This window comes from Archocentrus centrarchus, chromosome 19 (assembly GCF_007364275.1).
Source record: "Archocentrus centrarchus isolate MPI-CPG fArcCen1 chromosome 19, fArcCen1, whole genome shotgun sequence".
Taxonomy (NCBI): domain Eukaryota; kingdom Metazoa; phylum Chordata; class Actinopteri; order Cichliformes; family Cichlidae; genus Archocentrus; species Archocentrus centrarchus.
Window position 1 is genome coordinate 28,372,142 of NC_044364.1, and position 72,089 is coordinate 28,444,230.

Consider the following 72,089-nt stretch of genomic DNA (forward strand, 5'->3'; position numbering starts at 1 on the left):
AAAAAAAAAAATCTGCTCCTGATTCTTAGATAATTAATACTCATGTCAGGGCTGAAATAATTGCACTGTTGTCCCAGTTTTTATTTGAACAAAATGTACATAAAGAGAAATTTGGCCAGTTTCTGTGCAGCTGTAGCACAACTCCTAACATTATAACACATTGCTGTAAAAACACAAGACATTTTTTTACAGTAATTTAACATTTTTTATGAGTACAGTTCAATTCTGTAAATGTCAATACTTTTAATGAACAAAATGTGAAGAACAGTATTTTCTTCTTAGATAAGCAGAAAGACTCCCCGTCATTCAAATCATTAATGTAGAAGTGTTTTGATTATTTTAGTTGTGTATTTGTTGTGGACGTGCAGTGCGCTTTGTGTGGTTTCAGGGTTTAGCTAACAATCGGGCCATCAGCACAAAGACGCAGCACTCAGTTCATCACATGCAGACAGTGTTCATCTTAAAGTTGGCTGTAAAAATGTTCTGTAAAGCATTATTCACATACAGCAACTGTTTGGTGTGAACTGCACGAAAGCTGTTGTCTTCCCACGGTTCAAACATTTCTGACCATTCTTCCAGAAGCACATCTGTGAGGTCAGACACTGATGTTGGAGAGAAGGGGCCATCCCCAAACTGTTCCCACAGAGTTGGGAGCATCAAATTGTCCCAAATGTCTTGGTATGCTGAAGCATTAAGAGAAGTGTGATTCATCCCTCCAGAGAACACGTCTCCACTGCTCTAGAGTCCAGTGGCGGCGTGCTTTACACCACTGCATCAACACTTTGCATTGAGCTTGGTGATGTAAGGCTTGGATGCAGCTGCCATGGAAACCCATTCACGAAGCTCTCTGCACACTGTTGTTGAGCTGATCTGAAGGCCACATGAAGGTTGGAGGTCTGTAGTGATTGATGGCAGATAGTTGGTGCCCTCAGCCCACTATGACCCCGAGCATCCTCTGACCTGATTTCACAGCTGACTGTGGAATATTTAGTACTAAGGAAATTTCATGAGAGAACTTGTTGCACAGGTATCATCCTATCACGGCACCACGCTGGAACTCACTGAGCTCCTGAGAGCGACACATTCTTAGGAGTTTGAGGAAGTATTCCACATGCTGAGGTGCTTGATTTATACACCTGTGGTCATGGAGGCGATTGGAACACCTAAATTCAATTATTCTGATGGGTGAGTAAATAACTTTGGCAATATAGTGTATTTACAAGTTGTCCAACAACCACAATGTTCATTTTTCATCGGCAAAAACAATAATTTACCACACATACATGCCCCTCCAAAAGTATTGGAACAGTGGGACCAATCCTTTTATTTTTGCTGTTGACTGAAATCATTTGGGTTTGACATTAAAAGATAAATATGAGACAAAAGATCAACATCTCAACATCAGGACAAAAGTACAGCGGTGTCACCAGAAGATGAAAACCACTAATTAGCAAGAAGAACAGGAAGGCAAGGCTGGAGCCTCAGAAATCCTGAGATAAGGTTTAATGGACTGATGAGACAAAGATGAACTGTTACCATGGTTGACAGAAAGGCGAAAGTTTGGAGAAAGAAAGGATCTGCTCATGATCCCAAACATACTAGCTCATCTGTGAAACACAGTGGTGGTGATGTCATGGCTTGGGCTGCCATGGCTTCTTCTGGGATGGGCTCATTAATCTTCATTGATGATGTCATCATGATGGCAACAGTACAATGAACTCAGAAGTCTACAGAAAAATTTTATCTGTCAATTTAAAGAAAAATACAACCAAACTGAGTGGGAGGTCCTTCATCATGCAGCAAGATAATGACCAAAAACACACAGGAGGAGGAGGAGGAGGTCATCAGTCGCAGGAAGTGGAAGGTTTTAGTCAATCTGCAGACTTAAACCCTGCAGAGCATTTTACCTGCTAAAGAGGAGACTGAAGGGAGTAACACCCCCCCCCCCCCCCCCCAAAAAAAAACAAACAAACAAACAAACAAACAACAACTGAAGGAGGCTGCGGTGAAAGCCTGAAGAGGCACCACAAAAGAAGAATGCAAAAGTTCAGTGACGTCAGTGGGTCACAGGTTTGATGCAAGCAAAGGATTTGCATCTAAATATTAAGTCTTATTCACTTTAATCTATTTGAAGTTTATCTGTTCCAGTACTTTTGCTCACAAAAATGAGTGGGTTCAGAGAGAAGATGCTATCTTCTAAACTGTGTCTCAGATCCAGATGTAAATAAAAGATGAGATGTTGATCTTTTGTCTCATACTGAGTTTTTGATGTTAAACCCAAATGTTTTCAGTCTAGAGCAAAAATAAAGGAACCGGCCTCACTCTTCCAACACATTTATGGGGGAGCGTGTGCACCAAATAATGGAAATTCAATTAAAAAAAAAAGTAGAGCTGCTAAGTAGCATTTGCACACGATCACAGGTCACAATGAATCCACCATAAGGGCACTTTAACCTCAACTTTTTATCTGTTTTGCATATTTGCCAGCAGGAACACAGTTATGCACTAGTTATAGTAAATGAGTCCTGTCATGTGTTTGTAACTGAGTGCATGGTTTCTGTTTAAAATAACTTCTGAAATTCATAACATGTAGCAGTTTATTCTATAAAAACGTTTTAGATTGAATCTATTTTCAGTAAAGAAATAATGTTTTTTTATATTTTGGCATCTAAATCCCAAAAACGTCAGGCAGACTGAACAGATAAAAATAATAATATATATTTAAAATGCAATTTAAATGTTAATAAATTAAAAATAAAATATGCTGCTATTATTTATGTAATTGTTAAAATAAAATGTACAAATACCAAAAGCAGTTTTGATAATTTTGTCTAGTTTTGTAAGTATGATTAAATGTTTATGGCACAATCATAAATACTGAAGAAAATTGACATTAGCATATTTAACACATAAAAACACTGCAGCAGTATTTCCAGTTTTTACTTGCAGTTTGTTCTTGGCTGTTTAAATGCATCATTATGTTTAACAGCTGTTTGTCGCAGTCATGGACTAAAACAAGGTTCTTTATAACATGTGGAAGTTAGAACCAGCCCACCAAAGGTCCAGTTTGGCCCACTGCACAGAATATAAACCAAACCAGTTTATATTCTGTGCAAAGTTTAAAAGTTGCACTGAAATCATTAACTACTGTTACTGCAATAATATATGAATAATGTATTCCTGATGTAATCCCAGAATCACTACATAGATGTGAAAATGTTTGGGAGATTAAAAATACCTTTAGAGTTACACAAGGTGCTTCACTCATAAGAATATAAAACATTATTGTTGCTACGTGTGAAGGTTTTATAACATCACTGTGAATTATGATACATTTTACTGAATGTGGAAAAACTGAGACATAATATTGAAATTGTAACTTGTTTTTCTAAAGATATTTTAGGCTGTTTATCATCAGACCTTGGACCTTGTTCTTGTTTTATATGACTATGTGAACATTTGGCATTTTACTTACTATTTATTGTATTATTTTGTTGTTGTAAATTTATTATGTTGGAAACAGGTCTCTCAGTGGGACTACCTGTATAAATAAAGGTTAAATAAAAAAATAAATAAATTTTAAAAATCATCGTCTTCCTTCATCTGTTTTGATTTCAAAATGTACTTTACACCTTAAAAGGAAAAAAATCAAACTGGTGTTTCTTTGTTTACTCATTTTTTAATAAAAAGGTTTTTACATCCAACCCATGTGAGATTGTGTCCCATGAACAAAAATGAATTTGATACCCCTGGATGGATGGATGGATGGATGGATGGACGGATGGATGGGCTGAAGCCTATCCCAGCTGTGATGTAGGGTAAACCCTGAACAGGTCATCAGTCTGTTGCACAGCTAACACAGAGAGACAGACAACCATTCACGTTCCAGCCAACTAATATGTTGTTTTTGGACTGTGGGAGGATGTTGGAGCACCCAGAGAGAACCGACACACTTCATACTGAACGACCAGCCTGTGACAGTGCTGAGCACCGCCGTGCGGCCAGGATGCGATGATTTATAAAGGAGTCTTCTAATGGCTACAGCAGGTGTAGTACAAGCTAAGGAAAGGCTAGTTCTGAGCTCCTGCGAGTCTTTACTGCATTTTAAATTCAAAGTGATTTTTTTCTTCAGTAGTAGAGATGGGCAGCAAGAACAGTGAAATCCAATGAGCAAGAACAATGTGTGAGATACAAACAGTGCAAAGAATTTTAACCCATGTGATTTTTTTTTTTTTGGTATGTTGAAAGGACCCACTGGTAATATGAAATACTTGCAGGTAAGAAGTCTGTATTTTACTGATGCTGCTTTTGTAACATTTATGAATTCTGACACTGAGCATGAGTCTCATTTTATAATGCAAGAGGCTCTAAAGTAAGTCAAGCAGACAGCTCTGTCCTCCTATTGTGTGCAACCCTCCGGCTCTGAGGTTGTGCCAGATTTTTTTTTTTTTAGGGAGGGATTGATGGTCCCACTGTCTACAGTAAGCCAGCTCTGATTACAGACTTCTCGCCGACATCGTGACGGATGTCAGTCACGGTCTCAATTTAGACCTCTCTGGGTTTCTTTATAGAGCCCTTGGGCCCCAGCACAGCATTTTTTTTTATCATGATAACAGTACAATGAGGCCCAAATAACAATCAGATGCTCACCAGATTGCGAGAAAGCCTCCAGCAACTGGGAGCGTGGTGGAGCATAATTTTTATGGAAATGGAGAAAAACAGTGTTTTTGGTTCATAAACAAACAGTTGCAGCTCCTCGTGCCCCGTGTTTGGTAATGTGATTCACCGTGCAAGTTTCTTAACTGCTTTATCACTAAGTTTAGAAGGAAATTTGTCCTTTCACCAACACAGTTACAGCCCAGTGACAGTAAAGAAGGACATGTTATTACTGCGTCGCCTGTATGAAACTATCACTGTTTGACAGAGGGTATTATTTATGATGTGACCACAACAAAGTAGGTCAAAATGTGGCTTTCTGGCTTTCACATCAACTACTAAGATATTACAGTCAGATCTTTGTGGGCATGTAGAGGTATCGTTTTTGCTGATACAAAGACTGAAGTGGTTTTTTTTTATTTTATTTATTTGTACCAAATGAAACACCTCTGCAGTTTCAATTATCTTTTTCTTGTACAGCCTTCATATACACTGGTCCATGTGCTGAACTCCTTGTTAACACAAGTATCTAATCAGTCAGTCAAATGGCAGCAACTCAATGCTTTTAGGCATGTAGGCATGATCCAGATGACCTGCTGGAGTTCAAACTGAGAATGGGAAACTGAGGTGATTTTGTTTGTTGTTGCTGCCAGAGGAGAACGGCTAGCCTGCTTCGATACAGCCCAGGTATGCAGAGGAACATCTCTGAAGGCCCAACATCTCAAACCTTGAAGCAGATGGCCTACAGCAGCAGAAGACCACACCAGGTGCCACTCCTGTTGGCTAAGAACAAGAAAGTGAAGCTACAGTTCAAACAGGTTCACCAAAACCGAACAATAGAAGACTGGAAAAATGTTTTTGGTCTAGTTTAGTCTTGATTTCTGTTGGTAGGGTCAGAATTGGGCATAAACAACATGAAAACATGGATCCATCCTGCCTTGGCACACTTTGGGCCCTTTAGTGTTAACAGAGGTGATGGTGCGATGGACTATCAAAGGATGGACTGTGTCCATCCCCTTATGACCACAGTGCATCCACCTTCTGATGGCTGCTTACAGCAGGATAGCATGCTACGTCACAAAGCTCAGATCATCTCAAACTGGTTTCTTGAACGTGACAGTGAGGTCACTGCACCCAAATGGCCTCCACAGTCAACAGATTTTAATCCATTGGGCACCTTTGGGGTGTGGTGGATTGGGAGAGTCACATCATGGATGTGCAGCATCTGTGTGATGCTATTATGTCAACATGGACCAAAATCTTTGAGGAATGTTTTCAGCACCTGGTTGAATCTTGAAGAATTGAGGTGTTACTCTGTTACTGTTCATCATTTACACAAGAAGTACATAAACACATAAACAGTTGCCAGAATTTATTTGCCAGTCAATCAGTGCAGAAGATGTCATTGAAGGAGCTCTGGTCAAATCTGAAATAATGGGAAACAATGGAAAAATATGGTGGAGTTATAATAAGAAAGGCTGCACTCTCATCCTCACTCAGATATGTTTTCATCTGACGCTTCACTGCATTTTCTTACATTTTGCTTTTAACAAAACACCAACTTTTCAGCCAAACTCAAAATCATTTCTAAAGTTTTTTATGTACAAAATAAAACCATGAAAAACAATAAATGGATAAAAAAAAAAAAGCTTACCACATCAAATTTAATATAATTGTCTTCATAAACTACAAAACTCTCATGACAAGATTGACAATCTGCTGACAATGGAACATGCTCGCAAACGCAGATATTTATGCTCTCTGCCGAGAACGAAGAATTTGGGGAAAATTTGGGGAATGTGCTGGTTTGTTCTCTTCAGATGTGGATCAGCGATAAATATGCTGACGTTTCTGCACCGTTTAAAACATTCCTGAGTGTTATCCCACTTGAAACACTGTCTGACTCTGTATATCTAAGAACAAATTGGACCGATTCCTGCTTACAAAATCTCGAGTGCATGAATGTATCATTTGTGACAGAACAAATCTGAGCATAGATAAAGTTACACAGCAGATCCCTCTGGAACATCTGTGATCATACATATGCAGATATTTATCAGTGTGTCCAAGTGCTTTTGCATTTCAGATATTGATCATATTTACATTTCAAGAAGCTGCACATCTGGATATATTTAGCTCTGTTTTTAAATAGACTGTGTGAAACATTACTGAGCTACATTTAATGTCTCTGCACACAGTTTATTTCCATGAGTGCAGCTTTCACAAATAATAATGATGCAAATTTTATGAATGATATAGAGCTACGAGAAAGGTTTGTTAAGCCTTTGGAGTTAGTAGGATTTCTGCACTGATTACTCATAAAATGTGGTCCGATCCTTATCTAAATCATAATTACACACACACGCTGACTAAATTAATAACATACAAAGTTGTGCTTTTCATGTCTTTATTGAACACAGCCAGTGATTCCTCACAGTGCAGACAGGAAAACGGGAAGTCACAAGGAGTGAAGTTTCCTTTAGCTGCTTGAGAGGAATTTCAGGTTAGTCACTGCTACAAAACTGTTTCAGCTCATCAATATTTCTGGGATGTCTTGATTGAACAGCCTCCTCCAGGTCCAGCCACAGCATCCCATCTGATCTGAGGCCAGGAGTTTCTAACTTGGCCGTTTTAAAACATGATTTTTCCTCATTTTCAATCAGTCTCTTGTTCATTTATCTATGTTCTGCTGTGCTGTGGGTCTTCTTGTTGCATAAACCAACCTCTGAAGTTTCAGATCAGGACTGCTGCCCTAATATTTTCCTGTATTTTTTTGTGCCATTGTTCTCTTATTGGCTGCAAGGTGCCCAGACACTGGGGTACGAAAGCAACCCCAAACTAAGTTGATCCCTGCATCATGATTCATTGGGCTTCTCCTTAATTTGCCCCTCTTTATCTCCTCTGTTCTCCTGCCTGTGATCCAGAAATAAACCATTGAAGGACAGAGGACAGAGGAAAGAGGAGGCACGCTGGAGGAGATATAACTGAGGATGCATAACAGGTGTATTTAGAAGGGCTTTAGCCTCAGTGTATAGAAGAGGTCAGGGTTTCTGGATGACTTCATCAATCTCTAACATAGCTGGAAAGGATCTTTGACCCGCTCGTTTTTATTACATTGCTTCAGTTCATTGAGGTTTGCCGGCATTCTTTTGTGCATAACTCTCTTAAGGTCCAAGCATTTCAATTGGGTTGAGGTCTGGACTTTGGGTCGTTGCAACACTTTCTTTTCTTTTTCAGCCTTTCTTTTGTAGATTTGTTGGCGTATTTGGGATGCTGCATGCCCACATTTCAGCCAAGCTTTTGCTGCCTTGTCTCACATTTGACTACAGAATACTTTGGTATAAAGAGGAGTACAGAACATGGTCAACACAGTGACTGCAAGGTGTCGAGATCCTGTGACTGCAAAACAAGCCAAAATCATCGCTCCTTCATCACTGTGCTTGACAGTTTGGTTTTCTGTGCTGCTGTGAATTAACTCCTCTGCTGTTCACTGTTCCAGAAATCTCATGGTTTGTTCAGATGTAACTTTGCAAACTGGAATTGTGCTGCCATGTTCTCTATAGAGAGAAGAGTCTTTCTCTTCACAACCCTTCCAAACAAGCTGTACTTTTCCAGTTATTTTCTAGTTGTACCATCATGAACTTTAACATTCACCATGCAAACTGAGGCCCTTAGAGTCTGAGCTGCAGTTTCTCTGAGCATTGCACGGTCTGACCTTAGGGTGTATTTACGGGGATGTCCACTTCTGGGGGAGACTGGCCGCTGCCTTGTATATTTTCTACTTGTGAATAATCGTTCTCACTGTAGAAATATGGACTTCAGATTGTTTAGAAATTGCCTTATAACCCTTCCCAGATTGGTGGGCAGCAAAATTGCTTCTCTAAGATCATGACTGATGTGTTTTCTCCTTGGCACTGAGTTAACAAACCCCTGGATGCTCCAGACAAGCCAAAAGCTCTGCTTTGATAGACATGCTCACACTTGCTGATAAGTGAATCAAGTGCATTTGATTAGCAGCATCTGCCTGCTACTTACCCTGGAAGCAGTCAGGGTGTCCTTACTTATTCACAGGACTGCATCTGCACTTTGGCTTTGTTTTTGTTTATGACACTGTGTTATATGTTATATCCTGTTGTTCATCTGAGGTTCTATTTGAGGTTTTATTTTAACACCTGTTAAGGACCGGATCATGTTTTTATTGTTTCCTGATATGAAAAACCTTAGAACTGAAAGAATGTGTGTTTCCTTTTTCACGTGACATCACTTTAAAGTGTCAGCTACAGTCACTGTTACCAGTTTCTTACTGGTAACAGTGGACAGCTGGGATGAGGTTTTGAACTTAGTGTGCAGTCCTTTTTCCCCCCCTCTTCTAAATACAGCAGTTTGGGGTTGTTTTTTACAAAACAGCTGAACCTCGGTCTCATCTCACCGCAGAACTTTTGTCCCAGATGTGTTTTTGGAGAGCAGTGGTGTCTTTCCTTTAACACCACTTCTACTCAGTGCTTGTGTTATAGTGGACAAATTAAGAAAGATTTTGAAAGTTGAACAGATTTACCCTTGGCTTCCTTTCCCACCTCTTTCAGAAGTGCACTTTGCCCTCTTGGTGTAATAAAGTTAAGACTGTCTTACATTTGTAAAGAGTTTGAGGAGCAGTGAACACCTGGGCTTACAGTCATGTTTCTTGTAGGGGCCTTTAAATGTTTGTGTGATAGAGTCGTTGTTCACACCAGCCAGTCTTTCATGAGGAAAGCAGGTTTGATCATAAGTAGACTTGTAAGGGACACCTCCAGACTCCCTTTCTCATCTCCTAATTCAGTTTGGAGAATTTGTTCACTTCCCTTTCCAACCTGAGCTGTGAGCGATTACTGCATGTTCAGTGAAGACAGGAGAAGTGCAGCTGTTTGTGTTTTATTAGCTTAGTCAGATTGTATTAGTCAATAATTATGACTATTAAAGGTCAGACCACATTTTATGAGTAATCAATGCAGAAATATCAGTGACTCCAAACTTTGAACCACTCTATCAGAAATTAATCTGAGGATGCTAAAGTTCAAAATGATCAGAAACAAATGTGTTTGTACACTTTTCATTGCTCTCATCAGTCATACATGTGTAAAATATTTAAAAATCATTAATGACTACAAAGACGTCTTCACTGCTGTAAATGATCAGTTGCTGTGAACCGACCTCGGACATCTTTGAACGTGTTCTGTTATGGACGGTGGCTCTGCTCAGCATCACTGTGTATACACCGCTGCAGATCAGAGCCACTTCTCTCAGCACTCTCAGACAGCCCGGGCAATTGATCTATCAACTCTTCCTTTACACACAGTTCTTTCCAGGCCATATCTCTACACTGCGCTGTAATGAAAATAATTTATCACAAAAAGATAATAAAGCAGAAATCGGCTTTGTGTTTCATAAGACGAGAGAAAAAAGGATTAGGAATGACACCAAAGCTCGGGATGCTGTCAGTAATGTGTATTTTCCTAATTGTAGGTACAATGTGTTTGTCCGCTGGCAGCCGCGATGGGTTTCTTCAGCAGAGCAGGAGGTCACCGGGAGGTCACCGACTGCTCCAGGCGAGCTCTAAGATAAGCCCTTAAGTCCAATGTGGAATTCTTCTTCCTCGCTGATCTTTTATGTGGTTTCCACACAGGAACAGAGGACCTTTAACCCTGGCTGTTATAAATCAGACTCCAGCCATTTCCATTGTTTGTCTTTTCGGAGAATCATCAAAATAGAAAGTACAGCCTTGCAGCCAAGAAGAAGGAACTGTGGGAACTAGTCTGGCTGGACCTCAGAGACCACACAAAACTGTTTGCTAACCACCCCGAGCCTCTCAGCGCACCACTCGCCACCGGCACGCTGCCTGCAGGCCGGCCACGGGTGCTATTCTTAGCAGCAAGAGAAATTACCCAACAAATTATTCAGTACACATGGTAGACCACTATCTCCCTGTGTGAGTCTCTTTTTCTGTCACACACAAACCCAGTTTGCTGTCAGTGTCACGTGCTTTAGCTGTCATGCAGCTGAGTTTATTTCTGTGCCGGTTTTTGACCAGGAGGCAAATTTATTACTGCAGATTTAAAAGAGCTCTGCATAACCTCAGAAAGCCATTATTATTAATGACAGCTGTGGCCTTTAAATGGACCGCAGTCATCACTGTGCTGCTCCCGTCTTCATGTTACATGTATGTTGTAAAACAGCTGAGAGAGCAGGAAAATATTGGTCTTCCAGCTTTGTTTTGAGACATTACATCATTTACTGACGGCTAAAATCAACACATTTGAGGTAGTATAGTACCACAGTAAAGTAGCATCAAGGATCACAATACCTGGTGAAGTTATTTGGCAAGAGAGCCAACTAGGACTTCCATACTGGCCACACACAATCAGTTTACAAGCAAGACAGCTCATAATGTAGCTTTGGTTTGTGAGGTTGGCTGATGATGTAATCTGAAAATGGCCAGCAGAGTTATCATACACTCCCAGGAGTTCAGCAAACTTTGCTACATCTTGCAGTTTCTTCCATGTTAACAGGCATGTTAGCGACAGCTAACGCTGACCAGAAGAATCCAGGTTAGAGTTGGACTGTGATCCTGAAAACCATGAACTGATGTTGAGCTTTCCCCTGACACTGGGCAAATTCCCATTTATCTCCATTAGATAAAACTTGTTCTGCACAGAGTTGCTTTACCTTCTACAGTGGATACATTTCTTGATACTCAGCATGCCAAGTTAACCCTGATTTGATTACATGCTTGCTAACATTTTAAGCCATTTTAAACTGTCTAAAGCTACAGCCGCTTTTTTTTTTTTATTTCTCTTATGAACGGATATGAATAATTAAACTCCCCCTGCATCACTCATTGGACATTCTTATTATGGTTTATTCTCTTTTTTTTCAATTTTTTTCAGATTTTCTTTGTAACTGAACTTCATCATTACTGTAATTTTTTTTACTTTTTCTATGCTGTTTTTTTGTGATATATTTATTTTATTGAGCTAAATTGTTTTGGGGGTTTTTTGTTACATTATGGCTGTTGTAACAATCATTTCTCAAACATTTAAACTAGGAGGAATATTCCCTCTGAGTTTTTTTATTTTTGTTGGAATCCAAGTCAATCTAGCTGAACTGATGAACTACACCACAATTCTGCCAAACACTGAAGTCTCAGAACAAGAGACACAAACCTACACCTTTCCTTATAAACGGAGGAAACTACCTATGGTATTCTCACACACACACACACACACACACACACACACACACACACACACACACACACACACACACACACACAGAGTACCACTCAAAGTTTGTTCACACACACCAGAGGTCTGGGAGATTGAGGGTCCTGCTCAGTATCTTAGCTGTTCCCAGTATTGCGCTCTTCTGGACAGAGATCTCAGCTGTTGTTCCTGGAATCTGCTGGAGCGGTTCTCCCAGTTTGGGAGTCACTGCCCCGAGTGTTCCGATCACTGTTACCTTCACCTTCCACATCCTCTCTAGCTCTTCTTCAGCGCTTAGTGGTATTTCTCAAGCTTCTCGTGTTCCTTCTTCTTGATGTTGCTTTAACTTGATACTGAAACATCTGTTTCTCCCTCTGCTTGTCCACCACTACTATGTCTGGTTGGTTAGCCATCATCACTTTGTCCCACAGGATTTTCGCTCGGTTATGTGGCCGTGGAGAGGCCTGTCCTCCCATGATAGTTCCTGTTCTCGCTCCTCTTCTTTCTCAGGTTTCTGCTGCCTGAAGCACTCACTAAGCTGTTAGTTTTGCAGGATCTGGTTTTATCCACAGAAAATACAGATGCTTGTTTACAAGGTTGTTGCTCATCCATGATTGACAACATCAGCAGTGTTAAATTAAATGTGCATGTTTACCAGTCTGCTTCAAGGCCTCGTGAGTCAGAAGCATTCTGCTGACTCATGTCTGCTTCACATTCTGCACCTTCCCTTCAATCTAAACTGTATAGTATCAAAGAGCAATGCCATAAAACATCTAACTACAAGTCAGAGAAGCAACGACTGTAATTAACACAGCAGCTATTGTCATGGAGATAAAGGACTGGTGTCTCTGCAGGGATTACAGTGCAGCATCATAACATGAAGATGCTACCATAAGCTCCTAACCAGAAACGCTTTGGTTATTTGTATACTACATCCTGTCATTGTGTTAGCTTTGATGAGGAGAGCCTCACTGTAGGCTTGTGTGCAATACTTACAAGTTTCATGATAGTGTTATAAAGTTTATGAGAACAAAAAGTGGAACACTTATATTGCTGTCCTTTCTATGCTTACAATATGGCAGGAGCATAGACACTCTGGCTTGTGGACTCTGATTTTGAAGCCTGAAGTTAGAATTATGCCCAGCTCCATCTTCTTGGAGTAGAAAGTGATCATATCTGCACAAACAATATAAGGCTTAATTGTACTTTAGCACAGAAAACTCCATGAATTCTATTGCATAGTGCAGATGCATATCCTCTTTATTACAGATGAACTTGACCTGCTCGACATCACCCCATCAGTTTCTTGACCCAACATTTCAAGCCACAAAGTCAGCATTTTTGTCCACGTTTAATAGAGTGTGGAGTGATAATTTATCTGGCTAGCAAGCAGCATCCATCTATAAAGTGCATGGTTGCATTGCACAGACACAGATGCTTGCTAATTAGTGCTAACAGGCTAATAAAACACTAGAATTCTGCTCACTAAAACACAGACTTCTTAGACTGCCTGTTAGTATAATTAAGCAGCAGGCAATATAATGCTCTATAACACTCCAGCATCACACAGTGGGGAGTTCGAGTTCCTATACTTGAATTAGTGGAGGTAAAACTTGGCAGACAGCTAGCAGCCTAATTGGCACCCACTTTTCACCCAGTGGTGGTCAGGCCCCATATGATGCACACTGTTAAGACTTAATACAAATAAAACAAACTGATATTTAAAAGATCAACCTCTCAGTTTAACATTTACATGAAGGGATAAATTACTTTTAGAGACCAAAATTATTTTTGTACCAGGCTGTAAAACCTCCTTTCTGCTATAAGATTACATATACATACATTCAACATGGCACCGTATGGAGCCGGACCCGCTGCTGGAGCCAGCCTCAAGTGGCCAAACTGCAGTTTTTGGTACTTTGGCATTGGCTTTATTTCTTCTTTTTTTAGCCCTTGGAGGATGCAGCTTGAGCTGGAGGCAAGAGTTATTTTAACTTACCATAGAGTTGTAGCCAAAGGTTTTGGCAGTTGTGCAAATTTTGTGTTGCATACACTTTATTTAGATTATTGAATGATTGAAGTTAATCACAGTTTGCAGGCTTCTGCACCTAAAAACAGCCAAATGTTGAATGATTCAAAAACTGGTAACAAAGTGGCTTGGAGATCATCGATTTAATATTTTGGATTCATGGCCAAGAAACTCCCCAGATCTTAATCAGATCAAAAATCTATTGTTAATCCTTAAAAAGCAGATGGAAACAAACCCAAGTTATTAGCTACGTCTTACATGAGCTCATTCATGCTCATCTGTGGACCTCTCCGTGTTGATGTATTTTGGAGCCTTTTTCGGTGAATAAAATTACATGTTAACACTAACTAGCAGATATCCGTATCTGTGAAATCCACCATTAAAGTCTATGGATGCAGCTTGCTAAACAAGCTAGCTAGAATTAGCTGACAGCTTAGCACTTGGTCATATTAATACAAATATGGCAATTGTGTGGCTCCAAAAAATAAAGATGATTACAATGTTAGTCCACAGACTAATGGGTGATGTCACAGTGGCTACATCCATCTTTTATATACAGGCCATTATTTCCATCTGCTCCCAGTATTTATGCACTGACAGGGTAAAAGCATCATTGCTTCATACATGAAAGTGGGATTCCTGATATTCTTACGTCACTTTAAGCACCAAAGCTAATAACTGGATATGCCAAAAATAGCTCTATAAATTGTGCATGCTAGAAATCCAGCCAGACTGAACCTTTAGACTTCAGTATATACAGCGCTCAAGTCATTATTCATATGCTGTAATGTGTGCTTGTGATAATATATGCGTTAGCTTTTTCAGTATCAGGTGCCAAGTAATGACTGACAAATGTTTTTTCAAGCAGGAAAAAAGATCTCACTAGGTTCCTGTAAATATCCATAAAAGCTTGCTGTGATATACGTCGATGCTGAATGAGAAATCTGGTGCACATTCTTCCCGACTGTCAAAATCTCCCAGAGTCCTTTGCGAGGTGCGCTAATTAAGCATGAAAGTACAAACAGGCTCAGCTGCCAGGCCGGTGAGAACTCCGCCAGCACAGAGACGAATATAGTGTTCAGAGAATCGCTCATAACTTTAGTTTTTTTTTCTACAAGATTAATAAAACAAGATAACAAGCATGTGAATTTAATCCACGGCACTTGTTTTTAATCCAATAAATGCTAATTATAAGCAGAGGTTTTAAATGAGGCTGGGCCTCAGCTCGTCATATAAAGGTGCTGCAGCTTGCTGTCAGCTCCAAGCCCACCCACTGTGCAGCTTCCTGACAAACTCCAGTCTTTGTTTTTTGGGCACAAATGTTGCTTTCCTGCACCTCTTCACAAAGTATGACCGCACACGGCTTTGTGACCGAAAGCTGCGTGCATCGGAGAGATGACCACAGCCATGGTACAGCTGAAAGAGTATTTATTGGCCGTGCTTCTGAGGCAGATTTCTGCATAAACAGGGCGGATGCTTTCCACACAGTGTAAGGTGCATTTGTTAGCAAATATTTTTTCAGCTCTTTAAAGATGTTTTCATGATTTCTCGTTAACACAATATCACTTCCTCTGAAACGTAAAAAGCTGCATATACAAACATGCACACACACGCTTTCAGTTTAAACAGAAAAATATTCATAAGGACTTGAATAAGGTTATTAAAATCCAAAACCATACCTTGAAGAGGAATAACTCAGTGTGTGCTTCTACAGTACAGAGCAAAGAGACTGCATGAAGAATATGAGCCTGCTAACGCTGAGCAGGTGATACTAATTGAGTGGTGCAGCCCATCTGGAGCCGATTAAGGAAAATGTATCACTCAGATACAATTCCTGTAACCGGACAGGCACAATCACAAGGATACAGACACGGTGCATAAGCCGGTGTATTGTATTTGTGTGCTCATAACAAACAGATATTTTAAGGTTCAGGGGAATACCTCATTTTTCCATTGTGCAGTGAAATGTTTCACTCCTGGTTACACAACTGGTTGATAATGTGCAGCTCTCTTTTGCAGTTAGTGTGGCTGCGAAATGTGTTTTCAAGCTGAGAAAGGAGGCCTGTGTTTCAACAATGTCACCCGGTGACTTTCCACAACTATTAAATGTCAATCTACAACAAACAGCTCTTCATGAAGGGATTTTTGTGTATGGATAAGGATACTGGTCCTCCCAAAGCAAGTGTTTTCCATCATTATTAACAAATACATCTTCTTATTCGTCTCTATAAATCAGCATTCTGTTCATACACACAGCAGTTTGCAGCAGAGATGTCATAAGAAAGACACACGGCAGCCAAAGAATCCTACGTCTAAATCTGCAGGATACTGCCACAACAGCAAAGATGTTGGTTAGAAGTATAAGTTAAATGGGAGAAAATGTTTTTTAAAACCTTATTTTAGGGTAATTTTTTAAAGCAGTTCTCATCACACTTAACTGCCGATTCTATACGAGCAGATTTTATGTCCCAGTGACCATTGAAATGAAAGTTAGTTCACATAATAAAATAAAAGTAAAAGAAGAAAAAAAAAAAGAAAAAGAGGGGTGGCTGTAGCTCAGTAGGTAGAGCAGGTCACCTACTGATCGGAAGGTCAGCGGTTCGAATCCTGGCTACTCCGGGCTACATGCCAATGTATCCTTGGGCAAGATACTTAACCCCAAGTTGCTCTCCGACCGTTCTGTCGGAGTATGAATGTGAGTGAATGTTACTTAATTAAAAAAGCACTTAGCTTCATAAAAATGGAAGTGCTTGTATGAATGGGAGTGCATGGGTGAATGTAAACAGGTTGTATAAGTGCTTTGAGTGCTCATACTGAGTAGAAAAGCGCTATATAAGAACTAGTCCATTTACCATTTACCATAATGCTTCAAAATAAACACCTAGAGGTGCTTCAAGATACCTGCCAAGTGCAGAGACTTGGGTTTATTGTTGATTCTAAAGGGGCATCCATACAGGAAGTGATTCACTCCATGTGCATCACTTTGTCACTGATGGTCAGAGGCAACCTCTTAATGCATTTACCACCCCGTCATATGTCAATCATCGCCATCCTTTGCCATCATTGATAGGCACATTAGCATTAACTGGTTGTTTGAAATGACTGGCAGGTTTTCTACCACTATCCCAGGTCACAAACTTGGATCTTCTTCTCTCCATCCACTGCCTCCAGTTCTTTCTGCTGTATGCCAAACATTCCCAAACTGCCCGAGACGTAGTTTTCTTAAAGCACACCCTGTTTTATTTGCTTTTTTGACTCTAATAGGGCCATAATTTATTAAAAGAATATGATGCTGTATAAAATTAAGACTTGAATCTAGTGACTGAGACCATGGGGGAAAGGTTTTACTGGAGGATAAAGATCAAGGTAGCCAAGGTTGTGTTGTTTTCTAGTAGACTTCTGTGCAATTGGACTTCTAGTTGTAACCAGAAGCATTAAAATAAATGCAGGTTTATGTATAGACATAAATGATGTCAGCTTCCTTTCTCTGGACCTCAGTAAACACTCTGATGGATTAATGGGTTCAGATGCTAGTTTCAGGATTTAGTACTAAATCCAACAGGATGCTTATCTTCTAAGGCACTGTAGTTGTTAGAATCAGGAAGGAGGGTTATCCAAGGTTTGTTCCACCCCTCACTCATTACATCTACTTTCAAAACACCGGGGTGGTGACAGTAAAAACACTTATCATAACAGGACTTCACTAACCAATTGATGGTGCCTTGGGTATCTCCATCTTTCATATACAGTCTATGGGTTTAAAACACTGAAACCGGCTTCAATCTGGAAGTTACACCCATCTGCTATAAACACTCCATATTTCTGTTATTGTTTTAAAAACTGTCTCCAAAGTCCTTCTGGAGTGTCTTCTGTTTGCACTTTATCTTCTTTGGCAGCTTTATCGTCACATCAGTGTGAGGGACCCGCCGGATCGACGTACAGCACAGCGAGAGTGGAGAGACGAAGATGAAACAAGCAACACCAACACGGGCACAGGCACTTGGAAGAGGATCTGAGGACTGCTCAGCTCCAAAATCCATTCTCTCCCTTTCTCCCTCACTATTTTCTTATAATTAGCGCTGCGCCACAGATGTGCATTTCTTGCTTTTTCGACCGCTCCACACTCTGAATGCAGGTTATTAGGATTTAAAGCGAGTATCATATGCTTTCTATTTGATAGAGTCATTAAAACCGGGGACAAAGATTAAAGCCGAAGGGTCCATGTGAGGAAAAGTGTATTTCAGGGCCGTAAGTAGTTGGATGAATCCTGACATAAAAGGAAAGAAAAATGTAAGTGAGTTTGGAAGTTTGAAACTCGACTCAGTGGAGTTCATGAAGCCTGGGGCGAAGGATAAATGAGTCAACAAGCAGTAAAAATTTCAAAGGCAACTGATAACTTTATTTAGTGAAATTATGAGGAAAAAATTCTGGTTCATTAAGGCCAGAACTATCTGGAGCTGATTGGATATCCTGTTTCTCACCAATGAATCATTTCCCCCATAAACAAATATCAAACATCAGCTCCCCACCCAGATTGTTCAAACATGATGAGCGTCTCTGAGATCATATGAGATCAGGTATGAAGACAGTGATTAAGCGCGCACTTTCATCTTCGGGTTCCCACCTAAAGCACGCCGTTTTAACGCGACGTTATTTGAAAAGCAGAAATCAAATCCATCTCAAATCTAAACACATTCTTCCTGCAGAGTCACTACAGTGTCACCGAGCACACAGGAACGCTGTGTCTGCTTTGATTCCGGCTGCAGCTATAAACATTTCCATTCTGCGCAGACCGCCGCCGCACATAGCTGGAATAAATGGCACTTCATCACACGGAGCCCAGCGCCGTTATTGATGAGATTTCGGAAACAAGCATACTGGATTCCTTCAAGTAAGCAGCAGAGAGGGACCTATAACCTGCTGCAACACATAATCCCTCCTTTTCTGCTCGAGCTACTTCCTGACCCTCAGCTCTCTCCCCAGTGAGTGCTCTACCTGGCATATTTCTAAATCCGACACCCTGGATGTGGAGTTATGGATGTAGGCTAATAGGTCTGGGATCCGTTTAGTACAATTACAAAAAATTAACCTTTTCTGTGCTTCAGCAGTAATGAGATGGTGGTTTCTATTTGAAAACCTCAACTTGTGGGGATAGTTTGAATTCAGCCGGAGTAGGGAGGAGGTTCCCGGTTTACTGGAGGCCCCAAAGGGATCACACAGCTGGCCCGCTGTAATTGCGGTGCAAGGGACCGTGGAAAGAGACGAGCAGTGCAGAAGGTAGAGAATTGGTTTCTCAGTAACCCTGATGGATGTCGTGCTGTGTTACTGGTCCATCCCAGGTGTGTCTGTGCAGTCTTGTGAAACATAAAATAGCATTTGCATCAACACTTGGAGACTCGGACCTGGAAGGCTTGCGCATTCTCTCCCTGTCATCTTATTCCCACTATTGATGTAATTTCCCCACGGACTTTCTTTCCTTCCCTCGCTCTGTATCTGTTACTCTATTTTTGTCATTAGTCCTCATCGCCTGGGTCAAATCAGAAAGTCTGAACAGCGGTTTGCCTCCACCCAGCGGTGACACACAGTCACAGCACAGGCTGCCACACTGCTCAGACGCTTGGCTGGATGAGCAGGCAGAGTGGACAGAGGCGCAACAGCCGAACATAGTTCTTCCTGCATGTTTTCTTTTTTTTTTTTTATTTGCGTTTGAAATGTGTTCCTCGCACCAACACTTCATTTTATTATCAGTAAAGCTGAAATATCATTTATGAAGCCCAAACTGATGAATTCATACAGATAACAGACACTTGTGGCAGGGAGTGATGTGTGTCATTTAAGTGGCCCAAAATACCACAACACACTGAACATTGGGTGGCAGAGCTTGTCAGAGCATCAGTTCATCTCCTCTTCATGTATCACAGCTCCAGTGCTTCCTACTGTAGGCCTAGTGTGTGGTTTCAGTCTGATGTTTCACTGATTTTGGAGTTGTTTCTTTTTCTATTTTATGTTTTACCTTTCTGAACTCATCTTCAGCCTAACTAAACAGCTCATTTTTGGTTCACCTTAGGCTGCCTCCACGTGTCTGCATTTGGGTCCTCATTCTTTGCACCATTACATGACATAAAGTTTATTATAAATAATAAATAGTTTCCAAATCTCCTATGTTGATTAGGACAGCATACATCCTATTCCATGTTGCTACAGCAAGTTTGGCCAGCCGGATTGCTGCCAAATCCATAAATCCCTGGACCCCAAGGCTTCTCCTGCAGTTGGCGGTGGGCCCACAGCGAGGTGGACGTGCCTGGGTAAAGCCCCTCGGTGCCAACAAGACCCCTCCCCGGCCCCGGTGTTTCTGCAGGCCTTAGTGTAGCCATTATGGGTGTCACACTTAGCCTGGCCCATTCACCCAGGACCAACATGCAATGAGAAACCCTCCCAGGGCCAAACTGACCACTAGGACCACAGCTGCTGGGATCACCCAGTCACACAAACCCCTCCACCGCAGTGTGGTGGTGATTCATGGAGGATGTTTCCATCAAACTCACAAACTAACCTGAAAGAAGTTTAAATGATAGCGTGGGTTTACTGTAAAACACACTTTGGTTTCTGGTAGAATATATTTTAAGTTTAATCCATTACCTTTGAATCTTTAATATTTATGTTTAAAGTTATTAAGCATTAATCAGAAATTGTTCCTTTTTTTTGTAGCTATTCCACAGCGGTCATTGTGATGAAATAATAGGTGAACAAATGTCTAACTAAGGATCTTACTGAAGCTTCTGTTCTATTTAGGTGCAAAGCCTTAATTTATGTGATTGGTAACATCTGTGTTCACTATTTCATGTCAAAGTGGCTGCTGAGAAAAACGTCTGTTGGCTGTTGTTCCTTTAGTTTCTTTTATGATTTTACGTCTTAACTAAAACACTGTGAATCGCCTTGTTGAAAGATGCAAATTTGCCGGTAAATGAGCCGCACTTCATTTTTTTAAAGTTTCCACTTCAGTAGGAATGAGCTGGATCGCGGTGCACAGCTACAGACTGGCTTTCATGAACTCTACTGACAGTGGGCCTTTTATTTTATGAAAAACAAACCCAATTCCCAAAACATTGGGATGCTGTGTGAAATGTAAATTCAAAATAAGATGCAGTGATTTGCAAATCTCACGTGATCTTCAGGCCCTTCGGTGGCACTGCATTAAACCAAAGGCATGATTCTACCATGAAATCACTGCATGGACTTGGGAATACTTCGAGGAATCCCAGTCTGTAAACACAGTTCACCGTGCCATCCACAAATGCAGCTTAAATATGTGATCACCATCAATGTTGAAACCATCAGCTATTACAACAGCATGGCTTTATAGTAGAAAGGTGTCCAGACTTTTCACCAACACTGATACACTGAAAGTCCAACAACTGGTCTCCTCAGTTGTGAGTGGATGCTACAGCATCCCTGTCCCGACTTTACTGAGATGTGTTGCTGCCATCAAGGGAGCCGCTGATGAGATACCAACTGAAGGTGAACTAGGGCTGAGAAGCATCACCTTGTAACACGAGATGGTGCAGCGTGTCAATGTAACCTTTTATTTACCCAGGCAATTCATTAAGAAAATATTCTTTACAATAAAAGCCTGGCTAAAGTCAAAGCCACATGTACACATCTAAAGACATCAACACAACCACGGGTAAAATGCTGCCCCCTGGTGGTTCAGTTAAAATTTGCGGAGGATAGTCTCTGGAGCTTGAAAAAACTCCAAAACTTTGAAAACTTTGCGGAGGATAATTACAACAAGTTCCTTTTAAAGTGTTTGCAGCTCCTTATCAGGCAATTTTTAAAATAACATTTTTGCAGTTTGCTGCTCTAAAGCATTCAGGCGTGTGTTAACTCAAAGACAATTTTACTAGAAGTGGACATCCCAGCAAATTCACCTCGAGGTTAGGTTAGACCTCAAGGTTGAAAAATGCAACAAAACAAGAGCTCTGTCTCAGACTCCAGAGGTGAGCATGTTAAATATTAAAACTCATGACAGTGATATTAGAAAAAGACTGAACATGGATGGCTTGCATGGAAGGGTTGCCGGGAAAAAGGCCAGCTTGGGTCTGCAAAGCTGCATCTGAACAAACCGTGGCCTTTGCAGATGTTTGGCCATAATGCACAGCTCCGTGTTTGGGAAACACCGAATATCACCTGTGAAAAAGAATGCAGGTTTAGGCTTTCACTTTTCAGAGCCATAAGCTACATCCATATTCTTTACTATTACAATGATTTCACATGTTTTGATTGAAACCGTTGGTACTGTCTGATTGGAGGCAGCAGCTTCCTGATCTCAGGTGAGTTTCTCAACAAAGTGAACTTAAAATAATCATGTTAGGGTAATAAACCACTCGAAGACGTTAATACCTCAGCCATTTATTTCTCAAACATAAGAAAGAAGGAACTTCTCCAAGGTAAGAAAAATAACATTGCAATTTAAAATCAAGTGCACTTCAATGATGTCTCGCTCTGTAAGGGAGCCGTCCCTTCCTACAGTGTGACGCATGATACACAAAAAACTCAAAACATATCGTAAAGAATCGATTGTTACTGTAAGGCTTTGGGTGCCGAGTGCCGTGTCGGTACGGTTGTGATGCTTCTGCTGAGATGTCAGTGGCGGTGACAAATATATATGTTCAAGAAGGTGACAGATTAAAGGAAAAAGAAGGAATAAACTGGCTTTGTGAGGTGTTGCAGCGTAAGAACAGCTTCACTGCTCCTCAGCGTTGGTGTTTGGGTGACGGTCCGAAGTTTCCCACAGGTGACTCACATCATGTCCAAACCACTCACTGACTTTTTGTCTCCCATTTAGGTGGGTGGGAGTGGGGATCATCCTCAAAGAAATGATGCCTGCTACAGCACAACAAAACACCAAATCCCCTCAGCTTTCCTTTAATTTGTCACCCATCTGTATATATGTGGATATACCCATTAACAGCCAAACCAACATCATCACATCATCCTCTGCAACATCTGTACATGAACACAAACTAAGTGACAAGACTGTGTAATGGACTCCATGAGGAGTCAGGCAGTGGGCTCATTTGTGCTAAAACTCCTGCTTTAAGCCGTTGATCAGGATGGGAGTGAGAAGAAGAAAATGATGACAGCTCGGGATGTCAGCGCCTTACCTGTGCCACATGGTATTTGTAAGTCGTTTTCGGTGTTTGTTTCAACGCCCTGAAGGGTAAGAGAGGGGAAGGAGTTTATTATCTCATGAAGCCAGATGAGTTTCCATGATGTAAGATATCAGCTGTCAGTCACAGAGAGTTAAAGCATGGCAGCTCCTTGCCTACAGATGGCCGAGTCACGCCACACGGGACAGCGAGTTTGAGTGAAAATCACAGGAAATTATTTGTAAGTCAATTTAAGGTACTTTTCTGCGATAATAAACACAACTACCTGGCTCCGGTTGAGTGATTTAACAACCCTCCATCCTCCTCTCCACTCTGGTTTTTAAACAGGCGCTACGAATGAGCTGCAATTACAGTCTGGCCTGGGCCTGACTGCCATTATACACGAGTGACTCATCCAAAAACAACACGGATAATGAACTCACTTTTACATTGGAGAAGTAGGTCACACATTTCCTACCGTACCCAAAAAAACAAAACAAAAACAGCCTTCTTTAAAAAACCGACGAACGAACTTCGTTAGAACAGGATCACCTAGATTAAAAAACTAAATGTTACTTTGAGGAGAAAATAAGTCCAACTTTTTGTTTTTTTACTCCCAATATCAAACACTGTCCCGTGTTTGCACTGTAACAGCCCAGTTACAGCAAAATGCAGCAATTCACAACGGTCTTATGTTACATACTCAGAATAAATAACCATATATATCAACGGCATTTCAAAATTCAACATTCTCGATAATACAGAACACGTATTGTATAACCCACAAAATGATGCTGGTACTGTTTAAGCAGACAAGTGCTTCATGTTGACAATTCAGGGTTTCACATAAAGGGCAAAAAAAGGAGAAAATATGATTATAAATATTTATGATGTCTTAAAGTGGACCTATTATGTTCATTTCTATATCCATATTGGCTTATCTTCATCGACTCCCTTTAAAATCCTTCTCATCACATAGAAAGTCCGGAATGATCAGGATGTATCGTACTTTAAAAACTTGTAGTCCCATTTGATCCCAGTAGAGCACTTCCTGTCAGACTGCAGGCTTACAGCTCAGACTTCTGCAGCGACTCTGAAGAACCTACGATATGATCTACACGAGTGGCTGACACTGCTGCCAGCATTTATGGTTGTGTGTGATGATTATGAGTTAATTACATTGTGGACATGTCCCAGTGCTGAACAGGCCAATCACAGTAGTTAAGGGCTGCACTGACGGGCCGTGCATGTCGGGTTACAACACTGGTTGTGTCAGCGTTTCAGAGGGGTTTGTGGTTATGATGTACCTGTAGCTTAGATTTCCTGCTGAAGCATCAGTCCTCAGTTACTCATGGTTCCTGGAGTTTCTAGCCATCAGGCCCAGCTCCCAGTTCAGAGTCAGGAGACAGACAGACACCCTCCCTGCTTTTCAGCTTAGGCTTCAAACTTCCCTTTTGTTTAAAGCTGACAGTTGCTGTTGAATCAGGTGACCCTAACCCCCCCTTCTCTGTCCTGCAGTTTCTGTTTTGTCCTGTTTGCTCGCTTCTCTTACCCCCCCTCCCGGAGCCTGCTTCTGTTGGAGGCTTCTTCCTTTTAAAGGGGGTTCTCCCCCCCCCCACCAAATGCTGCTCATTGTTGAGGCTCTCTCACTAATACTGTAGCTAATATTTAGCTTATGATAAAAACTGCCTCAAGGAAACCTTTGGTGTGAACTGGGGCTACGGAAATATGGTTTGAATTCAATAGGTCAGCTTTGCATCATTCTCATACAAAATAATCCACACCGAGCCTTGATGTAGCTCCTCAGTTCACCCTGTCTGAGGACTGAAAATGTTTAGATCAGTCTGAAATCTGAGGTTTGGGCTCACAGGGATTACTTGTACATACACTCATTATTTAAGACTTTGGCCATATTTAATATGAGCGTGCACCGTTTTACATCATATAATAATAAAAATAGAGAAATGCATAATAGGTCCACTTTAAATAATTAGAACTGGTGTGCAACCCAGGAGATTTGTCGAACAAGCAGGTGGCAGTGTTTACCCTTCACAGAACAGCGTTTAAGCCAGCAGCGTAGCCACGATAGAAACTTTCTTTTCACGTTGCTGCATCCAGAAAGTCATTTTAGGTGGGTCAGAAAATGTCTACCGTGGCTAGTTCAGGCTACCACAGAGTGTTTAAAAAAAACTGTCAATGAGTTACTCAAGAAGAAGGTCAGTGTAGGCAGTCCGTGCTTTAAAGTACGTACCCTCATCCTGGAATGAGCGGAGAACATTTTGTCCAATCCCCAAATTTAAACAGATACCAAACTGTGTCAGGCTACTTGTTGCTGCTTTTTGCAAATTCAGAAGGAGGGCAGTATTGTAGAGCAGATCCAAATATCTGAATGAGTGAAACCCCAGGCCATCTGAATGATGACAAAGCCAATCTTCTGTAATTTATAATAGTTTCTGTAGCGTATGTTACTTGGAACGGACAATTTTAGGAGCCGTGAGAGTCATGTAGTTCTCACTCTGTACTATCCATTTCATTGATAATAATGGTGGTGTGGGGTTCATGATGAGGTGATGGGAATGAGTATTATGACGCATGCACTAAATTATACTTAAAGGTCGGGAATTTGAACTACTGCACCCGATTTATCTTCCCACAAGAAGCAGCAGCGGCTGCAGGATGTGAAGTCAAATGCTTCGCTTAAAACATTTTCACATGTATAAAAATGAGCAAATGAGAGGGCTCAGAGTCAACTGGAACAACCTGTGCATGAACCATAATCACAAGCGCACTCGTGCTCTCGCTCTGCAGGGCTTGTCCTCGCTTTTAACTCCCTGTGAGAACATTACCTTCTCTGACTTCTCCTCCTGGCCAATAATGAGTCAGAGGCCACAGCAGCACTGGACATTTCACTGTATGTTTTGGATTCAGTAAAAACACATGGCCTTTAAAATGTCTCTGCTGGCTCTATATTTGTAGACTCATGTACACTTTAGTTGCACTGCATGGACTCGGAAGGCATTTGTCCCCCATTATCAATCAATCTGAGAATTGTTTTCCTGATTGATCAGTAAGTTGTTTGGTCAATAAAACCTCAGAAAAAAAAAAAAAAAAAAAAAAAAAAAAGAACTTCATAATTTCCCAGAGCCAAATTATCTAAGAGTTCAGCACCAGAAGATATTTTACTTGAAGACATAAAAAAAAAAAAAAAGTAAGTGATTAATTTGTGCAGACTTGCAGACAGATACTAGCAGTTAATCCTTCTGCTGTATGCCTAAAAAAAACTTCAAGACTTTTTAGGGTTTTAGTTAGCGTTTATTTTTGGAGACTTTAAATTATCTTTGAAAATTTAAGAATGACAAAGCTGGATGAAGGTTGGTTCTAGCTGCATCAGCTGGAAGGGCGCTCTGCTGTGATTGGTTGTTAACCATATCAGACATCTGAAAGTGATGTGCAACGTTTTGTTGTGGCTTCCAAGTTGATGAGCAGGTTTCTTTGAAACGGTGCGCAGTTGTGGGTTATGGTCTTAGACGTGTGTTTGGCCTCATTAAGTGGGCGTGTCACAAATTTCACCATATTAATAGAAATATCGAGGATGTCTGTAAACCCCGGCGTATTAAAAACACAATGAGAGGCCTTAGGTTGTAAAAATGTTTTGTCTGGGCTAAATGCCTGACAAGCAGAAAATGCAGAGCCAAAACTCACCAATAAAAAAAATTCTGCTAATTTTTCCATCTACAGTTCATACATTAAAATGTAGATATTTTGGACCCTTTGCCTTGATGAAAATCACACTGAATGCTTCGTTTTGGATAAACCTTCTTAGGCCCCAGTCACATTAAAACTGGTCAGTGACCATCTGGTAACCATGAGGGATTAATGTGTACTCCCAACTGGTTGGCAAGTGGTTGCTGCTGGCAGCCACTAGGTGAAACTGAGGGTATACGGTGCTGCACCTCCTTATGATTGCTTTGGTCATTCATAGCTTATCTGCAAACACTCACAGACTACTAACCAAGCAGTAGTAAAACTTGCGATGCAAATTGGAAATGGAGTTGGCATCTTCCATGCAAGCTTAAAGTGACTGTGGAAATCTGCTCGTGACCAAAACGTTTACAAGGAGATTTTTGGTGCTGCATCCTCTGTGCGATGAATTTCACCTGGTGACTGGTTCCTAGAAACAGTAAGCTCTAGGAACTACTCACCAACTGGTTGGGGAATACTATATCCCACAAGGCATCCATTTATTTGCCTAAACTATTTATTAATCTGATATGTGAAAATCGTGACTATCCCTGTATGCAAGCAGAGCTTAAATGCTTTTAAAATACAACAAAATTTTAATGGTACAAATTTCCATCTTCTGCTTTCATTAAAGTTGTTAATTCAGAGGTTTGGGCAGTGAGACAATGGGATGTGTCACTTTGAGGTCTTCCTTTTAGCAGTTTAAACGAGCAACTTTGCCGAATATACAAACGTCACATTTATCTACGGCACAACCGATTCAAATGGTCAGAGCACCATCAGCTGCCTGACAGTAAAACAACCAATCATGAGAAGATAAAACATCAGTCTGGCAGAGCCAATCTGCCACCAAACGTTTGTGAACACCAGCCTCTTGCTGAACAATAACCGAGCAGCTCCCCCTAGTGGAAAGACTGCATCCTGCAAAACACAAACGAGCGCGTCATAAGCCAGATTCAACAAACAAAAACAAAAGGCATAAAGTATCCAAGTCCAGGAGGAATTTTTTTTTTATCATTTTTTAGCCTCGTAAAATAAATGCCTTTTATTAATTTTTCAAACCTACCTCAAGTACGCGGATATGGATGTTTCTGCCTTTTTTTGGTCATAAATTTTCCATTTCTTTTTTTGGCCATTGGTTCCTTGCAGGTTTTAGAGACACCAGTTCTTTCCATTGACTTCTAAAAATACGGCACTTTGTTCTCCAAACAAACCTGTATATTAATCCTAACATTAACATCGAAGAAAAAAAAAAAAGATGGAAATATTCTAAAATGCCAAATGAAATGGGTGATACGATGAGCGCATCCTTGGATGTGATGGTCAAATGATCTGATGATGCCACCTGCATCTTGCGGTATTTTATGAATGCATTTGCACTGACATGAAGACGCAACGCTGCACAAAATGCTAGCTGGAGACGATGCTCACATGCCCCAGTATCGCGGCTAAACCGGGAAAACAAACAACAAAAAAAAGCAACAACCCTGCCATCATAAGCACGTTTTGCACAATTGCGATAAAAACTATCACAATTACACAGAACATTATACATGCACATCATATCTGAATGTTAATGTGCATGTAATTAACAGAAAGAATGAAGGAGCTACATACAAGTAGAACGTGATATATAGAGACAATACTGACATTACCTACACGTTATAGACACATTGCTCATACATTCATATATGTCAACACTTAAATATGTATATACAGTATACATGTATATATTCAAATGTATACAGATATATCAAAGGAGGAATAAATAGTGCCATTAATAAAGTGAGAACCTAGTTTTTATTTTCCTCTCCTGTTAACGTGACATTTAGTTCAGGAGAAACACTGAGCCTGTGTGTGATCTGATCTCGCGACTTCTCTGAAACAGTCTCGAGCAGTTCACTCCCTCGCTGTCCTTCCTGGCACTAGGTCTAGTTTACAGTATTATGCCCAGTATTAAATACACTGTCTTTGAAACTGTTGGATTAAAGTTGCCTGTATGTAACAGCTACTGCCTTGTTAGTAATATAAATGTGATTACATTCTATATATCGGATGGGGTATTGACATATATCGCAATGCTTTAGTACATACAAAAAAAAAACAAAAAAAAAAAAAAAAAAGGTGCTGTGATCTGATTTGACCCTGTGTGTGTATTAGTTAGCATATGACATACACACATTTAGGGGTGAGATAAGTGGCATGTTGTGCGTGGACCTCTGACTGTGTTGATGAAACAGTGGCGTTGGGATTCTGAGTGAATGGCTGTGTCAGGGAATTGGCAGTGGACGACTCTCTGGTGGCGTGATGGCTGGATCTTTCTGCTGAAAGCGGGTGGCATCCGTCCTGGGTGATGCATTTTACAGTTAAAACAACAGGCCTCTAGTTTGAAGGTGGCTTCAAGCATCTTTGCGTTTAAATAAACAAAAAAACAACTAAATTATTTACTGAAATATCAATAATGTCAAAAAAGATAAATTCCTGATGCTACAGATGCAGAAATGATGTCATGCATTGTAGTGTAATGCACAGAAGCACCACAAGAGGGCGGGTGGAACTATCACTTCAGCTCAGTGAGCTGTGAATCATGGCAAGTCCAACTGATAAAGTGTAACTAGTGAATTATTTTGGAGTATTTTAGGTTTAGGCCTGTTGATAAAAGTGAGCTCTAAGAATAAGGAAGAAGTAGGCTGCTTGGGTATACAGCAACAATCACTCAATCATCAGTAATCTCCATTAAATGACTTTTTAAAACAGTTTTATACACCGGTTTTACCTGAATAACTGAATGTCTTTTTTATCTTCTGGTCACTGTCTTTCAGGGGTCTCGCTTATTTCCCGTTTCTAGTCTTTCACTGATAGATTTTCAATTTTAAATGTTCATTTAAAGTCTTTGTTTTTGTTTGTGTGGGACTAACGTGTGGCAGGAGTTATTGCAAAACATGTACAAAATATCATCTCTCTGAATTCTGTTGTTTTAATGACATTTAGCAAACTGTGTTTTCCAAAAGCATTTTAGGCTACAAAGTCAAAATCTTCAAGATTACAGTCTTAAATTTATGAGGGGAAAAAAAGGGCAAATTTACAACAACTTGAAAATTCATGAGAAATAAAGGAAAGTTTTCAAGAAAAAAAAATGTTTTGTAGTCAAGGATCTTGCTTCATTCCTATTGTAAAATTACAAGTTTTATCTTGTGAATTTATGATTTTCATCTCTGAATTTCACCCCAGAAAAAAAATAAGCAAATATAAACTTAAAATTGAGACATTTCCCCCTTTTTATGTGGATATTCGATCCAGCGTTTCCCTCAGATTACCGCATCGACTGTACTGAGCTCCTATCTAAATATGGCTGCTACATGAAGATCCCAGGCAGCTCATCATTTTTAATTAGCTTGACCTTTTGCAGTTCCCCGTCAGCGGCGGCTCCGGCGACAACCGTTTGTACTGCAGATGCATTTCATGCTACCACCGTCGAACCAGAGGCCTGAGAGTCTGTTAACTGAAATGCTTTATAATGCATTAGGGTGCATTAGAGAGTGAGTCATCTGCGTTTGTGCATTAAATCTCTCTCCCAACAGGTGGAAGATAAAGAATTTTGAAGGATTTTAAGGATTGAGACTGGGTGTCATTTGTACTAAAAATTCCATGGAATGTGGGATTTTCCTTCATCCACTCTGTGTTGCATCATTTGCGACCACCAACTCTCAAATATTAAGTAGTTTATTTGGAATTATTTGGAGCACTCCTGCTGGCGGAGACATCACTGACATTCCCGGCAGTGGAAAACTATGGAATGATTGTGCTATAATCTTCTATTTTCTACAAGTTTCTAAGTAAAATTTAAAAATCAGGGCAAAGACATCAAATTTCTAAATTGTGGGCATTGAAGGAATGCTTTAAGTAGCTCAGAAATGAGGAATTCAGAGCTTTAGGGTATGAGCAGCAAAATCTGTGTGGTGTTATAAAAAATGGGGATGGGGGGGTTTGAGATCACACTCTTTGTAGAACAGCAGCGAGAGGAGTGGACTAAAGATTCCAAGGAAAATATCATGTGATGTACAAGTGTGTGTGAACACAAGGAATAACTGCACAGATAAATGCATGTATGCTTCAGAATACCCCTGATGTGTTAGATGAGTGCTGGTTTGGTCAGGGTGGGGTCAGTCTACCAGAGCAGCTGCAGCCTGTGAAAGGCATGACCGGAGGAGACATGGCAGCGCCCCTCCAGCTTTCACTTGGCCTTCAATTTGCCCATGTCCCCGTTCAGCCTGCCCTCCTTTGCCAGCTTTTCATTGAGTTGGCACAGTTGGCGGAGGAAGCCATCATTAGGACCGATCTCCCTCTTGTGCCGCACAGTGGCCACCGCCAGCCGGGCATCCATTCTGTGGCGCAGCATGAGGTAAGCAACAACCATGGTGGGGGAGCGGCTGTAGCCTTCTCTGCAGTGTACATACACCTTCCCTGGAGGACACAGAGAACAATAAGATGAGTGCTGTTTATGGTGTGAGGCTCACAGAACCACACACACACACACACACACACACACACACACACACCACAGAGAAATACTTTTTATGGGCGAAGCCACAACACAGAAAAGACCAACACTGATACCCTAAAACAGCTGGACTTTGTACCAAGTACGACTTACTCACTAGTGGAGGAATATTTTCAGCTACACAGATGCACATTGGAAGCCTTAGTAGATATGCCAAGTAGCAGGGCAGTCTATGTGAAGCTCATCACTATAAACAGATATCTACATATGAACAAAAATATAAAAAAGGAATGAGATTTTTGGTATGGAAGCTTTCTGGTTCAGCTCGAAGTGTGAACTGTATTAATCAATCATATTTGAGAGAGGGCTTTGGTTTTAAACCAGGAAAATTGTCCATGTGGAGACCAAATGAGGAAAACCATCTGCCATTCCAAAGCATCACCTACAGTCAGAAGGTGATTTGGCCACTGTCTCTGTAGAAACCTGCAATATAAGAGATGACAATGTTGTTACGTTTGTCAATCTCTTTCTCCCTTGATGCATCTTTGTTGATCTGATGAAGGCTCAGCTGGGATAATTTGGGAGAAAGAGAATGGCAAATGAAACACGGTCATCCTTTGAGAGGCAGAAAACTCAGGAGAATTCCTCCAAGCCTGACATCCCAGTGTACCCAGCCACACTAAGACTAAAGCTGGTTCATCCAAAGGACAAAACTCCCAAACACAAGCTAAGCAACACAGCGTATGCTGTGCAGCGCAGTGATGAGTGCTCGGACTTCTACACCGGAGAAACCAAACATCTGAAGGCTCACAAAGACCTGACGCAGAAGTCTAAACCAGGCCTAAGTGTAGCTGGAGAACACACGGTGACCAAAGTTGCCCAGCAAAGCAGTTTCTCTTCCAGGAGATGCAAATATAAGATGTGACCTCTGCTGCAGACTCACCAAAGTCAATCATCTTCCACCGGCTGGAGCGAACCAACATCCTGAACACAGCAAAGACTCAATCCTGTCTTTGTGTTTACAAAATACAGGTGTGCTCACCTTTCTGTATTTCCATGCTCATGTGTGTTTGCATGTTTGCACTCCTTTTTACGGTGTACTATAAGGTGTAGCTGAAACCCCACAAGGGATTTAACTTGGCAACCTTCACATAGTAGCTGATGTGCTCGGCTCAGGTCGGATCTGCAGATTCTGCACTTTATTTGAAACCCAACACCTCTCTCTGTCCCTACTCTAGTTTTATCCCCAACATCTCTCTCCTCACTTCCTTCCTTTTCCCTCTCCTTCCTATACTCACCAAGAAACAGTCCTATGCCACTGATATGACCTCTGCAATACCAAATCAGCCCGCCTGCCACAGATCAATGCTAATTCCACTGTGTCCTCGTGTTAGACACACAGGCTCTCGGGCTCTCACTCCATCTCTCTCCACATTCCAAATATCTCTGTCTTACTGTTTCTTGTATTTTATTAAGCTAAAAGAGTCTTAACTTATATGTTGGAAAAACCCTGAATGTAAACCACTATCAGGCACTTTTTTCCTCCACAGGAGATTTCAGTGGGTGCAGCCAGCATCATTCATCTCAGTGCTGCAGTCCTCCTGTGGACGGGCTAGCAACATTAGCATCCAGTCCGAACTGCAGCACCGGCACAGCTTAGTTAACGCTTTGATGACCCACTAACTGCCCCTTTTTCCCACCATTGTCTGTCTATCATAACATATGATTTAATTGGCTAATTTACAAAATATTCCAACAAGTTTTGAATCATATTACAATTTCAAAATTCCTTCATTATAATACTAAAAAAATAAATAAATACTGTACTCACTTTTCCCATGCAGTGATTCATTCATGTCGCCATCAAGGAGGTTATGAGATTGGTTCAGTTTGTTAGCAAAATTACTCAAAGCTACGGACAAATATGTTGAACACTTTCTCAGGGCTTGGACCAAATAAGAGCCGATCTGGATCTAGGAATTTGGGGAAAGATTCCTTCCCACTGTGACTTGGAGAAATATTTCCACACATCTTCACAAATCAACTAAAATAATAAAAAAAATCAGAGTCATCATCTTCGATGCTCTTAAGAAAATACAAAAAAATCAGGTCTAGCTCACCTTCTGGATGCAGACGCATAATTTAAGCATGGTGTGGAGGCATGCTCATATATTCACTCCTTAAAGGTTCAACAGGTAGGTATGCATTTATTGGCATTACTTTCTGTCATATTTGCTGAGGCAGTCATGGGGGGGTTTCACACAGGACGTGGCACACACTCTGCTCACCAACAGGTTCAGTGCACTGTTTGCTGGAGCTGCAGGGGACAGACCAGTTTAGGCAGGATGCCTCCTTTGCATTTGTCACAGAATACAAATTTGTGAAACTATGACCAAGGTGTTCAAAAAACAAGCTCCTGAACTATATGCTGCCACTTATTTGTCACTGCATGGCACAAGCCACTGAATATGTTTTAGAGTGCAGTGCAAATATCAGGCACTTATAGGTCCTTTCAGTGCTCCTAAAGTGTAGTTTAAGGTCCCACGTATGTGGTCCGTCTGAGTACATGTTTCCATTCACCCACCTCAGACATGCCCCCGTGCAGCCAACCCAAATCCCAAATCTGTAGCACTGGAACCGGATAATGTGTGCAAATGCTGAATGGTTAACAGTGAACCATAAAAAAACATCAAAAATTAAAAATACAGCATGAACAGCAGAGACAGTGACTGCAATGAACACGTTTTATTGTTTCTAACACTCAGTTTCGCTTCACACTTCGCTGCGACTTTCTGATGCACAACAACAGCAGCACAAGAGTAGCACACAGACCAGCTGTACCACACACTTTGTAGACTGCCTCCACTGACAGAGCTCTCTGCAGGCAGATGGGCCATCCCCAGACTGCCCTCCACTTTGCACAAATCTGCCACACCTGAGCGAAAACAACCAATCAGAGCAAGGAGGCGTTTCCCACGCAGTGTCAATCACTGCTTGTGCATATGCAGAGCAACATCCTCTACCCCTTACATGCTTTTTAACTAGTCAAGCTAAATAACTCAGTTTTGATTTGTGCAAGTCAAGTCAGTGAAGGTATAAAGATCTTGCATCATTTCCTCAAAGACTGGTCAGTTACAAGTTTGTTTTTTCAGGCTTGAGCAGAAGCTGCACAGCATAGAGGAGAGTAATGACACTGGTCAGCTAGTTAAAAAATAAAGAAGAAAAAGAAATTTGCAAGAAAAAACACATTTTATAAAGATTAAAGTACACATTGCAACTTGAACAGTGTTTTTTGTCATCCTTAAATTCTTGATAATTTCCATCCAAGTCTCCATATCGCTACATTTGACACAATTAAATGACTTTTTATCATTGCAGATTTAATGTGTTCATACTTTTCTGTTGATTGGAGGAAAGTACACTGAGTGAGCTTGCAGACATGACCAGCTGCACGCTGTAACCTTGTGTCTTCATTATGGAAGACTCACAGGAGCAATGAATCAGTGCAGGTCCTCATTAAAATTCTGGACTTGGGACCTTTTCCAAGCTTACAGCTGAGGGTCACAAAATGTCACAGATAATGTGGCACAAAGGACAAATGTCAAACTGCAGCAAAGCCAGACAGCAAGCAGAGATGAGGCACGTTCTCCTCCTATATATCCTAAATCTCTCATCCTCTCTCCTCCACAGGAGCTCTTCGCTCTTGATTTACCACAGCGCCGGTGCAGCGCCAAACAGCCTGTGAATTAAGATGCTTTTCTGTGTCAAGGCTGACAACAAATCCATGCCATAAAATACAGGGTTCTGCACAATAATTAAACACATCCCCCACGTGCCATGACTGAATTCAGTTGTAGGAACAGTTCAGTTAGAACCTTCAAAATTCTGCACACATGACATGTTGAGAATAGCGCACCTGACCTAGAAGCTTTATGAAAGTGAAGACTCTTTTATTTTTACCGCAGTACTAGTTCTGTTCTTTTACACAGTCCCAAAATGTTACAAGTGTGCTATGCATCAAACACTGTGACGATGCTGAAGTGCAGGGACCTGATCTGATAATGGAATATGGAGCAGCACTCAGGAGTGTGTCAGATTTAGTGAGAGGTGTTCAGGGCCACCGTGATTATCTCCCGTCTTCACTTTGAGATCCACAACAATAAAGAGGACTGAGTTTGAAACATTAAATGACGCCTTAAATCTTGTAGCCTTTGTTAGATGAGCAACAAGAGGAGCTTGTTTTCATGTCTCAACTTGTGGGAGCAAATTACTTTTAAGTGGGAGCTACTGAAGTGAGAAAGGCAGAGTGCTTCCACTTGATCTCCTACCTTTAAGAGGATTTTCTTAGAATAAATTTCCTTCAGGTCTTTGGTACATTTTGGTAAACGTTACGCCCCCCCCCCCCCCCCCCCCTCCCCCAGTTTATGCATAATGCAATATGATCATAATCTACTTTTCACCTGTGGAGATTTCCAATAAATGGATCTTAATGACAGAAAGCTTCCTTTCCATAGCCGACATTTACAGCAGTGGTTTGTAGATCTACAAGTATACAAATGTTCTTTGTGCAAACATTTTGCAGGTGTTGTCTTCAGTCAGGGTTCCGTTTTCTTTTTATGAGCTCATAAATTAAAGATTAGGACCAAACAATGTTGAAATGGTGTATTATATTTGGGCTTTTCTGAACAAGCCGACTACAAGTTTTTATCTTTCCCATTTCCAAACCAAGCAATGAATGTCAACAACACTGTGTGCACAAACTGCTAGGCTGTCCTAGCACAAAAGGTTAATGTCCATTAGTTTAACTACATACTAAAAATCAATAGATTTAATTCAAGATTTAGCATTTGATCCAATAGATAAAATATGCACTTAAAAAAAAATAACCTCACCTTTGCCATTATTGTGTGCTAGGGCCTTGTCGATAAAATCAGCCCCCTCCTCAAAAAAGGCACTGAGGTCGAACTGCTCGGTGTCATTGGCCTGGATCCCGTGATACGAGATGCCCGTGCCGGCGTAGAAATCCGCACTGGTGTTGACATGCATGAAGGAGGTGCCCTCTGCTACATTTAAGACATGCGTCACCCCAAGTTTCTGCAGACGCATTGCATTCTGAGCAACAAACCTGCAAAGGCGAGAAGAGGTAAATGATCAGAGATGAAAAAATTGATCAAACAGGCTTGATCAGTCTAAAACTGTATTTCAGTTTCAGAGGCACCAATCTAAACTTATAGTGCTCCTAAAACTGAAATAAAATGATGAGTGTACAGACGCAGAACAAGACATCTGAGACAGATAACAGTACTAATAACAACACCTGACAGATACAGCAAAGTGCTGTGCCAGCACATTTTTTTAAAGTGATATTTTGACACATAGGTCGCAATAATGCCGCATGCAGCACACTGTGCAGCTGTTTCACTGCATTGGTTGAAAAATAGCCAAATACTGAGAATCTGCTGGTAGAGCAAAGCAGCTTCTTGTGCTAGTTTTTCAAGCAACGCTCACAGTAATGTGCCCTTTGTCAAAGCTTTTTTCCAAAGTATGCCTCAAGACTTCTGATGACTTGAGGCATACTTTCAATTATCAAATCAGCTCTATAATTATAAAGCACCTTTCATGCAGGTTAGTCCAGTTCAAAGTGTTTCACATGTGACTGACAAGCTGATAAGACAGAACAAAATATAAGAAAGCAAAAATAAATATGCAGCAATAAACATTTTAAAATAAAATAAAAATTTAAAATAGTGTAAATACAATAAGAGTGCATCAAATAAAACTGATTAATTGAAAAATTTATTAAGTTTACAAAAAACAAGGCCAGACCACCCGCAGGTGGCGTCGTAGGGGTCGGGTGCAGCGTGTGTTGGGTGGTGGCCAAGGGCGGAGGCCCTGGCAGACCGATCCCCAGCTATTGAGACTGGCTACTGGGACATGGAATGTCACCTCTCTAGTGGAGAAGAAGCCTGAGCTAGTGCGGGAGGTTGAGAGACACTAGCTAGATATAGTCGGGGTCACCTCAACGCATGGCCTGGGATCTGGAACCAGTCTCCTGGAGAGGGGCAGGATCCTGTTCCAGTCTGGAGTTGCCCTCGGTGTGAGGCGGCGAGCTGGAGTAGGTATTCTTGTATCTCCTCGGCTTGCTGCCTGTATGTTGGAGTTTTCACCAGGTCCTCAACAGGTCCTGACTGTTGTTTGCGCTTATGCACCAAATGACAGTGCAGAGTACCCATCCTTTTTGGAGTTGCTGGGCGGGGTGCTCGAGGGTGCTCCATCCGGTGACTCCATCATCATGCTGGGAGACTTCAACGCTCATGTGGGCAATGACAGTGAGACCTGGAGGACTGTAACTGGGAGGAACGGCCTGCCCGATCTAAACCCAAATGGTGTTTTGTTATTGGACTTCTGTGCAAACCACAGTTTGTTCATTACGAACACCATGTCCAAACATACGGATGTCCTTAAGTGCACATGGCACCAGGACACCCTAGATCGCAGGTCGATGATCGATTTTGTAATCGTATCATCAGATCTGTGGTTGTATGTTCTGGACACTTGGGTGAAGAGAGGAGCTGAGCTGTCAACTGATCACCACCTGGTGGCGAGTTGGATCAGGTGGCGGGGGAGGATGCTGGTCGCACCTAAACATATAGTGAGGGTTTGCTGGGAACACCCGGCAGAGGTCCCAATCTGCGAGATCTTCAACTCCCACCTCGGGAAGTACTTCGGCAGCATTCCGAGGGAGGCTGAGGACATTGAGTCTGAATGGACCATGTTCCGCACCTCCACTGTTGAGGCTGCTGCTCAGAGCTGTGGGTGCAAGGTGGTTGGTGCTTGTCATGGTGGTAATCCCTGAACAGATGGTGGTCACCGGCGGTGAAGGGAGCCATCAAGCTGAAGGAGGAGTCCTATTGGGCTTGGTTAGCCTGTGGGACTCTGGAGGCAGCTGACGGGTACCGACAGGCCAAGCAGAATGCGGCTCGAGCGGTAGGCAAAGCAAAAATTTGGGTGTGGGAGGAGTTTGGTGAGGCCGTGGAAAAAGACTTTCAGATGGCCTCGAAGCGATTCTGGAAACCTGTCAGGCGACTCAGGAGGGGAAAGCGGTGCTCTACTCACATGGCCCATAGCGCAGGTGGGGCGCTGCTGACTTCAACTGAGTCAGGCAGTGGAAGGAATACTTCGAGGACCTCCTTAATCCCACCGACACATCTTCTGTAGAGGAAGCACAGCCTGGGGATGAGGGGGATGACTCACCCATGATTGGGGGTGAGGTCACCGAGGTGGTTAAACAACTCCTTGGTGGCAGGGCCCCTGTGTTGGATGAGATTCGCCCTGAGTTCCTGAAGGCCCTAAATCAGGGGTGCCCACACTTTTTCAGCTTGCAAGCTATTAGCAAATCTAGAGTGGTTAAATGCGTGTGCGTAGGGTGGTAACGAAACGGATGAATGATAGGTTATCATCCATCTTCTACTTTTTTAATGCCGTGCGATCTACATTTTTTCCCCAACACCACTGGGGGTTCCGTGCGATCTACCTGCACTCCTCTTGCGATCGACATATTGGGCACCCCTGCTCTAGATGTTGTAGGACTGTCTTGGCTGACACGCCTCTGCAACATCACATGGAGATCTGGGATGGTGCCACTGGATTGGCAGAGCAGGGTGGTGGTCCCCATCTTTAAGAAAGGAGACTGGAGGGTGTTCTCCAACTATCGGGGGATCACACTCCTCAGCCTCCCCGGTAAGGTCTATGCCAGGATGCTGGAAAGGAGGATCCATCTGTTAGTCATACCTCGGATTCAAAAGGAACAACGTGGTTGTCGTCCTGATCGTGGGAGTTTGCATATCCAATCTAGATGTGTTTTGTGGACTTTGAGAAGGTATTCGACCGTGTCCCTTGGGGTATCCTGTGGGAGGTGCTGGGGGAGAATAGGATGTCTGGCCCATTGCTGCGGGCCATTCAGTCCCTGTACAACCACAGCGAGAGCTTGGTCCTTATTGCCATCAATAAGTCAGACTCGTTTACTGTGGGCGTTGGACTCCTTTGTCACAGATTCTGTTCATAATTTTTATGGACAGAATTTCTAGGCGTAGCCAAGTGGTGGAAGGCTTGTGCCTTGGTGGCCTCAGAATCTCATCTCTGCTCTTTGCAGATGATGCAGTCCTGTTGGCTTCATCAGGTGGTGGACACAAGCTCACAGTGGAATGGTTTGCAGCCGAGTTTGAAGCAGCTGGGATGAGAATTAGCATCTCTAAGTCTGAGGCCACTGTCCTCAGCCGGAAAAGGGTAGAGTGCCCACTCCGGCTCAGGGACCAGTTGCTGCCCCAGGGGGAGAAGTTTGAGTATCTCGGAGTCTTATTCATGAGTGACGGGAGAAGGGAACGCGAGATCGCAAGATGGATCAGTGTTGAGAGGTCTGTTATTGTTTCACTACTAAAACACAGTGCAACACATAATATTCCTCTAATATCTTTATGTTTTTACATGTGGTAGTGCCATTGTTTTTGGAGAATTTCAACTTTTCAATTCCATTCAGTTTTATTTGTATAGCGCCAAATCACAACAAGCAGTTGCCTTAAGGCAATTTGTATTGTATGTAAAGACCCTACAATAATACAGAGAAAACCCAACGGTCAAAACGACCCCCTATGAGCAGCACTTGGCGACAGTGGGAAGGAAAAACTCAGTTTTAACAGGAAGAAACCTCCAGCAGAACCAGGCTCAGGGAGGGGCAGTCATCTGCTGGGACCGTTTGGGGAAGGGGGAGAGAGACAGGACTAAAGACATGCTGTGGACTTTATACACATTGCATACAACTTTCATATCCTAAATTTGAATAATACATATGTAAAAAGTCCACAGTAACTAAAGAATTTACTAAAAAAAAAAAAAAAAAAGTGCAATAAATCACAAATCACATTTTTTAAGATACCAAAATGCCACAGCTGTATCCCTCAAAATAGTAAATGAGAAGAAGTAGCACAAAAGCTTTTCAAACCAACGAAAATTTATTTTGACTGTGTTCATAACATCACTTTTGAGATACACTAATTGTGGATGTATGTATGTATGTATGTATATATGCATGTATGTATGCATTTAATTATTCTTTTCTCCTCTTTGTTATTTTTTGTTTTTTTTTCCTCTTTCTCACTCTTTTTTCCTACCCTTTCCTTTCTACCTGTCAGGCCCGGTGTAAATAAATAAAATAAAATTAAAATACAAACATTAACAAGAGCAGCCTACTGGAAAACTTACAGAGCTATTCTTAGAAAAGCACATATGTTTGGTACACCAGAGCATTCGGATCATATTCTGATTGCGAAAACTGCCAGACATGACAGGCTTTTAAAAAAAAAAAAAAAAAAAAAAGTGCAACTCCTTCAGCTTTATATGCAAAAAGAGTTATTGTTCTTATTTGGTTGCAACTCTACAGGCATTTAAAAATAAATAAGCAAATTGGCGCGTGGGTGCTCCAGATGGTCATGAAGGGTTTAAAACACAGAACTCAAATTTATTTAGAATTTTTTTTTTAATAATTGTCAATACAATAACCAAGTGAACCATAGCTTCTATACTGCGATTATCAGGTAACCAAGCTGAACCATTACTACTCTACTCTAGCACACTGTGTGACCAGACATGCACAACTTCTCGAAGGTTTAGGAACCTTGTTTCTGAAACCATATTTATAACCATATTGATTTTAGTGTTTCCTACAAAATTACAACAAGGGCTCCTGTCAGCAGGACACTCTGGTAATCACCAAAACAGTGACCTGGTCAGTGTAATGTAAAACAGGAAGGCCTGGGCTAGCTAGTTAGCGGTTTAAATAAAGTGAAGTAAAATAATAATAAAAACAGTAAAATCTATTTGTTTTGTTTTCATGTTGATGGATGTAAAAATAAATTGCTAAACATCCTTGGGTAGACATTAAAACACTGCCCATATCCAGTCACTAATACAACTAATACGTTTATCAGAAATGTAAATTAATGAACAAAAGAATCACTAAGAACACATTATTTGATGTATTTATTAATCTGCAGATTCTGATGTGTTGTCTTTTTTTGTAGGACAACAGACAAAAAGAACAATCTAGCTATTCTCAGAGACGGCTCCAGTCCAGCGGTTTCACTTCCATCATCATCATCATCATCCACTCTACTTCCAGAAAACAATGAATCGGTTTCTGCTTACCTCCTGCTCTAATACATGTCGCCTTTTAGAAACTGCATTACTGCACATTAGGCCCATACAAAGCAAACAGCCCCGCACAGCTAATAAACCATAACAAAGCAGTACAAGCTTCTGGCTGCTCCGGCCTGCCTGCCTGCCCAATGTCTGCATCCACATCCAACCTGGCCAAAGGCACTGCCCATTGATTCTGAACAAAATACCTCTTTGTGTATTTAGGTTATAAATTGTATTCCGATTTTATGGTACTTTTAGTGCCACATAATTTGTCTTCAAAAAAAAGAAACTGCACATCATCACTAGACAATGAAAACACACAGAAATAGAACAAGCCCCATCACCAATAGGGATATCCTCCCACAATTAATGAAAATACAAAATAAGTCAGGATAACATTCCCCCCATTTCATAATAGAAAAGCCTTCAGCAAACATCTTATCACCTTCTGCAAAAATATGTTGCCCTAATTTGGAGGCCTAAACTTTTATCCAAATACTTTTAGTCACCCCTGGGTTAGTAAAGATATGTTTTCAATTTTGTAGAAATGTTAAAATATCAAAGACTTTTTGGTAACCACATCCTAGAACAGACACAAAAAAGTTTCCATGGTAAACATATTAGTAATATGCAGAGGTGGGAAGTAACGAAGTACAAATACTTCGTTACTGTACTTAAATAGATTTTTTAGGTATCTGTACTTTACTTGAGTATTTATTTTTCTCAGTACTTTTTACTTTTACTCCCTACATTTTTACACAAGTATCTGTACTTTCTACTTCTTACATTTTCAAACAGACTCGTTACTTTTTAACACGTCAGGGAGAAGTTTGCATTTCCAGTCAGTGCGCAGTCAAACAAACGATCTGAGGCTAAACGGAGGAATAATAACAGATACGAGACAATCTTACTGGCCTATCCTCCATCCCCCGGGGCTTAAAGGGTACAAAGGGATTAAATACGTAAACCCGTATAAGTAATGTATCATTTATAGCGCTATAATCGGGCCGGACCGAGTCCGTAAGTTGTGCTCGCGGCACATAAACAGCTTAGCTAGCGCTACTGAAGAGGAGCGAGCATGAAGGGAGTAACGTGTGGCAGGTAAATGCAACGTTTCTAAATGCTCAACAAATATCAGCAAACACACAAAGTGTGTGCAGTTTGTAACACAGTGTGTCTGCTAGCTAAAAGAAGAGCTGCTGTATTTCAGGGAGAGCAAAGAGAGAGAAGTTCACTCAGAGATGGAGAAAGAGGACAGGAGAGGAAGAAGAGAGGTTAGATTTAAAGGTAAGGACCGGAAAATAAACTGAAGTAAGCTGACTTTGTGTTATTCAAAGATTCTATGAAAATACTGCAGTTTAGTGTGATAAACAGGTTAGCTTGTTGTACTGTATTTACAGTAAAGCTCTGTGTTGGACTGGAGCACAGTGTTTGTGTTCATGGTCAGAGTTACAGGTTACATCAGTGCAGCAGAGATGAGTTTGAATCAAAGCTGCTGATGCTGAGATTCATTCACTGAATCCAACATTTCTACAGCCTGTATGCTGTCAGTGTAGGGGATGGAGATCAGCTCAGATAGCTGTGAAATACTGGGTTACATCTTTGTGAGTTAAGTTCATCCACACAGAGCAGTAAACCTCAGAGCAGCAGCAGCAGGTCAGCTGATCACAGCCTGCACACCAACATCATTTACTGCAGCTCACAATAGAAAGTTGTGGTTCTTCTCCCCATGCAGAGCCACTACAGCTGATCTTAGGGTTCCTCCACCTTCTGAATCCCACTGTAACCCCTGAGTATCCTCATGTTTGTGTTTAGGTGGAGGCACAGTCACCCTCTACTATGGAGGACACAGAGAACAGAGCTGTGTTTAAATTGCCTTTCACAGTTTTTGTCCTACATAACAGATTCAAGCTGAGTGCATTCATTAGGATTAAAATTTAGACTGGAGTAACATTTGTGTTCTCATGTTTATTTTATATAATTACAATAATATATAATGAGGTTCGGTTAGCTTTACACAAAAATAGCAGGTAGAAATGTCTGCCAAAGAACTACTTTTACTTTCTTACTTTGAGTACATTTCAGAGCCTGTACTTTTTTACTTTTACTTAAGTAAAGAAGTTGAACCAGTACTTCGACTTTTACCAAAGTATTTTTGAACACAAGTACTTGTACTTCTACTTAAGTACAGAATGTCTGTACTTTTGCCACCTCTGGTAATATGTAGGTATGCTGTAGGTATGGCTTTAACATTGCTCAATGATGAGTCATAGTCTGCACTTTTTATGGCCATGAGTCATCCCTGACCAACACAATAGATAATGATCAGCCAATCAGAAGTTGGCATCACAGGCTAATAAATAGGCTGCAGCCTAGAACTGATGTTACCATAGACAGAGTGCAACAATGTAAGATTCCCCAGGTTCTCACGATCAGCTACTGCCGGCTGCTTAGCCACCTAGGTCAGCTGCTAGATATGGGGAATCGAATAGCCAGTCGCACAATATGATCACCTGATTGGGCTAAGCCAATCAAGCATGAGAAAGAGGCAGCATATCATCAGCATATATTATCACAGCATTAGTAGCCTGAAATCCTCCATGTTGTCACGGATCAGCTGTGTGGCAGGAAAGAAGGGGACCCCAAGGCAGACGAGGTAAATGGAAAAGACAGTCTTTAATTGGCAAAGTGCAGGACAAAACCAGGAACAAAACCAGAACTCAAAACCAGGACAAAACTGAACCACAGAGGAACACAGCAGGGGAGCGAACGACGACGACGCGACGAGGACAAAGTGAAAACACCGACAATATAAACACAGCAGGTAATGGGCAAATGGGAAACAGCTGGGAGGGAAACACAGGAAGCACAATTAAACCAAAAGCGCACAGACAAAAGACCTACCAAAATAAAACAGGAAAGAACCTAACAGAGTACACACTGGCTGAACACCTGGGAATACAGACACCGAAGGATAACAGACACCAGCACAACAGAGCACAAGGGAACAGAAACAGTGAAACCATAATAAAACAGAACTAAATCACCGGAACATAGAATACTGGGCCACCGGCCCAGGACCATGACAGTACCCCCCCCTTAAGGGCCGGCTCCCGACGGCCCACAACAAGAACAAAGAAAAACCAAAACCGGACCAGGGCGGGAGGAGGGGGAACCGGACGGAGGGACCGAACCAAACAAAACCCAGGAGACAAAACAAAACAAACCAGTCCAGGAACTAAACAAAAAACAGGACCAAAACAAAAGGCAGTGGCACAGGGCCGAAGAGCGCCAACGCTCAAAACAGGGGTCAGAAAAACAAAAACACAGGGCCCAGGAAAACAGTACATAGTGTCCAGGAGGACCCACTGGGAAATCCCAAAACAAAAAAAACACAGTTCAGGGGCCACACAGGCCAAGGGCCACAAAGCAGAGTCCAAACGAGGGAGGCTGACCGCGCTCCCAGCAGCGGCGGCAACGACGAGGAGAAGGCACTGGAGGCCGACCGCGCTCCCAGCGGCGGCGGCGGCGATGAGGAGGAGTCACTGGAGACCGACCGCGCTCCCAGCGGCGGCGGCGGCGGCGAGGAGGAGTCACTGGAGGCCGACCGCGCTCCCAGCGGCGACGAGGAGGAGTCACTGGAGGCCGACCGCGCTCCCAGCGGCGGCGGCGGCGGCGACGAGGAGGAGGAGGAGGAGTCACTGGAGGCCGACCGCGCTCCCAGCGGCGGCGGCGACGAGGAGCAGGCACTGGAGGCCGGCCGCGGGGCATGCGGTGGCGGAGACGGGTGACCTCAGGCTCTGGCGTGGAACCCTCGGGCTCTGGCGCAGGACCCTCGGGACCCTCCGGACGCTCGTGCTGAGCGGAGACCCCCAACGGCTCGGACTGAGCGGAACCCCTTGGCTCCGGCGCAGGACCCTCTGGCGGCTCGGACTGAGCGGGACCCCCTGGCTCCGGCGCGGGACCCTCTGGCTCCGGGCGCTCGGACCGAGCGGGACCCCCTGGCTCCGGCGCGGGACCCCCTGGCTCCGGCGCGGGACCCCCTGGCTCCGGCGCGGGACCCTCTGGCTCCGGCGCGGGACCCTCTGGCTCCGGCGCGGGACCCTCTGGCTCCGGGCGCTCGGACCGAGCGGGACCCCCTGGCGGCTCCGACTGAGCGGGATCCTCCGGATGCTCGAACACTGGATGCGCAGGCTGGGGCTGCTTTGCAGGGCATAGGTTAGGTGAGTCTGATGGCGACAGGGGAGCTGACTGGGACTCTGACTCAGAGACCAGGGACTCTACAGCAGTCGACGGGAGAGACTGGGGCTGAGACAGAGACGCTGCTGAGACTGACTGGGTACCTGACTGGAAAGGAACTGGAATCGGGGAAGCTGACACTGGGGAAGCTAAGGGAACCAAAATTACAGAGGGAGCAGGAGCTGAGCGGACTGTAGAGGGCCATGGTGCCGGCTGAGTGGGCGTCATCCTGGGCAGCAGGGGCTGCTCAGGGAACAGTTTGGGTATGTCAGAAGATGGCTGCGTGGAAGCAGGCCGGGAGACGACTGGCTGCGTGGAAGCAGGCCGGGAGACGACTGGCTGCGTGGAAGCAGGCCGGGAGACGACTGGCTGCGTGGAAGCAGGCCGGGAGACGACTGGCTGCGTGGAAGCAGGCCGGGAGACGACTGGCTGCGTGGAAGCAGGCCGGGAGACGACTGGCTGCGTGGAAGCAGGCCGGGAGACGACTGGCTGCGTGGAAGCAGGCCGGGAGACGACTGGCTGCGTGGAAGCAGGCCGGGAGCTAGGGAGATCTGGCTGCGTGGAAGCAGGCCGGGAGCTAGGGAGATCTGGCTGCGTGGAAGCAGGCCGGGAGCTAGGGAGATCTGGCTGCGTGGAAGCAGGCCGGGAGCTAGGGAGATCTGGCTGCGTGGAAGCAGGCCGGGAGCTAGGGAGATCTGGCTGCGTGGAAGCAGGCCGGGAGCTAGGGAGATCTGGCTGCGTGGAAGCAGGCCGGGAGCTAGGGAGATCTGGCTGCGTGGAAGCAGGCCGGGAGCTAGGGAGATCTGGCTGCGTGGAAGCAGGCCGGGAGCTAGGGAGATCTGGCTGCGTGGAAGCAGGCCGGGAGCTAGGGAGATCTGGCTGCGTGGAAGCAGGCCGAGAGACAGAAAGAGCAGACTGCGAGCTAGAGAGGGCAGGGAGAGCGACTGGAGCTAGAGCTGACTGAGGGCGAGGGAGAGCTGCTGGCTGCGTGGGAGCGGACTGAGGGAGAGCCGGCTGCGTGGGAGCGGACTGAGGGAGAGCCGGCTGCGTGGGAGCGGACTGAGGGAGAGCCGACTGCGTGGAGACTGACTGAGAGCTAGAGAGGGCTGACTGCGTGGAAACTGACTGAGAGCTACAGAGGCTGACTGAGACTGAGCGGTGACTGAGAGCTACAGAGGCTGACTGAGACTGAGCGGTGGCTGGAGCTACAGAGGCTGACTGAGACTGAGCGGTGGCTGGAGCTACAGAGGCTGACTGAGACTGAGCGGTGGCTGGAGCTACAGCTGACTGAGACTGGGAGGTGGCTGGAGCTACAGCTGACTGAGACTGGGAGGTGGCTGGAGCTACAGCTGACTGAGACTGGGAGGTGGCTGGAGCTACAGCTGACTGAGACTGGGAGGTGGCTGGAGCTACAGCTGACTGAGAGACAGGCTGAAGAGGCACTGTGGACGACACTGAAAACTGCTGTGAAGGCTTGGACCTGGCTGCCCCCACCCGCGGAACAGGAACGGGTGCAGAGGTCAGCCCGTCCGTGGCTGCCCCCACCCGCGGAACAGGAACGGGTGCAGAGGTCAGCCCGTCCGTGGCTGCCCCCACCCGCGGAACAGGAACGGGTGCAGAGGTCAGCCCGTCCGTGGCTGCCCCCACCCGCGGAACAGGAACGGGTGCAGAGGTCAGCCCGTCCGTGGCTGCCCCCACCCGCGGAACAGGAACGGGTGCAGAGGTCAGCCCGTCCGTGGCTGCCCCCACCCGCGGAACAGGAACGGGTGCAGAGGTCAGCCCGTCCGTGGCTGCCCCCACCCGCGGAACAGGAACGGGTGCAGAGGACAGCCCGTCCGTGGCTGCCCCCACCCGCGGAACAGGAACGGGTGCAGAGGACAGCCCGTCCGTGGCTGCCCCCCCCCGCGGAACAGGTACGGGTGCAGAGGACAGCCCGTCCGTGGCTGCCCCCCCCCGCGGAACAGGTACGGGTGCAGAGGACAGCCCGTCCGTGGCTGCCTCCCCCCGCGGAACAGGAACGGGTGCAGAGGACAGCCCGTCCGTGGCTGCCCCCACCCGCGGAACAGGAACGGGTGCAGAGGACAGCCCGTCCGTGGCTGCCTCCCCCCGCGAAACAGGTACGGGTGCAGAGGACAGCCCGTCCGTGGCTGCCTCCACCCGCGAAACAGGAACGAAGCCATCAGTCTTTGAACCCCCAGTTCTTTCTGTGGCTAATTTCTTAGGAGCCAGTTCAGGGGTGTCAGAATGACAGACCTCTATGACAAAGGCCCTAACTAGGGCAGGAAGAGAGTCCAAAAGCCAGGGATGTACTGACAACAGATTACGTAGCCTCTGCACTATAGCTTCCTTTTGCCTTTCACAATGAAGTTCAAGCCACAGATCACACAGCTTATAAACAAAGTTACACACATCCGACCGGGAGCCCTCAGCAGGGAAACCATTCTTTGTAGACAAACACGAAACGTCTTTATCCTTGGCTGTCAGTGAAACAGGGAATTTGGGGCTGGGTTTTACAGCCTGCTCAAAAAACACATGTCCTTTAGCGGCTCCTTTGTTCAGCCCAATGTCAAGGAACTCAGTCTTTACATTAACAGGCATGGCAACAGAGTTACTCACGGAACCTGGTGACTGAGTATGAAGCGGCGACGGCTGTGTGGAATCTGGAGGCTGTGGTGACCGTCTCCGCGGCGTTATCCCGCTCTGCTCCCGCGGCGATTCTCTACGATGCTGTCGGGAGCTTGGCCTTCCTCCCTCAGCAACAGGCAGCGGTGAAGCAGAAGTGCTGGGAGGCCAGGGACCCCTGTGTCCCAGGAATCGGAAAAATGACTCCTCCGGAGTCATTCCGGGCGGCGGCTCCGGCGAAAAGTCTCTTTGCTTCCTCCGGGATCTCGTCCTCCGTGGCTGCGGCATGGAAAACCGCGGCGTCATACCGCACGGCTCCGGGGACGAATCATGCAGCTGCTGCCAGGGATTCCCCTTCCGCCATGGCTGCGGCGCCCGCTGAGGAGGGGAGGGACCAGTGAGCGGAGTGACAGGTGAGCGAGCGGCAGGAGACAAAAAAATTCCGCCAGTGCGGATAACTCGTGGCTTAGGAGGAGGAGGTGAGTGGCGTCGCCGGGGACCGTTCCAAAAAGCAGGTCCCCCCAGCGCCAGGCGAGTGCCACTGTAGGGGTCGGAGTCTGCGGGGTCCATTCGTGGTCGCGTCGTACTGTCACGGATCAGCTGTGTGGCAGGAAAGAAGGGGACCCCAAGGCAGACGAGGTAAATGGAAAAGACAGTCTTTAATTGGCAAAGTGCAGGACAAAACCAGGAACAAAACCAGAACTCAAAACCAGGACAAAACTGAACCACAGAGGAACACAGCAGGGGAGCGAACGACGACGACGCGACGAGGACAAAGTGAAAACACCGACAATATAAACACAGCAGGTAATGGGCAAATGGGAAACAGCTGGGAGGGAAACACAGGAAGCACAATTAAACCAAAAGCGCACAGACAAAAGACCTACCAAAATAAAACAGGAAAGAACCTAACAGAGTACACACTGGCTGAACACCTGGGAATACAGACACCGAAGGATAACCGACACCAGCACAACAGAGCACAAGGGAACAGAAACAGTGAAACCATAATAAAACAGAACTAAATCACCGGAACATAGAATACTGGGCCACCGGCCCAGGACCATGACACATGTTGTTTATTCTCCACATTCAGATAAACACAGCCAAAGTGTACAAAGGATACTAAAGATCCAGGATATTATGAATATCTCTGAAGAGTAAAGAACACATATGCCAAATTTCACAACTGTGGTTTTGGAGTCTATAGACCAGAAAGGTAAAACCTCATGGACAGACGCCCGGATAGACAGATGATGAAGTATCAGCTGAGCTGATATTAGCTGGCATTGAGATCAGCTGATCTGCTAGGATCGTTATTAGGCATAGGATGTGAGGAGAGCAGACAGCACCAAAGCTTTGGCAAGCATCTGGACAAACAGTGCTGCCATCAGTATTTATACAACATTAACTGATTCTTAGCCAGGTGTTTGTTAAGGGACTTTAGATTTTGGATCCAAATGCATGTCATAGGTGTAGATAAAACATTTCAGTGGTTGATTAAAGAATCCAAAAATGCTCAAAGTCCAAAAATTAAACTAAATTTAATCAAAACAGGGGTCCAAGGAGCAAGAATGAGAAATAAACAGCACAAGCAAGCAAGACACATGAAAACCAAACTTCCAAGTAAAATGGGAAGAAACCTGAAAGCTGTGTGTGCTTGGGCCTACAGGAGTTTTTATAATAGAAGCCAAAATTAAAATTAAAAAATTTAAATTGCTCATAGTTGTAGGGAAATCACCACAGCTCTTGGTCCCAAAGGCACATTACTAGCAATGAGCAATAATCACTGACTTACAGAGACTGCAGCATTACTGACGTTTTTACCAAATTATTATTGATCCCCGATTCAAGTTTATATTTGTTTTGCTTCCATTTTAAAATCATCAATCTGTAAAACATTCACCCTGTAAAGGTTTAAAATCAACATTCGCCTGGTGAGGCGAGGCGAGGTGACCCTGGGCAGCTCCCTAGAGGTTAAGGCTTCATCCCCACCCCCACCCCAATATCTAATAAGAAATTCTCTCACCATTTTGCTTTGCAGCCACAGGAGGAGAGATGAAGCAGCCTGTCTACCAGCATATCAACTGAACGGCAGAGACTCAAAAATGCAGACAACACATTCATATGATCTCCATTTCATTCACAAAAAGTCTGTGTATATTTAGACTAAGGTAGTGCTCATAAATGATTTAATATGCATGCACACTACGAGCGCTTAAATGCAAAAAAAAAAAGTGAAGGGAGCAAAGCTGAGGCGTGTGCATCTGTTTGTGTGTAAAGTGTAGTAGTAGGATGCCTGTACTGTACTTTTACACAATGCAGAGGCACAGTAGGTTCAACTGGGTTCACAGCTGATGGCTTCCTTCCTATTCGCCGGGCCTGTCCCAGCCTCCTCACCCGGGGATCTGCAGTCCCAACACATCCATTATTAAAGACCAGCTTCACAAAGAGCCAGAGCGTTTCTCAAAGCAAACAACCACACCTTAAGTCCCTGAGCTGCACACCGTGGTTTAAGAGTGCTGACTACAACTGATCTGAAAACAGTGCAAGCTGGCAAAGTCATAATGCACTTATAGATGCAAACACTGAATAGCTCAAAAAACACAACAGCTCCTGTAGTCAATGTCTTGTTTATTGGATTACTGACTTTAAGCTTATATTGAATGTCTGCTTTCTGCTGTTTTTTTTTTTTTTTTGGGGCGCATGCTCGGGGGGGGTAAATAAATCAGCAAAAAGACAAGAAATGCAGATGTGTGGGTCAAAACACCAACAGAGGAAACTCCAGTTGAGTTTAGAGAAAACTTGTATCAAGGTGGAATAGAGCTGTGAAAATACCTGAAAGATTCCAGAAAGAATATTTAAGTCGTGTTCAGAACAGGCAGAAAAGTTTCTGAAAGTAACAATGAAACAGAAACTGAACCTCAGTCTACTGGAAACAGGCTTTAGGTGAGATGACAAACGGCAGCAGACGAAAACATGCCCCGCACGGACCAACGATGCACTGATCCAACCTTTTCCAGTTCTGATGCGATTCCTTGGCTTTGGGTGTTTGCCGAGTGTCAGTAATGCACTGAAGACTGCTGCTGATGTGCAATGTAGTGCATTCAGTATTGAATATATGGCTTAATAAACACAGAATTAAATAGATTGGCCCCACAGATCAGCCCGTTATCACAGTGGCAATAATAAGTGGATCCTGTAAATCTTAAAAATATTCATTAATGTGATTATGCAAACTGTAAATACTGTATTTCCTTATGTGGAGGGGGAAATGTGGCAGGGTGTCGTTCCTGTGCACTTCCATTACTCAACAGATTTTCTGCCATTTTTTCTTCTACATGAGAAACTCATTAAGCACTTAAATGTCCTGCTCACTGCTTCTAACCATTTCATATTATAGGGTCTTTAACGGGCTAAGAAAGCATCATAATTTTAAGTATTATGAGATACTCTCAGTAATAAAAAAAACTTCCTGCTGTGAGCAGCAAAGCCCCACCCATATTCTGTTCAAATCCTCTGTTCGTGAGGGACAGCCAATCAGAAGAAAGCTGGCTTAAAGAGAGTTGGAAGTAATCTAAAACGGCTTATTTCAGACAGTAACTGAGGGGATGAGGTATACATGCCAGGTTATTGTTGCTGATAAAATAAAGGTTTAAAAAAAACATAAATAAGGATTACTCTGAACTGTGACTCATGCAAGGATACTTTAGCAGAGGCCATGAATAAAAATATGGAGTTGCTAACCATCAGTATATTGTATGTAGTTGCACTGATGAATGTTTCGCAGGTGGAACCAGCTCCCAGCTTGGATTCGGGAGACAGACACCCTCTCTATTTTTAAGATTAGGCTTAAAACTTTCCTTTTTGATCAAGCCTATAGTTAGGGCCCTTAGTTATGCTGCTATAGGCCTAGGCTGCTTTTTCCTTCCCACTGTCGCCAAGTGCTGCTCATAGAGGGGTCCTTTTGACTGTTAGGTTTTCTCTGTATTATTGTAGGGTCTTTACCTACACTACAAAGCGCCTTTAGGCGACCGTTTGTTCTGATTTGGGGCTATATAAATAAAAGTGAATTAATGTGTCCAGGTACTTACTTTTAATTTAATACTGCATTAAAAAAAACACTGTAAACTGTTGATATTACAGTTAAACAGCACCATTTGAAATGTTGTGTTGCTTTAGTAAAAGGTCCTCAAACTCTGTTTTCTCAACCGGCTTCTTTAGCTTCATATACACACTGGAAGCCATTCACAGAGACATGGCGACTGCAGAAATCATATACCATCATATACCAGTATGAGTAACCATATCACAAATGAACTGTTATTATGTAAATTTAACTGTGTCATGACCTCAAAAAAATAATAATCTTGCAGGAAACTGTGTCTCAGAGCCTAAAAATGGTTAATGGGCCTGATTCCTGTGGGTACCCATCATCAGAAAGTCTAATGAATATTTTCAAGGACAGATCTTTTTCTAATTTGAGTCGAGAGCTGTAAAAGTCGTTTGTGCAGGACGCACCGCATGCTAGTCTTGAGTTAATCGGTGCAATTTTTTTGATCCAATTGATTTCGTCAGTCAGATACATAATTTGATTTGTAACGAGGTACAACTAATGAGATGAGCAGGGAGGATTACCGGGTCCCAGAGGTGGAAACCGTGGACAAGGCACAGCCTTTAATCAACGATCAATAACACCTCTCCCTGCCTGAGACATTTGTAATATCACATTACACTACACTGTGCTTTCAAGCTGTTTCTATGCTCTGAGATATGCTTTAAAATAAAATAGTCCTGTAATTACCCCCCTCTGAAAACTCAAACCCCAGCTTGTTCATCAGACATCAAAACCTCTTCCTCAAAAAGAAATCATAAAGCTGAGAGCACTTCAGAGTCTCTCTTTCATGCTGACAGTTTTCTCTGATCAGCTTCAGCAGAGTGCAGGTCTGCCAGCACTTTGTTTGGAGACTTGGCCGGGCAGATTGGCACATCTAGATTGATTGTGTTGTAGCACTGAGCTACAGTAATGTGCTTGTAGTCTGTCTGGCTCGCCCTCCTCCACCGTTCTGCTGGCAGTGACTGGAGCCACAAGTTTCTCTGGGGGATCCCTGGACCTGATCTCTCTACCACAAATTTATAAACGTGCCATAAGAACTGCTCTGTAAAAGCTTGTATACAAACCAGCAACATATTCAAAAACTCTATTTTTTATGTTTTTTTTCTTTATTAGCAACAAATTTATACTTTAACCCCAGAAGAGGTGTTTTCAAACTGATCCGTGTTTTCCAGGCAAGCTACCGCTGACTGTGGCAAACTTAACAACCAAAGCAATCATAAGGAGATTTCTGATGCAGCACCATCTTTGTGACCAGGTTCACCTGGAGACCGACAGCAACCTCTCACCAACAGGCTGGGAATACACACCGACCGATCTCTAGACCTGCCTGACTGAGGCCCGAGGAAATGCTTTTATCTCAAGGAAGAAGCAGAAAAGGCACAGCTTTCCAGTGTTTCTTGGGAGTTACAAGGATTTAAAAACATAAAGGGAGGGGGTACCGGCTGAAATGGAGATGGCTGTTGCTTCCTCTGAGACACGGACTGTGACTCGAAAGAAAGGAAGAAAAGGAAGTGAGCAGATGGAGGACAAGGACTGCCTTATCTGTTGGCTTGAGATGAGAAACTCACTGCAATTACTGATGAAGACCATCCATAAGTGGGGTTTTGCCAAGACGTCTGTAAGTGATGACATCCGGCAAGGATGGAACCATTTTTCTAATAAATGTGTTTTTATAATATTGATCTATGATCAATATTAAGTCTGGAACTTCTTCTGTCAACTGTTTCGTTTGACCTCTGCATTAGTAAAACCTGAAGCTGACAGGGTTTCCTATAAGAATATAGAAACAAAGAAAGTAACCTCTTCAGTGAATATTTTGTGTTCTTTACATGTAGTTCAATTGTATCCATCTATCATCTCCCACTTAGCCATTTTGGGGTGCAGGAGCAGTGGAGCCTATCCCAGCTGTCACAGGCCGAGAGGCAGGGTGCACCCCGGACAGGTCGCCAGTCTATCACAGGGCTAACACAGAGACGTGCAACCATTCATGCTCACATTCACACCTACAGACAATTTACCATCAATTTAGAATGACTGAGGCACCCGGAGAGAATCCACACGGGCACAGGGAGGGCATGCAAACATTACACAGGAAGGCTCCAAAACCAGGTACTATTAAATAATAATTACTTTTTGTTTTCCAACACAGCATCAGACAACAAATGCTCAGAATTAAAATCAAATAAATATAAATTAGGAATTAAACTAAGTAGGCACAGTGATGCAATGGTAAGCACTGTCACCTCACAGCAAGAAGGGTTTGGACCACAATCTTTGGCAGTGGCTCAAATGTTTGTTTCATACACTTTGCTGCTTCAGTTTTCATTTAGATTTTTTTTGTACATGTTTCTATTAGATAGTGAAGAATAATCATAAGCATAATTTTCATAATTTTAAAAAAATGTTATTGGCAAACGTGTTTTGGCAGTGGTGTCACTGATAAAAGCTTTTGCTACGACTAGAAGTAACAGCTTTTAGAACGACCTCACACCATGCACACAAACAAATCAGGTAATAAAATATTGGTGAATCACGGATTTGTGCATAAAATGTTGACATGCATGGTTCTGCATTTGCAGATGAAAAAAGCATTTAATATTAATTCTACAGCCTCACATGCAGTTGTGTCAGGTAAGGTCTAGAAAAGTTCAGAGCTGCGGTGCATGCATTGTAAAAGTGCTATTAAAGAGAAAAAGGCTCAGAATAGCAGCATCAGTGAGGATTGTGTATTTGTTTATCTCTCTGTTCAGCAGGAAGATTTTACAGTACATCTCATACTTTACTGGAACACCGGGTAGTAAATTCCCAAACAGTCGGCATGTTCATTGCAAAGCCAATAGCACCAAGTCAACAAACAACCATGGATTTATGGTTCAGCTGCTGACCTGTTTAATAAACAAATATACTGTATATACACTGCATGTGTCGGTCTGTGTGCACAGCATCTCTTACAATAAGAAATAAACATACACACAGCTGCTATTAACTTAATTCTATTACCTCTGTCCCATGATTTGATTATGCACAAAGAAAACAAGGGTCTGGTTTGTGTCTGTGTTTAGTCTTAGAAGTTGTCCAACACATATTTGCAGTCACAATTTTCGCTGTGTTTCGTGGCAGAAGTACACATGTAGGTCATGTTTCCTTTTAGAGATGGAAGATTACCTGATTAATCAGTTACTTGACAGGAAAAATATTAAATATGAGCTCATTTTTCAGGCAGAGTGTCACATGACCTACTTCCAGCTCCTTGGCTGTGCTCATTTGCCATTTCTGTTTGCCTTATGTGAGCGTAAACTAGACAGTAAAGATTTGCTCCTCGGAAAATGATGATGACGCACAGCTGACGTTGATTCCCACCGATGACCCTACTCTATCAGTGTAGTCACTAAAACAGATTGTTATATTATAGCGTTAAGATATCGCAACATAGATATCGCTGATCAACATCTGTTTTGTAGATGGGGGGTGTACGTTTTTAAAATGTATTTCTTTAAAAGAAAGCGAGGGAATTATGCAATTTAATTTTACTAAATAAAGAGATTTGTGGAAGATCCTCAAAAATCACACAATCTCATATGTGCCAACACTTGTCAAAGGTGGGGAGGAAGAATTGCCTTTAGGGGGACAAGATACCAATTTAGCTCATAGGCTTCTTAAAATAAACCAAAAACAATATGAAATTTATGACATTTCAGTGTAAGATTAAATCTTCACAATCTAGGATAGAAATTCTAAGAAATCTGCATTCTCCTTTTTACACAATTTGATCTGCATGGATTTCTTTTTTTTTTTATGAATGAAAGATGGGGGGGTGACGGCTGCTGTGTCCCTGCAGCCCAGCAGGACTGAATGGGGAGCGGCTTGATGAAGACATGCCAGTGATACTAATGACAGAGAGGGGTTCACTGAGGAAAAACAGCTCTTCGTGTTCTGACTTCAGTGTTCTGCTTTAAAGGCAAGGAGTGCTACACATCTTTGCATTATTATTATAGTTATTATTACTGTGTTATCCATCTGTCTGGCTACTGGCTGCTCGCTGAAATCAAGCTGGTCATTCGGGGTTATCTGTTGTCAACAACCGCCTGTCGCTTCCTCCATGATGACAGTGGAGGACCACTGCCTGCGCGGCGCTACCCGACATGCGACACCGTTGTCACGGTCGCGTCCGCTCGGTGGCTGTTTAAGGAGCATCTCTGAAATAAAAGCTGTCCTACCTGTCAGTGTCATAGCGCCGTCACGTGTGCGTTTAGATTAAATGGTGAATGACTCACGCGTTACCGACGTATATCCTGGGAAAGACCTCGTTGAAGTGCTGTGTCGGTAGGCTGTAAAAGCCGTTGCCGTCGGACAGGAGCTCGTTGAGTTGCTGGACCGTCACCTCGCTGGCAGGAACCGGGACTTCAGCCGGTGGTGGCGGCGGCGGCTGCTGCTGCTGTTTCGTAGGGCTCAGGTGTTTCTTCATGGCTCTTCTTCTGCTCCCAGACTAATGTTAGACTCCAGCCAGCGCCCGACTCAACAGACTCATCCTGTTCAGCTGCATTTTACCTCCGCACGTGAGTCGTGCGCGCGCTGTCTTCTTGTCTATAAGGTGTCTGAATCCAAAGAGGCGCGAGCGCCACAGCTTCACACGTCGGTGACAAGTGCGAAACAGTTTTTATGCGCACTTCCGGCCACACTTTCAAACAAAAAGATACATTTCATTGAATAAATCAATGCTGTGATTCATAACATATCTAAAAACTGATCACCTTCCGATCTTTTTTCTTTGATAATAACAGTTTTTGATCATCCATCCATCCATTTGCTTCCACTCATCCAGAGGTCAGGGAGGGTGGGGTGGGGAGGTGGATGGATGGATGGATGGATGGATGGATGGATGGATGAATTTTCTTTAGTTTAAATTTTATTTTTCTTGTGTTGGGATTTTAGATCAACGGATAGTTTGCAGCTCGTTACGACTTCTGCCTTCTAGAAACAACTTGATTACTATGAGACAGAGCTATCTAGAAAAAAAGTGCATAAGATACTATATAAACTCCTACAGTAATCAGTGTTACAATGGACTGAGGCTCACTAAAATTAGTAGGCGTTTTGGAAGATTCGCTTCTTCTGGAAGAGTCTGCAGTACGGTCTCAGTTTTATTTATTTATTTATTTATTTATTGCAAGAGTATTAAATCCTGAAAGGCAGTTCTGTAGAGAGAAAATATATGAGGGCTTTGTAAGGAGCTCCAGACTGTAGGGATAGTGATTGAATCCAAAGCAACTCAGTCTTAGCAGTAGCAAAGAACTTGGCTGTCTCGTATAGAGCATCGGTATGTTTTGATCATTGAAAAATAAACTGAAAATGAGATAGTGAAATTTCAGAGACTTAAATTCAGAGGCAAAAAATTCAATCACTTTTTTTCGGCATTAAAAAAATTCAGTGCCAGAAATTCAATGGCATTTAAAATTCAGATCCTGATGACACAAGTTTGCTTCCATACATCGGCCTCAAGCACACCCTTCAACTGAACTGAACTATTGAGTGTGAGCCACTTTTTATCAAGTAAGTGGTGAACCTTACTTCAGCTCTAAAGGAAAGCCTGCACCAGTATTCATGTCAATTTATGGAAAGAAATGTTTTTTGTTGCACAAAAATTTCAGGCTTAAAAAACTTTTAGTTTAAGTTTCTTGATCCGACCAAACTGCAATGTTGTTCGTGTCTTTTAGTCCAAATTCATTGATTTAAAAGTTAAATTACAGTAAAAAGCGGGGTAGTGCTTTTATTTTGTAGCAATACACTTTCAGCTTCCGGTATCAGCTTGTGAGTTTGAGGCTCACTTGACGCAGCTCCCTTTCGTCGCCACCACTATCTCCGGCAGACACACCCCGCCGGTGGGCAGACACTCCGGGAGACGAGAGCTGTACGGAAGGAGGACAGCAGTGATGCATGCCGAGCACTGTGTGCGTGTGTGTGTGTGTGTGTGTGTGTGTATATATATATATATATATATATATATATATATTTTTTTTTTTTTTTTTTTAAACCTTAAACCGAAGCCTTTGAAGGGATGTGACAAGAGACCTCAAAAAGTTCGAAGTGTTACTCAGTATCAACATCTGAAACTCTCGCAAAGCTGGAAAAGTTTTATAAGTTTTTATCTAGTTTTACACTCGTGAATAAAATTTTGCTCACTTCTGTCATGCTTTTGCTCATCCTAAGCTGTGTTGTTCAATTTTATGATGAGGTGTTGTAATTTTTTTTATTCCATAATGCTAACATATTAAGAAAGTGTATCTTTTAAGTTATATGATACACTAAAACTGGCAGCTGGGACTAATAATCTTGGGCAGGTGAAATGAAAAAATAGCATCCCTCAGAGGATCAGCAGCTTTTTAACAGAAACAGAAAACACTGGAATATGCAAAACAAAGAAAAGTGTCACTGAGAGGATATCTGACATTGTTTATGTCTGAGAACATGTGTATAGGAGGTATGGAAATACAGCAAAAAGCAGCAACAGTAGCATTTTGCTGTGACAGCAGCGTTGGAGCAGGCCATCAGGAAGGCTGGCTCTGTGATTGGCTGCAAACTGGATGAACCATGTAAACATCATGGATGATCCTGATCAATGATGATCCGGAACAGGCATCCTCCACTGCCTGTGCCCTCTTTTATTCCACATTTTGTTTCACATTTATTCTACTATTAAACACCCATATAGGCACCTATTCCTGCTCACACCCTTCTCAGGACAAAATAAAACATAAACACAGGAAGACTGTTTAAACCTGACCTGAGGAAGTGCTCACAACTACAAGGTACATAGAGGTTCTAATATTTGAATATCAGAAACTGGTTGAATACATAGAAGTTCTGTATATATCAAATTACTGTGCTGATAACATCACTACAGAGAGGCCAATCTGTGTAGCGCTGCCCAGCTCAATAACACCATCATCAAATCTGGTCATGATACTAGAGTAAGAGTTCAGAAAACAACCTGAAAGAAAAGAACACTGAAAACAAATAAATCAGCTTCAGTTTCAGGAAGAAGCAGACAGGACACTCCAACAGGCTTACCAGCTCACTGTTGGAGGCTGTGGTGCCTGACAGGGTGGGCACACACTGGGAGGGAGGGCGCTTAGATGTTCCTGTGGTCAGCACAGGGGCAATTGGGTGATTCATTTCCCATGGTTGTAACCTCATCCATAAGATTTCCAGATAAGGCTGTCATCTCCTCCTGAAATGTGGGGGAAATAATGTTTGAAAGCGTAGACCTGGCTTCCTTCTACACCCACAGTGACTCTGCAGAGAAGGTCCCAGCATTTGCTCGCTTTAAACATTAGTGCTTTTTTACATTTGCTCTCTAAAAGACTGAATGTGTATTTTCTTTGCAGCTGAAGGCGTGCCTGCTCTGTAATGTTGTTGTATGCGGTGTAATGACAATAAAGACTCCTAATGCTAACACAACGATTCAGCTCTGCTGCCACAAGGGCAGAAACAGGATGTCTTTCATAACTGTTTATAATGAAACATCTGTCCGGCAGAGAAACATCTGTTCTGTCATGTTAATAGTGTAGCCCTGAACACACACTTAGATGGCATATCTGGTGGTAGCTTTTTATTTATTTATTTGATTTAGTAAGGTTTTTTGAATTCATCAAACATGAGACCTACTTTTAAAAGTCATTTTGTTGTATTATATTCAGCTTTTATTTGACTAAAACAAATGATCATTTAATATTTTATTTCAGATTTTACTTTTTATTTAACATATATATTTAGATTTAGTTTTTTTTAGCTCCTATATTTTTATTTTTATTAATTTATTCTATGTAATTGAGCTCATTTATTTAAGTAATTTTTTTCTGATTGTATTCTACTTTAAGGTATTTTTGTAACAAGGTCTCTTTAATGTTGGAGCTGCTGGAATTTCCTAACTTTGGAGATATATAAATTATAACATCTTTATTTGCTGACCCTCTTGGTGGAATAATCTGTAGCTGTTGCCACTCATCCTCCTGATGAATATGTTTGACACATCTTACCAGATGTATTGACTCAGTCCACCGCCAGATGTCAGCAAAGCTCTTAAGAGCCTGTTTCTTCGGCCCTGGGGGGGCTGTGACTATATTTATCTCTTGTAAGCGTCCCTGACCAATTGAAGCAAAACAGCTCAACTTTATGTGATTCCAGGCTCAGAATTTTCAATTAAAATGATTTATAATAAAGTCATAAGCAGATCCATTTGGTTTGATGGACGATGATATATTTTTTGTTGCACTGTAGTGAAGCAAAGCATTGACACAAATGGTCACGCACAACCACAAGATGGAGCTACTTTGCTATCAACTCAGCATTTTCAAACACTAGAACCTGGGATTTTCAGATGCACAGAAACGGAACTATTTAACCAAACAATAATTACACACAGTGTGCACCAGTGAAAAGTAAATGATCCATGGAAAATCATCAGTTGTATTTCAGGAGTCCCACATCAGCGATGGAGAGCTTCAATCCACAGCCTTGGCTGTTCTTCTTGGTAACCTCTTGGTGGCGATCGTGAATGAGTCTTTTTCTTTTTAAGTGGGTTAATGAGTCATAACAATTCAGGTGCACTCGGTCGTGTTCAGCCAGTGGCCCTCAAAAGATTGATCTCAGTTAAAATTACTCGAGAGGAAACGTTTGCTGAGTGCAGCTGATTACAATCTCCTCTGTTTTCTGTTTGTAACAAAATGTGTAACAGTCCAGATATTTTGGAGAATGTGTGTGACCTGTTTCCAGTGCTGAGTTTCCTGTCACTGCTCTGTCACCGGCAGAGTGGCACATGAACACAGGAGTGTGTTGTTTAGTGGAGTGATATGTTAACTCCACACATCTTTTGTTGTTTAATGTGCTGAGAGGTTTTTCCTGCTGTGACTGCGGAGGTCAGCAGGGTTTGCTGCAGTCGGCCAGTAAAGCCCACTGACACATTTTATGGGCTGTTTGACTCGTCTCAGGTGCTCTTGACCCATTTCACTTACAGCCCCAATGCCAGTCATCACTTTTGTGTTTCCATGGCAATGTAAGCAGATGCAGTAGAGTGCCATGGCAACAACAGATCTCACCGAGCAAAAACTGAAGCTCCCTGTTGTGCATACACCTGTGTGTGCGTATAACAGTGTAACAGTGAAGTGCACCTATTAAGCTTTTCCTTATTTTCTGTCACACATGTACACTGCTGCCATGGTGGATCATGGATACTTAAACATGGACAAAGTTTGATATGAAGAGGTCACCACATGCACAAATAATCTCAGACTATTCTCATTCTCAGGACATCAATAAAAGCTTTGTTGTCAGTGCTGACGTGCGATTGTTTTATTTATTATGTACCACAAGCTTCCAACCTGCTGACGTGGACTTTTTATGTCTCTAAAATGGAACTGTTATCACTCAGTGGCCGATCCTGCCAGAGTATCAAGGTGCTGACACCAAAGGGCACCTTGTGTCCAACAGGGAAATGCAGGTAGCATCTGACAAAGTGGAATTTTATAACTCCCCAGGATGAGAAAATGATGGTTATCCCTGTGAGGTAAAGCTTTGGCTTCACACTGCTCTAAACTCTCAGCTTCAGAGTTTTTTCCTACTCTTGGCTCTTTATGATGTCACACAGAGTCACCACTGCCTGGGCACAGAGATGTTTAGCTTCATTTTTTTCAATTCTGTGATGGAATTTAAACAAACTTAGGAAATACTTTACAATAATCCCAAGAATGAATATCATATGTTTTTAAAGCTTCAAAGGATGGAATTAAGACTCTTACAGTTCAGCTGCAAACAGCTTTAACAACAAAATTTAGGCCTGAGGATGAGCTGGGACGGCATTACGTTGGCTCAACTCCCTCCAAAACATTATGCTTGTGTAAGCATACTGAGTGGAAATTATATGTGAGCAAAGCAGGGTTATTTTAACAATATAACAGGCTGATCCTCACATTTACTACTACAAACACTACACTGTTATGAAAATAAAGAGACAGCTCTATCCTTTGTTTTCTACATGGATCATTCAGCTGGTCATCATGATGTTTACATGCTTAAATGGATTGAGTGGCTGGAACGTGATTGGCTGATGAGATATTCTTGATAACAAGCAGTTGAACAGGCGTAGGTGAGTATATATAAAAGAAGCCTGTAGCTTTCAGGTTTGATATGGAAAGTGCCTTCTTCTTACTAACGGTCAGCAGGAGGTGATTCCTGTGGTGGCAAAAAGACTTGTGATTGTATGGAAGTCTATGGGAAAAGGGCTCCCTGCCCTAGGTAACACTTTCCTGCATTCAGAGGCTCAGTCAGTAGGTTAAAGTCTTATTGAATACAACATGATTTTTTTATTTTGTAAACTGTGGTGCCCAGAAGAATGATAAAGCACACCCCACTTTAGGGTGGGCCCATATTGCACCACATCAGCCCGTGATGTGACTGTGTCTGACATCACAATGGTAACTTCCATCTTTTATGTACTGTACGGTCTGTGGTTTTACTTCATGTACTGCATTTCATTTAATGAACATTTTGCATTAAAATTGAACATTGTCACTTTTCTTGTTATCTGCTGTGAGGCTTTTATCCAGTCATGTCTTTACTTTAGTCCCCATTTTTAAATAGAAAGTAGAGATAGATAATGTAACAGAGATGTGGATTAGATCAATTATGCAGGGTTTCTACAACAGAGGCCACCAGGAGCCTCATCTGGCTGAGACATCTCAGGGCTAAACATTGATTTAGTAGCATTTTTATTGACAGTTTCTGTCCTAATTTTACATCCTGATGCTACATGACCGGTTTAATTGGATGACCACCACCTGATTCCTTCTGCAGATCAGCCATCAGTGACAGGCAGTGCAGTTACAGGGCACACTCAGATCTGATTCACCAGTATCTGATATTAGCTCTTTATGAAAAATCTGGCAGATACCGACATGCATCAGTGGTATTTTTATTTGTGAAAATCTGCTGAGTACATAGTGGATGTTTTGCAGGGAGTGACAAGTTCAATGATTTTAAGCTCGACTCTGGTGGGGTCTGCGTTCAGGGAAGTGGAGCAAGTGTTTTACGTTTCCTGCATTATTTTTGCCAAATAATTGTCAAATTTTCTTTAGGGGCTCAAAGCAGCTCTGGCTTGGAATATATTCTGCTTTTTCACCCAACAAGCAGAGGAGACTGAACTTTGGTCCTCTTTGGGATTTTGTAATAGGTTTAATAGGTATATACATACATATACACACTTTAAAGGACTGTAGATATATTTGATACACTGGGTGTTTACATCTACATCATGGAGGTAAAAGCAGCATGTGGGGGGAATCTTGAAGTGATTGAGGAGTATTTTACGAGCAGAGCTGTATGTTTATACGTGCACCGAGATTTTTAATTGTAAAAATGTTTCCCACCTACTGCTCCTGGAATGGGGGGGGGGGGGGGGGGGGGGTGACTGGCCCAGTGCTGAGGCAAGCATAATCCATAACAGACCTCCAGTAACAAGATAGACTGCTGTAGAATCATTTAGGCTGATACTTAAAGCCCAAACTGGCAGAGTGAGTTTTGCCCCCCTGCAGAGCAACCTGGGTTTGCTGCAGTGCCTGGCAGACATTTGTTTTGCACACATAGCACTGAAAGTAATACACACTCATGTGTGCATGCATATTAGTGTAATTAAATATTTTGAGTCTTGCTGTACAAAATACTTTAAATGTTCCACATCTGTAAATATATTTGTTTAGATTAACTTTGAAAGAGAAGCTCAGAAGTATCCATTCATCCATTTTCTTCCAGTGAAAGGTCATTGGGGAGACTGGAGTAGGGTATACCTTAGACAGGTCACCGGTGTGTCACATGGCCATCACAGAGAGACACACAACCCTTCACTCTTGCATTCACATGGACTGCCAATTTAGCATCACCAGTTAACCTAACCCATGCATGTTCTTGGACTGTGGGAGGGAGCCAGAGCACCCGGAGAGGATATCCAGACTCCACACAGAAAGGTCGCAGCTGGATGGCAGATTTGAATCCAGAGCTTCAGTGTTAACCACCACAACACTGTGCTGTAACAAATGAAAAACAGAGACTGACTATGAAGACTTCATTGTAATTTGTTGTTGGTCAAAATCAGCAGTTCTTCTATATTTTGGTGTTATTTAAGGGATGCTAGCATGCTGTAATTCATAATAATTTACTTAATTTCTACTTAAATCTAACATTGTTCATACAAATAACTTAAAAAAAAACTCCATGCATAAAAATGACTGAGACATAATTATATTATTATCACGGTGAAAGCTGAGGACCCAAAGCAAAAAACAGGAGAACAAAGGAAATGAAATGTGAGCGGCCAAAAAGTTTATATCCAGAGTTAGGAGCAATCTTCCTGCCTGTCTCAGTGTCCTGAAGGTGTACAGGTCATGGATGGAAGAGAAATTGCAGCCAGTCAACTTCTCAGGATGATGTGCTGCAGTCAGCCTTTGTCCTCAGCTGTGGCAGCAGTGTACCAGATGGAGATGATGGTGAGGATAGATTCAATTATGGTGCAGAACTGCACAATCACTGACTTCAGGGAGTCTGTCCTCTATTGTTTGTTCTTGATGAAGGAGCTGATGTTTCCACTGGGCGGACCAATGACTGCATTGAGCTCCAGGTTGCTGTCTCTGTACCGGGTCGTCATGATATCAATCCCGCTTCTGTAGGCAGACTCATCCCCACCTGAGATAAGCTCAGGCAAAAAAAACTGAGCTGCACGTGAGGCAAGGACATGACAGAGAAAGGGGAGAACTGGACAATACACACAAACAATGAGGACTAACTGGGGACTGCAAACAGGTGGAGAATGAGACAAGGGCACACAGCATCAACACAGGTGAAGACAATCAGGACTCAGAACCCAAAACAAGAAAAGAGAAAACTATCAAAGCGGGAAATGAGCAAACAACCAATACTGAGACCAGCGAGCCGGCTCTCAGGACAGTCCTTTTTGTGTTTATTTCACGATGCTAAAACATGAAAAACAAATAGACTATCAAACATAAATGAGCTGATCCAGGGGTGACACAGAAGGACACAACATAAATGACACTCACTTCAGTTAGCTTGGTTATTCAAGGTCGGTGGAACGTGCATTAATGGGTTTTGATTTTCGAGGCTATATGCTTTTAAAACACTGAATACAATCACACTCATATTTACACCTGCAGAGCTCTGCATTTGTTACTTCCAACAGCTTTTGCTGAGATGGTGGCTGAGCAGAAAGCATAAACGTTGAAATATAAAGTCATGTTTTTTCTTAATGCCTGAGAACCTTTCTGGATGTAAGATTTTGACCCATCAGCTCTCTTTTGCTGAGTTATCCAGATGGCCTCTGCATGTGCTGTACTCTATCATTTAGAGTCGCCTCTACATGCTCACTCCATTGTAATGCATATCTGCATGTGGTGCCTTTTAGCCAGCAGCTCCTTTCACACCAGAATCAGTGCATCTCAATCAATTTGAGCTCCTTTTCTTCACACTGACCACTGCTTTGACCGGAAGCTTTTGTAGCCAGACAGTAGAAGGTTATTTGTCTTATGTCTGAGGATATTTAACAATAGCAGCTTCTATAGGCGGAGGTGTGATTGATATAACCATCTGCCTGACTGGCCACCTTGATTAAGCTGGAGTGCAATCTGAATGCTGATGTCTTGGGATGAGAGCAAAGATCACAGAGGAATTTCATGTATCAGGGAAAGCAACGCCACCACGATCATGATGCTGAGGATATTATGTGCAAAATTGCTTTGATGGTTTCCTGGCTGCTTTCCAGTGTTTGGATACATGCATTTACACATGTATTTCTCTCTGGTTTTTTGCTTGTATAAACGTGGCTGTCTGGGTGGTCACTCTGTGCCCACATTAATCTCACAGATGAGAGAAGAGGTCCCGACCTCGGGTGTTTTTCCTTTCAGGGGAGGTCATTTTCAGTCGGGCAGTCTGCTCGTTCCTGATGCGACTTGTAAATTCAGGGTTTTGTGCTGTCGCCTTTTGTTGGAACATGTTTCTCCTCACACCCTAATGAAAATGAAAGCCTGGAGCTTACTGAAAAAATTTAGTTGGTCTAAAATGAAGGAAAAAAATAATTTAAAATGTTGCTAAACCAGTACATGTAGTGCAAACTGTTAATTTAGATGTTGATCAATTTATATCCCCAGGTAATGATCTATCAGTCGCTCTCAGTTTGCTCATGTGACCACCAATCCAGACCCTGGAATATTCAGTTTATTTAAATGTATGAAACAATGGAACGAAACATGGGTGCATGCTCATAATCACAGGGGCCATTTTTACAGGAAACCTTCTTCAAAGACTGATCAACAAAATAACTGGTGTGATATAAGTTCTTATGCGTGACAGTCCACTCACTCATCTTATCTGCTAATCCAAATACAGTGGCAGGAGGCGTCTGGCCTAATGCAGCCGACACTGAGCTACACACACCTTGAACAGGTTGCCGGTCCATAACCCTATATCAAAGAGAACCAGTGCAGATCTCCCACGCTGATGTGACGTTTGTGGTGACCAAAACTTTAAATCACACATCAGAGACCAGGAGCAAGTTCAAGAGGTTTGTTCTTGTGAGCAGATGGATATGGTAATTAGATTGGTGAGGAATGAAGCAGTGGAGAGTGGACAAGCAGGTGAGTCTTTCCAGGAGGCGAACTGAGATGGTGCGTCCTTCCAAAAGATCCCCCACCGGTCATTAGATACAGAGAAGAAAGATGAGCTGATGAGAAGCAGGTGTGCTAGCTGAGAGCTCCAGTGGAAACTGGTAGAAGGACAGGCCTCTCAGGGACCCTCACACGCCCAGTCAGACACATACTCGCATAGCAGGAGAAAAAAAATGAGAAAAAGGCACCTGGGTAGAGACTGTAACATTTAAACTGTGACACTTTCCTGATCTAACCCTGAAACAGAAGCCCTGAAACTAATTTTCTACCAAGTTTGTGAGGTCATAATTCCACCAAATGCTGACATGCTGACATTTGGCAGGAAATATTTACTAAGATCAGCATGTTAGAATAACTAAGCTTACTTACTTAATTAGTAAGTAAGCTCAGAGTGATGCTGAAAAGCTCATTAATGCATTTATTACTTGTAGGCTGGATTATTGTAATTCATTATTATCAGGCTGTCCTAAAAGCTCCCTGAAAAGCCTTCAGCTGATCCAAAATGCTGCAGCTAGAGTACTGACAGGGACTAGAAAGAGAGAGCATATTTCTCCCATATTGGCTTCTCTTCATTGGCTCCCTGTTAAATCTAGAATAGAATTTAAATTCCTTCTCCTCACCTACAAGGTCTGAATAATCAGGCACCATCTTATCTCAAAGACCTCATAGTACCATATCACCCCAACAGAGCACTTCTCTCTCAGACTGCTGGCTTACTTGTGGTTCCTCGGATACTTAAGAGTAGAATGGGAGGCAGAGCCTTCAGCTTTCAGGCCCCTCTTCTGTGGAACCAGCTTCCAGCTTGGATTCGGGAGACAGACACCCTCTCTATTTTTAAGATTAGGCTTAAAACTTTCCTTTATGATAAAGCTTATAGTTAGGGCTGGATCAGGTGACCCTGAACCATCCCTTAGTTATGCTGCTATAGGCCTAGTCTGCTGGGGGGTTCACATAATGCACTGTTTCTCATTCACCTTATTTACTTTGTTTATACTCCACTCTGCATTTAATCATTAATTGATATTAATCTCTGGCTCTCTTCCACAGCATGTCTTTCTCTCCCCTCAGCCCAACCGGTCGCGGCAGATGACCCCCCCTCAGCAGATGACCCCCCCTCCCTGAGCCTGGTTCTGCTGGAGGTTTCTTCCTGTTAAAAGGGAGTTTTTCCTTCCCACTGTCACCAAGTGCTGCTCATAGGGGGTCGTTTTGACTGTTGGGTTTTCTCTGTATTATTGTAGGGTCTTTACCCACAATACAAAGCGCCTTGAGGCGACAGTTTGTTGTGATTTGGCGCTATATAAATAAAATTGAATTGAATTGAATTGAATTGAATTGAATTACCACTGAACAACAACCGAGAGGATGCAAATACCATTACAGGGAGTCAAAGGCTCACCGAGGTTCTTTACAAGATTCCTGGATGAACATGAACGTCTGCACGACATTTCTTGTAGCGCTCAAGGAAAAGTAACCTAAAAGTTACTACACTCATCATCCAGGGACTATGAGTGTGTGAATGTGTATAAAATATTGACATGTTTCTGAGTGGACCACCAAAGTGATTGCACATCCACATTATGTGTGGAGAAATTTCAGTCCAGACTGAGTCACACTGACCTGACACCAATTATGTGGCTAAAACTGACCTGTAGCTGTTTAATTCTCCATATAATTTGGAGTAGGTCACTGTTTATGGGGTAGTTATTTTTAATGAGACCACAGGACATTAAAAGAGTCACTCAGCAGGACGTTTAACCACCTGTCCTCCCCTCTCTGCTCAACAGTCCATCCTTTTATGGCACTCGGTCCCTTTGGATTTTTATATTTAACGTTAGCAGTTCTCTCAGTTCTCATTCTTGGTTCTTTTGCAGTTCTTGAGTATTTTCACATGATGTGACAGAAACACGATTCCTCTTATTTCCCTTCAATCTAAATTATTAACATTTAAAATCGAGGCAGTGCGCATGCATTATTTAGTAAAGTCCTTCATACCCTTTAAAACAAGCTGGCCTCCCTGTGCTTTAAAGATATCTGGATTCTTCCCCTTCCAACATAACCTACTTTTCATTGTTCCATAATTCACTACAATAAGGTTGAACCACGACTAAACAGCAGCCTGTACGAGCTTCCGCCCATCAGACGGCTGAGCTCAGTTTAACCCAAGGACATCTGGGAAAACAGATAACATTCTTCCTCCACAGCAAACACTCGTCCTCACTTTCCACAGCAAACACACCTCAGTCCTGTGAGCCGAGCAGCGTGTTTGAAGAGAGCGTCTGTCCTGTTTTTCTGAGTCGAGATGCACAGCCAGTATGTTTGCGTTTCACTCTCTCCTGATTAGGCCTAATGTCATTTCAACCACAGAGTGATAATGTGATGATAACAGTGGCCACCTGTGTTGTCTTATCTAATCAGCTTCTTCTTTCTTTCTTTTTTTGTAAAGGAAAAGAGTGCAAGGGGTTAAAGAGAAGCTCTCACACTTTTTTAATCTCTAGCAGCTGAAAAATGAAGACTCTCTAATTTTCCAACATTATCAAGACTTTAGTGTATAACCATTGTTGCTGATTCGCTGTCCTTGTCCTTTTTTTTAACGTAACGTGAGGGTCCTGTTATTCTGAATTATGTAAGCTCTCGGGGTCGTGTTATGTCACAGTGAGTGAAATGCTTTTATGGCAGCCCTCTGGTAATCGGGTTAAACAGGAACACATGAATCCATAAATACAAACCCTGGTGTCTCTCGTGTTTGTTGGTCAGGATTTGAGTTGCAAAATCTTTTTTTTTTTTCTTCACATATAGTAGATGGAGGCTGCTTGCTGTCTTATTTTTTATGTCACATTTACATTTTTAAAGTAGCTGTTACACAGTTTGGTTGATATGTTCTTGTGCTTTATTTACAGCAGGTATTGACACTTCAAAATAAAAGGCAAGAGTTTTGATTTTGGTGATCGTCTAACCTTCTTCTCCAACATTATCCATGGTTGGATCATATTTCATTTCCATTTATTTTTTCTTTGACCCCTAATAAAAGGGCAAGAGGGACCTGGGTTTGAACCCCATCAGGGTGTTTACACATTCCCATGGACTTTGTCCATTTCCCCTCAGCATGAGTCTCATTTCCTGGTTAAAATTAAGGAAAAAAAAGAAGAAGAAAAATCACAATTTTCGCAGAAACCGATCAGCTGATCAGGAGATTATTCTTTATTTGATCATGTTCACTTTGGCTCCGGAGAATAATGATGGAAGTTTGTGACAGTTTACTACGTTGTTGATTTTAATTGTTGGTTACAGTTAGGGGACAACACTTCTCTCCATTAAGTTTTGTCTGCTAAATGATCAACACAGGAAACTGAAACATTTTTGATGAAACACACAGAAAAAAAAAACAAAAAAAAAAAAACAACCAGCCAACCAAAAAATAGACAAATGCAATTCTGTGAGACCAGAGCGGACCAGAGATTATAATTCATTTTGTGCTTCACTGGAGCAAATTTCCAGCAATATCATGATTAATCAAATTATGCCGACAAAAATAGTCCAATTTGAGGCTTATGGGGCCCCTTGGCAGTTTCCATTTTGCACAGTTGGTAATCCAGCTCTGCCAGCAAGAGCTCAAACATAGTAAACTTGTTATTTAAGATGGTCACTGTGTCAGATCAGAGTCACGAATTCTGTCCGTGTCTTGGCCCAGATACACAGTGGACTCCATTTTGGAGCACAAGCAAACACAGCTCGCTGTCTCTTCAAATTTTATGACATAAACAGAAATCCTGGGATCCACTTCACTTCGCAGCATGTGTTTTTAGATGTGTAATTATAGTTTAAGTTTTCCAAACTGTAGCAGTGCCTCTGGAGTCTTCTTCCTTACACAGAGTTACCCTTTCTCTCCCAGCTGTATCATCAGCATGCAGGGAAGGAGTTAAAGCATTCCTATCTTCTCAGATAAGAACGTCAAAATTAAGTGTTTGATGTAAAAATGTTTCTTTTCATAAGCACAGCAACTACACTGCAGTTAGAAAAGGCAAATTTGTTCTCATTCCTAGGGCGTCAATTGCTGTGATGCTCTGGCTGCAGAGAGCAAATGTTTGACAAAGACACACAAAGTCCTCACGTGGAGGTAGGACAGGTGAAGGTGGTATAAATAACAAGCCTGTCAAACAGGCTGGAGACCGCGTCCCAGGTGGGAGGCTGCTTTTTGCACTCACTCAGTGTTTGTTTAGGTTTAGTCACCAGAAGTACTTCATTTGGGGGGTTAAATGTTACACTTTCAGTGTTAACCAGTACACTGTTACACTAAAGCCCAATTATGAAGCTGGGAGTGAGACTGTGATCCAAATGTCTGTAGATATATGAATGATTAGCTATTAAGCTCTTTTTTCTCAGACTTGTGATGATTCATAGTTAAAATAATCCTCGTGTGTAGTATCTCAGGCCCTGTGGGCCCTCAGGTTTGCCTAGAAAACAAAAAAAGAATAAATTTTGATCTATTTCCCTCCTTTTAAGTGAGCACACACCTGAAATGACCATATTAAGGAGTTTTTTGGGGGGGTCTAAAGTCTGAACTTTAGGTTAGGATTTATTTGTACATATGCTCACCTCATTATTTGAAACCTTGGCCATGTTAAATATGAGCATCCTTTGTGTGGTATGTTGCTTGTATTATAGTTAGTTAACTGGCTTTATGCCTGCCCACTACCTTGACCTCAATAATAAAATGCTTTCCCATCACTCCATGTAATACTCAACATCTCCCGCAGTGTCACCGGCCCTGGACATGAACCTTGAGCTCTGTACTGTGTGCTGGATGAAGCTGGTGTGGCGTGATGCTTCTGGGCCCTCGTCACATCATTAAAGCCGGTATTGATCTGTCTTTTCACCATGTTTGC

General features: G+C 42.6%; 1 protein-coding gene across 1 annotated transcript; it reads right to left on the reverse strand.

Annotated features, from left to right (window-relative positions):
* Positions 1-26,281: 26,281 nt before the first annotated feature.
* On the reverse strand, positions 26,282-57,108 carry dusp3a (dual specificity phosphatase 3a). The gene is made up of 3 exons (XM_030754363.1): positions 56,758-57,108; positions 36,204-36,436; positions 26,282-31,274 (listed from the first exon to the last, which is right to left on the reverse strand). The coding sequence occupies exons 1-3, from the start codon at positions 56,946-56,948 to the stop codon at positions 31,045-31,047; spliced, it is 654 nt and encodes a 217-aa protein (XP_030610223.1). The 5' UTR covers positions 56,949-57,108; the 3' UTR covers positions 26,282-31,044.
* Positions 57,109-72,089: the final 14,981 nt, after the last annotated feature.

What these genes read in the sequence shown, in the direction of transcription:
- dusp3a (XM_030754363.1), bottom strand. Translation starts at nt 56,948, where the DNA reads ATGAAGAAACACCTGAGCCCTACGAAACAGCAGCAGCAGCCGCCGCCG. An exon ending in AGGATATACGTCGGTAACGC is followed by an intron (nt 36,437 to 56,757) that starts GTGAGTCATTCA and finishes TCGCCTTTGCAG; the next exon opens with GTTTGTTGCTCAGAATGCAA. An exon ending in AGCACACAATAATGGCAAAG is followed by an intron (nt 31,275 to 36,203) that starts GTGAGGTTATTT and finishes TGTGTCCTCCAG; the next exon opens with GGAAGGTGTATGTACACTGC.